The sequence below is a fragment of the Cryptomeria japonica genome, chromosome 3, assembly GCF_030272615.1.
Source record: "Cryptomeria japonica chromosome 3, Sugi_1.0, whole genome shotgun sequence".
NCBI lineage: Eukaryota > Viridiplantae > Streptophyta > Pinopsida > Cupressales > Cupressaceae > Cryptomeria > Cryptomeria japonica.
Genome location: NC_081407.1, coordinates 404,492,480 through 404,564,568, shown reverse-complemented (window position 1 = coordinate 404,564,568; position 72,089 = coordinate 404,492,480). Strand labels below are relative to the sequence as shown.

At 35.7% G+C, this 72,089-nt stretch overlaps 2 protein-coding genes across 2 annotated transcripts; both read left to right on the top strand.

The window, feature by feature from the left end:
• The first annotated feature begins 21,175 nt into the window (after positions 1–21,175).
• On the top strand, positions 21,176–53,184 carry LOC131035074 (RPM1-interacting protein 4). Its single transcript, XM_057966699.2, has 5 exons — positions 21,176–21,412; positions 21,509–21,668; positions 50,617–51,297; positions 52,324–52,521; positions 52,607–53,184. The coding sequence occupies exons 2-5, from the start codon at positions 21,663–21,665 to the stop codon at positions 52,640–52,642; spliced, it is 921 nt and encodes a 306-aa protein (XP_057822682.1). The 5' UTR covers positions 21,176–21,412; positions 21,509–21,662; the 3' UTR covers positions 52,643–53,184.
• Positions 53,185–62,228: 9,044 nt separating this feature from the next.
• On the top strand, positions 62,229–63,668 carry LOC131874220 (uncharacterized). Its single transcript, XM_059217493.1, has 2 exons — positions 62,229–62,532; positions 63,283–63,668. Exons 1-2 carry the CDS (start codon positions 62,229–62,231, stop codon positions 63,666–63,668), a joined length of 690 nt encoding a protein of 229 aa, XP_059073476.1.
• Positions 63,669–72,089: the final 8,421 nt, after the last annotated feature.

Sequence of the window (72,089 nt, the reverse complement as noted above, 5' to 3'; positions counted from 1 at the left end):
CTTTTAGCCCTACGCGCTACCCTATGTTCATCATGCGCTACTCTCAGACCATGCGCTAGCCTAAAATTTTTATGCGCTACCCTATTAAATTTCGGACACTACCCTAAAATTTATACCCTATGCGCTACCTAATTTATCGCATGTGCTAAACTATGACTTCTACGCGCTAAACCGTTAAAACCGAATTTCAAAAATAAAAAACGAACCAAAAATGATCAAATAAAAAATCAAGAAAGGGTCAAAAGCGTTGACTTACTGGTGGTCCGTATGCGGTAGGTCTCTGATACCTCCGAACGCGCTCGAAACGATGCCTAGAATAAGGAATGGGCATTTTGTCTTCTCTCCAAAAGTCTCTTTCTCCAAAAGTCAACAAGCACAAATGAAACACATTAAAGCACTTTTCCCCTTTTATAGGAGAAAAATGAAATTAGGGTTAGGGCAATGAGCACGTAATTTTCTCGCGGTCTCCCTCCTACCCTAAAACACGTCAATTATCGGGAGATGAATCAATTTCAACGTTTCACCTAGCCAAAATCTTGTGTTGCAAACGCAAATCATCAAATCAAATCAAATTTTTCAAAATATTGATTCATCTCTCGATGGGGGCATTATCACCATCATTTATCGAATACGGGGCATCACAAATCAAATTTGGGTCATGACATGAAAATCATAAAAATCATAAACAAACATCAATCATAAAATCGCAACGACATATCATTTTCTTTGAAATAACATGTTCACACACGTCACTTCAAAGAGCGGAAAAATGTAGACGTATAAAAATGACTATATTTCTAAATGAATATTTTATGTTCATTTCTCTATTTAATTAATCCAATTTAATTAAATTATCCACATTCCTCTATTTAATTAAGTAAATTACTTAATTAAATAACTATACCATTTAATAGGATAAATTCATTTTATTCAATTAAAGCCCCTATCCACTTTTTAATTAAATTCAAATTTAATTAAAATAGTTATCCTAAATTAAATAAATTTAATTTATTTAATTACAACCAAATTGAATTAAATTCAATTAAAACCTATTTTCCCTCACCCACTTGCAAAATCCTACACCTCCAACTTGCATCCTAACCCTCTTTCTAACCTCTTCTAGATTCTTCTAATCCTAATTAAATAACCCAAACCCATCCATTATCCCTTTTCCCTAAATTTGAGGAGGTCACTTCTCAAATTTGGAGCAAAGTCTTCAAAATGCATTAAAACTAACTTGTTGAATGCCCACAAATTTGGAAGGACTCTTACAAAGTTATCCCCAAAGTCTTCATAACCATTAATGGTTAACTCAAACCCTCTTACATGGTTAAAGAATTTTCATAAACTCAACCTCCATCTAACCCAAGGGTCTCATCAAGCATTTATTGCTTTGACCATGGTTATCCTTAAACCTTTGCACAAGAGTTTATCCTTTGGGTAGAAGCTTTATCCAATGGATAACCTTAGCCTAACCTTAACCCTTAACCCCTAGGGTAACCATGAGGTCTTCTCAAGCATTTGATGCTTCTTACACCTCCTCTCAACCAACCTTATGTTGACAATTGTCACCATTTCATTGGTGCCAATTGCAAACATGGATTCCCAACTTTCAAACTTGGCCCTTGATTATCTCTTTCAATCCTGGCCAGCCATTGCCCTGTTTTTGCTATAAATAGAGCTCTCATTCCTCCATTTTTCATATATCCAAGTCTTTAGCATCTTACTTATACTCAAATCCATTCAAGCTTTCATATTTTATATGCTCATCATTTAGCTTCTCTTTTAAATCAGGAATTAATCTAAATATGCTAATTTAGAGTATGTTCCTCATCATATAGCTTAAATCATGAATTAATATAGCATGCTAGGATAGTATTGTTTACTAATCTTGTCATCTTATAGATAGTTTATTGCATTTGTAGCATCATGCATAGCTTAAGATACATCCCATATTAAAATTAACAAAAGCATCCCTCGTTCTTGCATTTGCCATCCCTAAACCATTTTGCTCAGTGATCTGAGAGCAAAAACATTGGTTTGAGGGACCGTGCAAGATAGAGAACCATGGAACCATCCTTGGGAAGCTGAGCCATGCTTCATGACTCCGTAGCTTGCACCAAGAAGTCCTGTGGGTGTGTGAGCAAGGCTCCATAGAGCTCAGTTTTTCACATATTGAGTTCTATCGGCCCGCTTTTCCCGCATACAAGGGTTTTTTACATAAATCTGGTGTTCATGTGTTTGTTGTGCCTTGTGCTTGTTGGAGTATGTTGCAAATATGTGGTTAAGAGATATCTGAGAGATGTGTTGTCATTGATATCAACATATTTGTTTGTTTGTGATAGTGTTGCAATGAAGTTCAATGAGTTATTTTGTTCAAGATGTTGATGATCAGAGTTTGTGGATTAAAGGGTTTGTAGAGGTTTATGTATATATGATTCTATCTAATTCTCCAAGGTCCACATGAAGATTTGAGTACGTTATGGTTATATGTGTTGTGGCTGGTTTTTCAAGTGTTCAATGGTGATAGAGTGTCAATAATTTGATATGCATTACTCTGCATTATAATATCTTGATCTGCAGATTTGGAGGAATGTTTGGGATGTTAATGTGTATCTTCAATTCAAGTGGTTCGTGGTTTGGTTCTCTGCAAGTGATTTTTCTAGGTTGATAGTCACTGCAGTTAGTGTTCTTGAGGTTCAGAATAATGATGATATGATTCTAGTAATTTGAGTTGTTGTAGATGTTGAGGTGGTAATTCATGATGCTTGTGGACGTTTCTAGATCATGTGCCTTTTGTGTTGGTGGTACGCATTGATTGTTGTGCGCGTAATTGATGATTTTCTCCGATGTGTTAATGTTCTTCATATTTGTGGGCGACAAGATGCTTGTAGCATGTTGTAGATGTTCGATGCATAATTCTTGGAGGTGTTTCACATTCGAGGCATGTGATATGGGTCTGTGCTATGTCTTAGCTGACATTGCTTGGTTTGCATGTGATATTGTAGTGAGTGTGGTTATATTTTTGTAATTAGGTGATGAGTGTTGAGCCGACCTTGATGATCTTCACAAGGTTGATGTCATATATAAATAAATGTAATATCTTTGTAATTGAGTGTGTTGTGAGTGAGAGGTGATGTGTATGGATGAGAATCAAATGTACGAGTGAATAATGTATTAATATTTTGGAGGCAATGAAGAGTGAAGAGGAAGTTGTGCTTAACCAGAACTATATTTAGGCATTAGGAGATGTTATTCTTTAGTTCATGATCTTCTGGATGTGATTTGAATCTATTTGTAAGATAGTGAGTCTTCTCTGGGTTGTAGTCCTTGTTGTTTTTGAGCAGTGAGCTATAGGCAACGTGCCTGAATGCATGTGCATTCCCCATTGTAATATTTTAGATACTTCTAACAAAGTATCATCAAATTGTGGGTAGGTTCCCACCGTGGTTTTTCCCTTGACCAGGTTTTCCATGTCAAAAATCTTGGTGTTATGTGTGTTCATGTTGTGTTGCTAATTTGTGCTTTCATGTTAAATAATCAAATATGAGAAAAAGGTTAAGGTGTGTAAGTTTTGAGACACTTGATTCCCCCACCCTCTCAATTGTTTGCCTAGAATCAGAGGTATTTCATCAGTGCTTTCATGATTTATTACTGTCATGATTATATTACATTGTGGATTAAAAATTTAAAGATTAGAAATTAAGTATTTAGAGGTCCAGATTGATTCCCTCCCTCTCAGTCTTGTGGTGTGTTCAAAATTAGTGTCTATATACCCTTCATTTTATCTTAGAAAGGGTTGGATATTTTGTGCAGACATTATTGTGAAGTGTTTAGGCAATTTTGGTGTGAAAACTTCTACCAAACTTTGATATTTGAATGAATAAAGTTTAGATTTTAATTTTTCCAGTTTGTGTTGATGGTTCAAACAACTTTGTTTGTTTGTATTGTTAATAATTTAAAGATTTAATTACAAAGGATAACTGGTTAGATTGTATTTGGAGAGCTCATAAAGAATCTCATCTTGTATGTGTGTAGGGGTATGGCCACATAGTTAGATGAATTCTAAAAATCTTTTGATTCATTTTTTCCTTGGTGATTGCATCACATTTACATGGATCATGTAATCTAATTTATGTTTATTTGGTTTCTTATGATTTGATCTAATCACCGTATGTAGCAAATAGTTGGATGGTTAACATTGTCCAGTAGTTTAATTACAAGTTCATTTGTTTATCTCTTGCTTCCCTTCACTTTTTCAATTTCTTTTATAATCTTGAACAAAGTGGATTGTTAGAATAGATTAGTTGTTCTCATTTTGTTTATGCATATTTCCAAATTAGAATATACCAAAGAGATTGTTAATAATGTGAGAATATTTTAGAGTCTCATTTCATGATTTCTAGCTTGCAGTGTTAGAAATACCAACAACCACCATGAATACAATCACATTCATTCCCATTGATATGCCTTGCATGACTAAGACCCATCCTTCCATAACCTTGGAGTAAGTAGCTCCACTTTTCAAGAGAGAATACATTTTTATGTTGTTTGTGCTAACACCATCCATACAGACCTTTCTTTGCATTAAATACATTTTTTCACACATCTAAAGGTCCATATAAATTTGATAATATCTTAATTTGAGATCCATCTTGGCAAGGATCTTCCACCCAAACTTTGTCCAATAGGTCTTCTATCCTTAGAAGGGGATAACATATTTTCACCATAAACATGTTCATGACACTATAGTCAAATGTCTTCATTTGGCATCTTTGTCTGGCACAACACAAGTAGGTTCCTGCAAAGTGAAGAGTTGGGTCTAATATGTCCTTTATTCATAAGTCCTTGCATCTCTAGGATTGCAACACTATAGGTATGCATTAGCAAGAGGTAGCCTTGGTATAAAGTGAAAAAGTTATTGACCAATGCTTTGGTACTCTAGTTGGGAGCAAGAAATAATCCAGGTGTATTCCTCTATTTACTTTGTTTATGATGTTTCTCTGTTAAAGGGGTTATTGTGTCACTGTTTACTCATACTGCAAGGATGTCTTTCTTTTGTTCAGGTTTAGTCATTTAGAGCACAAATTTTTTATTTCCTGGAACTAATGAATCATTTTGGTAATTAATTCTAGTATGTGATTTATCTCACCAACTACTATGACAACAAGCCTAGGATTTGACTCATAGATTCTATGACAATGACAAAGATATGACAACCTAAATTATACATCACGTACTTTTAATGGCTAGACATCACAAAGGTATTCATCTTGGAATTTTTTACTCCAAATGATGTTGATGAGTGAGGCACTTTCCAAAGTTTGAACTAAGCTATCTAATGGTATATGGTTGGTGGTGATGCATTAGTCAAAATTTTAATCACAAATTCTTTTTGGTGGAATTGAATTCTTCTAGCTTCCATTCCCAATAATGAAGTGTACAGGTTGCCTATTGAGACACAATTGAGAATTAAATAATTGTAATTCTTGTGACTTCCATTCTCAACAATGAAGCACCACGTCCAAGAACAAAACAATCTTCTAAGTTCTCTAGATTATAATTGGAAGAAGATGCAACATGCATTATTGCAACCATGACATCGAGTTCAAAGTTCAATATACTTTTATTGGTTGATTGAACAAGTCAATAGTACAAACACTTTGTTAGCTAGAGAAGAAGAGTTCATTGGAAGCCTCCTATGTACATTGTTAGATGACAAGCTGCAAATTCATAATGTTTAACATATAGTGCAAGAATTTAAAGTCAAGATGAAAAAGGATTGCACTTTGTTGTCCTCAATTTTGACTTGCTCAAAATTATGGAATAACCCCTACAAATTTTGTCCAATTTGTAGTCTGTGTGCTCTAAGCACACTTTTCAAGGTCTCATGCATGATTTAGGACCGTCAATTCTTGATTAAGAGGTTCTAGTCCTTTTCTGGGTCTTTTAAGGTCCATTTTTGTGTTTTGGTGTAAATAGGGTTCACAAACCTGAATTACACCTCTTTTGTGCCACAATGGTAAATTGGGGTTACAAACTCGAATTACACTTCCCTTTCAAATTTTGAGGTTTGGTGCAAATCGGGTTTGTAACCCCGATTTACACCACTCCATAACCAAGTCTTCCTGTTTCTAGTGCAGGGCGGGGTTGTCACCCTGACTTACACCAAGACCTCCCATTCTGGTGCAAGGCAAAGTTATAACCCTGACCTACACCAAAATCTGCCCATTTTGGTGTAGATCGGGGTCATAACCTTGACCTTCATTGAGTCCACTAAAAACGGTGCAGATCGGGGTCGTAATCTTGACCTACACTGATGCCTTTCCCAACAGTGCAGATTGAGGTTGTATCCCCGATATGCATTGAGTCTCCCCATCACAGTGCACATTGGGGGTATAACCCCGACCTACACTATTTCCTTTGCCTTTTTTTTTGCCATGTGTTGGTGCAAATCAGGGTTGTAACTCCGACTTGCACCATAATTCTTTCTCAGGTGTAAATGGAGGTTATAACCTTAATTCGCACCAAAGTCAAATTTTCTTCCTTGTTTTTGCATAAGTGCAAATAGGGCTTATAAGTCCAATATGTACCTATATCATTATTGACCCTTCCTAAATGCAAATTGGACTTATAAGTCCGAAAGGCACTTCTTAGATCCCGACTGACAATTTTCAGTCATTTTTGTCCAACCCTGAGAATTCCTTAAATCCATTTCTGCAACTCCACTCCAAATGCCAGATTCAACACATTGGGACCAGTTGACTGTGAAATACATGCTACCAAGTGAGAAAAAAGGAGACAATGATGAATAAGATGAGGCTTCAGACACTTAGTCATTTTTATGTATCTCTATTCTAGTGTTTTTTGTAATCTCAATCGACACTTCAAGTGTCATTTTGTATTCATGTTTTTGCTCCAGAACTTGCACATGTCCTAAGTCAAATCGAACTCTATCTTTGACTTGGTCACAAATTAGTTGTAACTTTCCTAGTTTCATGTTGCACCTCTCCTCTCTATATATGAGGATTTTCATTGTAATAAGGATCTTTGAGGATCTATCTTTTAGATCTAGAATCTTTAATCTATATGCCAAAACTCTGCTGAAGTGAAGAGAAAAAGTGAAACTTTGTGTTCCTATTGTTATTTTGCAAGCTTGATCGAATAAGAAGAAAGCTTTGGCATCTAGACTTTGTGTTGGCCGATTCATTTGTGGTTTGAGAGTGTTCTTATGTCATTCTTGTTGTAAATTCTTATTTTGCTCAAGTAAAGGTGTTGTTGAGGAAATATTATTAAAGAGTAGAAACAATTGTTGGTTTGTGCACTTTGTGTCATATTTTAACTTTTCTTTATTAGGATTAATAGGAGATAATAAATTGAAGACTTTGAGCTTCATATTGTTATTTCAAGAAAAGATGATCAAAAGTTGTAATAGGATATCAAGATAAAGACTTTGTGCTTTAGTTTGTTGTCTTAATACACAACTGTGGGCTACAAAAGTTATTTGTAAAAGGTTGATAGGATTATAGTGACTACAAGACTTCAAGCTTGAACACTGTTTTCCCGTCCTGGAGAAGCAACATGAGACTTTGTGCCTTCATGGAAACTTTGCTTCTTTACTTATTTGTATTTGATCATTCCTACATTTTGGGTTGATTTGTAACATTGAAAGTGTAAGAATTATTGCTGCTCTATATTGTAAATTCTTTCTTGAAGAAAGAGAAGAGAATAACATCTATTTTGAAAAAGAGGATAGGATGATGCACCACCCAAGTTTAGATTATAAATCTAAAGTTGTATCTTGTTTTAGGAAGATAGAGTAGTAAGTTAAAGGGGAAGCCTTCCCTAAGAAATTAGGAGGGATTTAATCTCACACACTGTGCTTGAAACCATAATTTTGTAAACTCATTTGGTTTGCAAAATTTTCAACCAACACACTCGAGAGGTTATAGAACAAATGGTATTAATGAAGTAGTGGATTCAAATTATGCAAGATAAGCTCCAACCACAATTCGAAGGTAAGAAGAAAAAGATGAAAGTCTTAGTAAAAAATCTGGTTGTTAAATTGAAATACACAAAGACACTAGATGTTAAGGACTTGCATAAAATGATACATATTCAATCAAGAGTTTCCAGAAGTAGTGGCACATTTGTAGAGACAATAAACATCAATTTTTTATAGTGATAGCAACAACCAATAAAAGGGGACAAGAAACAATCATTTTCAAAAAATATTTTTAGACATAAGTTTTGCAACTCCAGTTTAACTTCAGCAACCACATGGGTTGAAGAGCTAGCAAAAGAGGCATTTTGGTCTATTTTCTCATGCCCAAAAGAGTGTAGATAAGTTTTAGTTCACCAGAGCAAAGAATGGGGAAGATTCCACCACGTTTTTGAAAAGAAACTCGTAAGAAATAAATTTGCAGTTAACTTGCAGTAAAAAAATGTGTTAAAAGAGCTTTCTTTCTTCAAATTTGGTTGCCCAAATTGGTTATCTACCCTTGGAACGAGTTTTAGAGTAATTTTAGGGTGTTAATTTTAAATTTTTAATTAATTTTGACCTATATTTTCGCCCAAAAATACTAGTTTTGGGTCAGCAAATTGGGTATTGTAGTGGCTACATAAACCCTTCATTTTGTCTTAGAAAGGGTTGGATTTTTTATGCAGACATCATTTTGAAGTGTTTATGCTTTTGGTGTGAAAACTTCTTCCAAACTTGTGAGATTTGAATGAATAAAGTTTAGATTTCAACATTTTTCAGTTTGTTTTAATGGTTCAAACAACTTTTTTAGTTGGTATTATTCATCATTTAAAGATTTAATTGTGAAGACAACTTGGTTAGATTGTATTTGGAGAGCTCATAAATAATCTTGTCGTTTATGTGTGCATGCGTATGGCCATATAGTTGGATGGATTTTGAAAATATTTTGATTCATTTGTTCCTTGGTGATTGCATCACATTTGGATGGATTGTGTAATCTGATTTATGTTTATGTGGTTTCTTATGATTTGATCTATATGTCATATGCAGCAAATCATTGAATGGTTAACATTATCCAGTAGTTTGATTAAAAGTTCATTTGTTTATCTCTGGCTTCCCTTCACTTGTGCAATTTCTTTTATAATCTTGAACAAAATAGATTGTTATATAGATTAATTGTTATCATTTTGTTTATGTAGATTTCCAAATTAAAACATACCAAAAATATCATTAATATTGTACAGATCCAATAGCCAACAAGATGAGAGGGGGGGTGAATCATACAAACTTAATCTTCCATAAAAACATCAGATTCAACCTTGGTAACATATAGATCATAGAGGCATTTGCAAAGAGATGATTGTTGTCCCTATTGGTACACAAACCAATCATAAAGCGGAAGCTATGGCAGCTCTTCAAGGCATTATCCTAGCTAAAAAATGGAATTGCCCCTATCTTTGGATAGAGGGGGACTCAAATAATATAATAAAGTGCCTCAATGGGACTTCAAAACCCTCATGGTCGATTCACAACATAATCATTTCTGCTATTAACATCATTAGAACCTTTAAAAAATGCCATATATCCCATATCTATCGGGAGGCCAACTATTCTGCTGATTGGGCTGCAAATGTGGCGGTTAAGAATGAGACAATTACCACGTGGATGGGTGAGAGCGGAATCCCTGAAGATGTCAGACAAATTATAAGTGATGAAAGATATCGAAGTACCCCAAAGACTCTTGATTGACAGGGTAATTATGAAAAGTACTGATGTAAGCACTTTGAGTTATTTCTATAATGAGAAAATCACTCATTATAACATCAATGCCATCAAAACTTGTTTTATAATAAATCAGATCATTAAGGCCAACAACTCACACGCTTTCTAGGTATTTGTTTTAGCTCTGAAAAGCTCTTTGTTTTACCAGCTCTGCAATTTTCAAAATTTGACTGTGAGAAGCGACACCATGGGTGGAAATAGGAGACAATATGAGCCAAGTAGTTGCAAGGAGTGGAGACAGAAGGATGAGGTGTGGGGAATTTTGCAGAAGGGTGGTCTGTCAAACTTCATAGAGAGACTACACGACCGTGATGGAATGGTAACTAGCCTCTTCTGCAAAAATTGGAAGAAGGGCATGCTAAAACGGGTGATCAAATGGTGGAAATTGATGAAGATTTAATTGCTAAAGCTACGGGTCTCAATAGGGAAGGCTGCAACTTCTACAGAGACAGGAAGGTCAGCAGGGAAGCCATTGAAAGGTACCCAGTTACTGAGAAAGAGAAAAAAAGACTGGTAAAGTTGAGCAAAACCTATTACCCTCCTAGGGCTTTTGCCAAACCCTGGTGGGAAATTCTCTTTGTTTTAATGTGGTATATAACTCTAGATGGTAGGTTTACGAAAGTCTATGGGTATCATTTTGTTATGTTAAACCATTTTAGGCATAATGATAAGGTGAAATTTCCTTATTTCTTGCTTTGCTCAATGAATGCCTCCCTAAAAGCCTACAAAGAGAATCCTCTGGGCGATACCGCAATGCACCAAGGTCTTATGGTCCTCATTTATGACCATTTAAAGGCCAATCAAATTAACCGGATGCAGCTCTCTGTGGACTCTGAGGAAGATATGTCTGATTCTGCTTTTTCGGAGGAGGAGGAATCTGACAATGACTCCTCGTCTGATAATGAGGATAGCTCTGATGACTCAGAGTATGAGAGTAGTAAGAAGAGGAAATCAAGACCCTCATCTTCTAAGGGCAAAAAACTTCAAAGCAAACCCTTGATCAGCATCTCTTCGGAAGAAGAGGATTCGGATTATTCTGAGGAGAAGAAGAACCCTAAGGGGTTGTTGAAGAAGAAAAGTAAAAAACAACCCCAGACCTAGAAGAAGCATAAGAAAAAGAAGGAGTCTAGCAAGGAACTGGAAGCTGACAAGCAAGCTAGGACCCTAGAAGCTGAGCACAGCCTAGATAAGGAGACAATGGAAGAGACTCTCAGGGCTGCTGACACTATCTCCACCCTCCATATCCCTAAAGATGAACAGGTAACCCCTAGAAAAGCGACTCCCTCTTTTGGCCCTCCTCTCGAGGCCTTGAATGGTTTTATGAAAATGATTGAATGGCTCATTGATGATTCCAAGAAATTTGTGGATGAGTATACAAAACTATGCAACAGAGTCCTGATTCTCGAGACCATTAATATTGGAGAGGGGAATACAATGGCTGACTATATCGAGGACCTGAAAAACACTATTGCTAAAGTGGAAGACATCAGAGATGCTTTTAACCCCAGGTTTGAGAAGATTGAAAAGGAGATGCTAGATAGAAAAAGCCTTGCGGAAACTAGTGAAAAAACACTATCGGATACAGTCACCAAAGTGGAAAAAATTGAGGAGTGCCTTAAGAATATTGCGGAGCAGAGCCTTAGAATTCTGAAAATCTCGGCCAATAATATTCATACCCTCATCAGTAAGCTTGATGACGACAAGGAAATCCAGGAAATTGATCTGGACGTTGAAGGAACAAGGGAAGCTCAAGGCCCCAGAACCCGCACCAGAGGCAAGAGGAAGGAAAAGAAAATGAATAAGGATCTGGAAGAGCTGAAAGCTGTCTGGGCGACCTATGATGAGCTAGTGATAAAGGCAGAGGATCTGCTAAACAAAATTGCTATATAGTGTCTCCTCGGTTTCTTTGTTGTGTTTTGTTGTTTTTTTGTTCTTTCTGTTTGCTAGTCTTTTGGCCAGTTGCTATGCATGCGGACTTTAATTCCTTTTGCTGCTCTTTTCCTTTCTGTGATGTAATGGTTTCGGGTCCTTACAACCTGTTTTTTAATCAATCAGAACATATATTTCAGTAATATAACCAAAACTGTTAAACATGCAAACTCAAAAGCATATGAACATCATAAACCTCATAACACCAGATTTAACATGGAAACCTAAATAGGGAAAAACCACTGTGGGATTTTGGACCCACTAAGAAATATACTCTTCTAGAGTATGCTCGGTTAAAAGTAAATCCTGTTAAAGATTACAAACACATTGCTAGATGTGACCCGGTTAAGGGATTTCCCTCAGATCTGTTAGGATCTTCACCTTGTTAGAAGTGACCTTGTTAAAAGATTTCAAACACTCAATCAGAATGTCACCTTGCTAGAGGGTTTTACAAATAAGACTGTTAAGTCCACTCGGTTAAGAGATTTTCTGTCACTTTCACAAAATAACAGTAATAAAATCTATCTGCAACTTCACATCTAAAATGCTAAAGCAGATTCTTATTTGTTCAATACACTCTAGACATAGAACTAATCTTGTCTATCTGTTGGGCTTCTATACTCTGTTATTCAAACAGGTCTTCAAGCTTCTGTGCTCGGTAATCACTATGTAGCATCCCTGTGCATACACTTGCCCGCATACATTGTTTATCAACAGTTTCCTATTTATAAACAATTAGGTAACCGCTTAATCTCCTTGATCACATTTCCCATGATCAATCATAGCCATCAGTTCTTCAATCTTGTCCAGGTTCAATGCATCTTTCGATCTGAAAATGTTTTACCTTGCCTTGGAACTTGCATATTAGTCTTGGAGCTTGTGCCAGGGCATTGCGGTTCAATCTGAGTTGTAGATCTTCATGCCGACTTTTCATTGCCTTAGATTCATTAACAAACTTCATTCACAGCTCACCAATCATTGATCAGTTCCAGCTCATCAACTTCCTTCATTAAATAACGCATGCAAACATTTAATGCATTCTGTTATAGCTCGGTTACAACTTGGTAACAACTCGGTGAATACTAAACTTCACTCGGTAGACATTCCACCTTCATTAACCGATAGCGATAACCTTAGGGTTTATCGACTAAATTCCTTGCTTGATAACATAGTATAGTATTAACCTTTACATTTTACAACATATGTATGATGTTAAAACAATCTAAACATCATGATCTCATCATTGTCTGACTCGGTACTAGTTGCCCATTGAATACCTTATTAATCCTCTTATTCATCATATTCTTTCCTGTGTCTTTTACCGACATCTTTATAATCTTCATATCATACTTCTCAAGATATGGCAACATCATACTGAATTAGAAAATCAATTTCTTGACATCAATGACAAAATAATAATATCAAGACAGTAAACATCTTTAATCAGTTATATCCATAATCATCAACAACCTTCTCAATATCCTTATGAAATGCCAACTGTAGTCACATAAATCTATCCATTTTAATTAAATGAATATTTCGTATTTATTTGATTAAAAATCCACTAGCCATCAATTAATTAAATTAATATTTAATTAATTCATCCCCAAACATTCTTCTATTAATTAAATAAATTATTCAATTTATTTTAATTAATTCATTAAATCCAATTCCAATCAATTAAATAAATAAAATCTATTTATTTAATTAAATTCCCTTTTCCTCTTTTAAATAAATTAAATAAAACATTTATTTAAATCATTATCCCCACCCCACTTGCATTTTCCTACAAATGCAACTTGCACACATTTTGAAATAAATGAATTTTTATTTTAAATCCTATTTTCCCTCACCCACCAAATCCACTTGCAAAATCTAATCACCTTCTAGATTCTTCTAACCCCTTCCTAATTAGCCTAATCCATCCCCTAATTATTGTCACATTCCTAAGCAAAATGGAGTCACTTCTCAAAATGGCCCAAAGTCTTGGATAACCATTGAAGGTTTTCAACCTTCAACCACCAAAAACCCCAAAGTCTTTGAAAACCATTAAAGGCTTCCAACTTTCAACCACTTAATTCCCTAAAGTCTCCAATAACCATTAATGGTTAATTCAACCCTCCCACATGGTTAAAACATTTGTTTGACTCAACCTCTATCCAACCACAAAGGTCTCATCAAGCATTTAATACTTTGACCATGATTATCTCTTAATCATTTGCACAAAGGTTTATCCTTGGATTAACTCCTAATCCAGTGGGTAATCCTAATTTAGGCTTGACCCTTAGCCTTTAGATAACCATGAGGTCTTCTCAGGCCTTTAATGCCTCCAACCTCTTCTTTCAACCCAATCCTGTGTTGACACTTGTCATTATTTTATTGGTGCCAATTGTGCACATGGATCCCCAACTTTCAAGCTTGACCCTTGATTAAACCTTTCAATCCTGGCCATCCATTGCTCCATTTTTCCTATAAATAGAGCCCATTCCTTCATAATCCAGATCCTGAAAACTTGTATGCATTTAGACTATAGCCATTTTAGAGAGCATTTAGCATAGCATAACTAAATCTTGTCTTTTTGGTTAAATATTGTCATTTTAGCATTAAAATAGCTTTTCATTTCATGTTTGGAGCTATTCTACAATCTCAATCCTCCATAAGCATCCATAGTGCAAAAAGCTGCTGAGAGCTACACTATTTTGGAACTTGGAGAGGAGAGGAACAAGGGAGAAAGAGCTAATATCATGTTAAGAGATAGTTGGAGATATCTCATTGTCTTACTTCTTTAGTTAGATTCATTAACATGTTTTTAGTGTCTCCTTTGGAATGCCTTCGTATGTTTTGGTTTTTGATTGACTAACACTAATGTTTTGTGTGTTTTATGTTGTTTGATCAAGAACTAACATTGTGCCATTTAGGAGGGCATCACCAACAATCTTTCATTGTCTTTTATAATGCAATATTGCCAACAATCTCCCCCTTTGGCATTGATGGCAAACCCAATTGATTTGACCTTAAAAGATTCAGATTGTTGTGATTCTGAAATGCTGAAATGCTCTCCCCCATACATTAGACTTCTCCTGTTTTCAGTCTTCTTTCCAATCTGTAGTCTGCACAGTTTTCTTTTAGTCTTCTCCCCTGATAGGTCTTCTTCCTCTATATTAGTCTTCTCCCCTTTATAGTAGTCTTCTCCCCTGTTGACAACAATGCCAAAAAGTAAAGAACTAAAACATAATTACTTTCTGTAAGAAGTTATTTCCTGCTGTTGTGTATCAACTGAGTCTCGGTCAGAGCATTTGTCCTCAATTCCTGTTCCCTGTAATATTTCCTGCATTATTTCCTGTATACCTTTAGAAAACATCCTAAAGTATATAAATCAGCATCAACTCCCAAAAGATATTCATTAGAGTCATCAGATTGATGCTTTCATTGAACTCGGTCAGTGAGTAGAAGATAGGGGTAGGACCCCTAACTTACTTCTAAGATATTCAAAAGTGTCCCTTGGTAGTGATTTGGTGAAGATATTTGCTATTTGTTCCTTTGTGCTAACATACTCCAATACCACTTTCTTCTCTTGAGCTTCTTCTCTAAGATAATGATATTTGATAGAAATGTGCTTTGTCTTAGAGTGCATAACAAGATTCTTTGAAATATTAATGGCACTAGTATTGTCACAGAATATAGTTACTGGCTCGGTAACTTTTTCATTTATACCTTCCAACAGTTGTTTGATCCATTCAATGTTGGTACAATTCAATGCTGCAGCTACGTATTCAGCTTCTGCTGTTGACTGTGAAACACATCCTTGTTTCTTGCTAAGCCAACTCACTAGTCTTTCTCCTAAAAAGAAAGATCCTCCACTTGTGCTTTTTCTATCATCAATGTTGCCTGCCCAATCAACATCAGTATAAAATTTTAAATCAAAATCATTTCCTTTCTGATATACTAAGCCATAATCCTTTGTGCCTTTCAAGTATCTAAAAATTCTTTTAGAAGTGTAAGACTTACTTGTAAAGCTTGATCTTCTCATCTTACCCATCTGGCATCCTCGACACATAGCATTCTCAGGTTTTTCAAGACTTGGTAGACCTCTTACTCTGTGCTTCTTGCTTATTTTGATCAGATTATCAAAATTGACATGACAAAACCTTTTATGCCATAACCAGGTATCATCTAAGTTTGCATGCAAACACTTATTCTGAGTTGAGTCAAGGTGAAATGTGTTACCTTTTGTTTGTGTCCCAGTAGCAGTGAACTTTCCATTTTAGTCATGAACTTTGACAATTCCCTTATGAAATTCTATTCAGTAACCTGTGTTGTTTAGCTGTGCTACACTCAAGAAATTGTATTTCAAACCTTCAACCCAATAAACATCATTGCATCTTGCATTATCAAGAAGTGTTATAGATCCTTTACCTCTCACCGGACATGGTGCATCATTACCAAATCTAACATAGCCTCCATCATAATCTTCTAATATAACAAACTTGTGTTTATCTCTTGTCATATGATGTGAGCATCCACTATCTATAATCCAAGAATCATTAGTGTTTATGTGAGATATTAGGGCTTTTTCTTCATACCTTTCTTCATCTGATCCATCCTTGATAGCCACATAAACTTCTTCCTCTGTATCAGTCTCATCTGATTTATCATCGTTGGATTCCTCATCAGCTATTAGGCATGTCTTTCTATCTCTTCTTCTGAAGTCTCGATGTCCTCTGTAATGATTATCTTTCTATCTATCATCTTGGTAATCTCTCTTTTCAGTAGAATCTTTGTCAGGACAATTAGAAGCCATATGTCCTATTTTATCACAATTGAAACATTTCAAAGGTAGTTTTCCTTTATACTTACCTTTGCCTCTCGGTAACCTTTTGACTAATAGTGCTTCAAACTCTTCTTGCTTTCTGATTTCCTCATATAATTTGTGTACTGCCTCCATGTTCTTACAAAATCTTTCACATGCTCCATTGTGATCTCCTTCAGAGTACTTATACTTTCTTTCATTGAAATCATTAGATTCATCAAGATGAAAGAACTAAATGCATATTCAACTTTATTTACCGAAGATCCATTGTTATCAAAATTACTTAACTCAAATGCATGTAGCTTACCAATAGTAGCATCTAAAGAAACTGGCATATTAGGTACAGACCTTAATTCATTGATTGCAGAGACTCGGATTGCATAAGCTGGTAGAAGGGTTCTTAACAACTTACTTGTTATATCCTTTTCTTCAATAGTTCCACCTACTCCTTTGATTTGATTGACAATCTCCTTTAGTCTTGTATTGTACTGAGTTATGTTCTCACCTTCATTCATCCTCGTAGATTCAAGTTGTCCTCTTAGACTATCTACTTTTGCTCTTTGAACATGTTCATCTCCTCCATATACTGATATGAGCTTATCCCACATTGCCTTTGCATCATTGCAGCCTTCTAAATCATTAAACTCTGAATCGGTCAATGCAGATGTTATTTCAATCATTGCTTGAATATGTTCTTGCTTTGCCTTTATCTCTTCCATAGTCAATGGATAGGTGCTTGGTGTGACAAAATCATTCTCCAGATAGTATACAACATATTCTCCAACTCTTGATAGATGTAGCTTCATCCTTTTCTGCCATGTAGAGAAACTTGACTTGTTCAGCTTCGGTGCATCCCTCTTATACATCTTTGGATCTTTAACTCATGTGCCTTTAAACTTTCCTTCTGGAGTCCAAAGCTCTAATACCAATTGATAGTTCTGATACTTACTATAAGTACAGATCCAATAGCCAACAAGATGAGAGGGGGGGGGGGGGGGTGAATCATACAAACTTAATCTTCCATAAAAACATCAGATTCAACCTCGGTAACATATATTTCAGTAATATAACCAAAACTGTTAAACATGCAAACTCAAAAGCATATGAACATCATAAACCTCATAACACCAGATTTAACGTGGAAACCCAAATAGGGAAAAACCACTGTGGGATTTCGGACCCATTAAGAAATATACTCTTCTAGAGTATGCTCGGTTAAAAGCAAATCTTGTTAAAGATTACAAACACATTGCTAGATGTGACCCGGTTAAGGGATTTCCCTCAGATCTGTTAGGATCTTCACCTTGTTAGAAGTGACCTTGTTAAAGGATTTCAAACACTCAATCAGAATGTCACCTTGCTAGAGGGTTTTACAAATAAGACTGTTAAGTCCACTCGGTTAAGAGATTTTTTGTCACTTTCACAAAATAACAGCAATAAAATCTATCTGCAACTTCACATCTAAAATGCTAAAGCAGATTCTTATTTGTTCAATACAATCTAGACATAGAACTGATCTTGTTTATCTGCTGGGCTTCTATACTCTGTTATTCAAACAGGTCTTCAAGCTTCTGTGCTCGGTAATCACTATGTAGCATCCCTGTGCATACACTTGCCCGCATACATTGTTTATCAACAGTTTCCTATTTATAAACAATTAGGTAACCGCTTAATCTCCTTGATCACATTTCCCATGATCAATCATAGCCATCAGATCTTCAATCTTGTCCAGGTTCAATGCATCTTTCGATCTGAAAATGTTTTACCCCGCCTTGGAACTTGCATATTAGTCTTGGAACTTGTGCCAGGGTATTGTGGTTCAATATGAGCTGTAGATCTTCATGCTGACTTTTCATTGCCTTAGATTCGTTAACAAACTTCATTCACGGCTCACCAATCATTGATCAGTTCCAGCTCATCAGCTTCCTTCATTAAATAACGCATGTAAACATTTAATGCATTCTATTATAGCTCGGTTACAACTTGGTAACAACTCGGTGAATACTAAACTTCACTCGGTAGACATTCCACCTTCATTAACCGATAGCAATAACCTTAGGGTTTACCGACTAGGTTCCTTAGGGTTTACCGACTAGGTTCCTTACTTGATAACATAGTATAGTATTAACCTTTACATTTTACAACATATGTATGATGTTAAAACAATCTAAACATCATGATCTCATCATTGTCTGACTCGGTACTAGTTGCCCATTGAATACCTTATTCATCCCCTTATTCATCATATTCTTTCCTGTGTCTTTTACCGACATCTTTATAATCTTCATATCATATTTCTCAAGATATGACAACATCATACTGAATTAGAAAATCAATTTCTTGACATCAATGACAAAATAATAATATCAAGACAGTAAACATCTTTAATCAGTTATATCCATAATCATCAACAACCTTCTCAATATCCTTATGAAATGCCAACAATCTTTCATTGTCTGTTATAATGCAATATTGCCAACACATTTGTTTATCTCTGGCTTCCCTTCACTTGTGCAATTTCTTTTATAATCTTGAAGAAAATAGATTGTTATATAGATTAATTGTTATCATTTTGTTTATGTAGATTTCCAAATTAAAACATACTAAAAAGATCATTAATATTGTGAGAATATTATGAAGAATCATTTCATGATTTCTAGTTTGAAGTATTAGAAATACCAACGACCACCTTGAATACAATCACATTCGTTCCCACTGATCTGCCTTGCACGAGCAAGACCTAGCCTTCCATAACCTTGGAGTGAGTAACTTCACTTTTCAAGAGAGGATATCCTTTCTAGATCTCCTGTTGTTCTCCGTAAACTTGAATTCAATAGACCTAAAGTCTCTTAATTTTTTACTCTAACTCAAATTTAATTGTAATATAACATAATTGTGTTTCCTCCATGTAACTTCCTCTAAAATCCCACCTCTTTTCTTTCTTATTTTTTATTTCCCTTGTTCTCTAACTTTTATGATTTGATTTTATTATCTTTCAATATTATAATATAAATGTAATATTATCGTATTAGTCATCAAGAAAATTATTGTTTTTAATTTCTTCTAAATTGTTAGTTTAATGTCACACAAAGTTCATAAAGAACATGAGGGTGGGTTGACAAATATTAGGTTAAATAGTGCGACAAAACATATAGAAAGTTTGGGGGTGGCTTCAATTATTAATATGGTATTTAATTTTACCTTAAGGTGCTCTATTGTGACATGCATAGGTGTGAGATTTAGTCCACATTGCCATTAGTTTGATCCTTATCTCTAGGTGATCCAATGACCACTACAAGATGTCTCACCTATGAGAATGGAATTGAACTTGTTGTGTGAAACTCATCATTCTTCACCAAGCATCTTAAACTTATTAACTTTGGGCATAATTCATAGAGAATTTGGGGGGGGGGGAGAGGGGTGAAATTGGGTCTTTTTTATGATCACAATTTATCACAACTCAAGGTATTCCATAGTGACATATAGGGGTATGCATTGTCATAACTTTACTCCCTATTTCAAAGTGTTCTCCTTGCCATCATAAGGCAATCCCTAATAAGAATATACCCTGGGTTATAATATGTGAAACTCATTATTCCTCAACACCCACCCCAAATTAGTCACTCCTCGTATATCAAATTATTAAGAAAAATAACTATAACCAAAAAATGCAAGTTATTAAAACATATACATAAAAACCATTTTAAAGGAAGAAATATAAACATATACATTAAAACCATTTTAAAGGAACAAATATAAATATTTAAATGTACAAACCCCAAATTCCAAATTATCAAAAACCTAATACCTTTGAATATGACATATAAGTAAAAATGATAAAATAACAAAAAATTTCTTAAAATCTCACATTAAAAACATCATTCCTCAGCACTCACCTTAAACTTATTAACTCAAATATAACATAAACATTGGGCATAGCTCGAAGGGAATATGGGATGAGTTTAAGTCTTTATTATGATCATACTCTATCATGATCATACTCTATCATGCCTCAAGGTATTCAATAATGGCATGTAGGGGTATGCATTGACATAAGTTTGATCACTACATCAAAGTGTCCTCGTGACTATAAATGTCAGACATTAATAAAAATGAAACTTGGGCCATGATATACGAAACTCTTTATTCCCCAACACCTATCCCTAAAGTATTAGGCAATAACTATATATCAAATTATTAAGAAAAATATGTATAAATAAAAAATAAAGATAAATAAATATTAGACATCAAAATCATTTTAAATACAAAGATAAATATTTAAAAGTACAACTTCTAAATTCAAAATGATCAAAACCTAATATCTTTAAATATAAAATATAGACAAAAAGAATAAAATATGTATTCTTTTAAATCTCACATTGAAAACACTAAATAACAAAAACACTCATAAAAATATTACATCTAAGAACTAGTAACAAAAGGGAAAAATGAATAATCTAAATATCATTAATTGTAAATTCAATCACAAAAGTGATATCCCAAATGAATCTAAATCACCTATAAAGCTTGTTACAAAATTCAAAAACAATATTAATAAAAATTCCCTGCACCAAATGTTTGAACCACTGCAGCCAATACTAAAAACTGAACATAAACGTGAGTTTGTAAAGGACAATATAAAAAGAACAAGAAAAATAATATATACAAGAACAAGAAAAATATATAGAAGAAATTGAAGCTCTCGCAGAATGGTCTTATTCAGATATTTTATTACGTGTACTTTAATGCATATTTTCGTCCTTTCCGAAGAATTAAATAAGATGGCAGGATGATTGAAGATGAGTTGTAATGATACAATCTTTGGATGTTAAATTGACCTGGTCTTGTCGTCCAAGACGGCGAATTCGTCATTTCATTTGGAGTGAATTTGAATGCAAATTTGGATTGAAGTAAGCCGGCCTTCCCTTACCTAGCAATGTTTTCTTGAGTTTGTTGTGGGTCATAAGTGTGCCGATCCATTACCCACTTTGTATTTTTGAGGGCAGGCTCAGGAAAAGTCAATCATCCTCCATTGCCTCTTTCTTTCCCGTTTCCACCTTCTTGTTGCCTCTTTTCGCCTTCAAATCCAGGCAGAATTGATATTCCACAGAAACTCAATTAACCCACATAGCTTGGATTGTTCAACACAGCAATTTGTATATGGCGGTGAGTTCTTTTTCCTGTGGCATGCATTTGCAATTATATCAACAGGGACCCTGGAATTTTAGTTTTAATTCATGTTCAGGCCTTGTTTGCTTCATATGTTTTAGTTTTGCATGCTTTCCAGCCAGCAGGCAGCGATATTTTTGTATTGATTTTGAAATTTTGATTCTCCTGGTTAATGGAAATATGAAACGGGTTATGAGTTACACCCATTGGAAATACAAGTAGTCAAATTGTTGTTTTAGGATGGGCTTGATTTCAAGAACTGCACAGGGATCCATTTTCCATTGATTTTGTTCCAGAGGAAAGGAAGATGACTTGATCAATTTATGATGGATTTCTTTTTGGTGAAAAAAATTGAAATACCCCATCTGTTGTACCTTTTGCAGAATTTTTCTGTTAATTTTCCAAAACCTTTATGTTAAATTTAGCTTTATCGGTAGTGGACTGAACAATTGAAATTTCCCATCTCTTATTCCTTCGTTAGATCCAATGATGTAAATTTGGACATTACATTAGGCTCTGATATTATCTATACGTACCATTTACAGAATTGAAATATCCCACCTGTCATATTTGATATCGACATTGTTGAATACTGGATTTGATATGAGAAATTTGAAATGACGTTTTGCAACTCTGCAATTTTAACTGATCATTATTGTTCTTTACCTTTCAGGTTAGCTTCCAAGACCATACTAAATTTGATTTTACCAGCAGCACGAAATGATTAGTTTAATGAACTTAGAACATTTGTTTTCTCTGACATTGAAAGTGGAAACTTTCTTTAAAGAAAAACCAGAGTGGGTATAGGGTATAATCAATCACTGCCTGAACTCAACTTTTACCACAAAGGTAAACAAGTTTGTTTGACTATAGAAACAATTTCAGTACATCTTAAATCTCTTATTTAATTCCAGGTTTGTTAGTTTTACATATTCAACTTCTATCCGAGCTTCATCATCAATATTGAATTTTGTTACCATAATTTAAGTTTGTTCAAAAAATATCAAATATTTTTAGTTCCACCTGCATTAAATCTAGATATTAATTTTTTTCAAAAAATATTAAACGATTGCCAGGGAAGAGGCTAGGCTCGTCTAAATCTGACAATAATTAATGGGAAGAAAATCGTGATGAGTCAGTTAGTCATGTCCAAAATTTAACGTTCAAGAGTCCTTTTTTAATTCATGATAGCTTTCAATATATATTCAAACTACATACCCAATCAATTTGTGAGTACCAATAACCACAATACAGAATATCAAATACTCAAAGTTAAATGATGAATGGTCCTATCATTCAATCACCATAGATTTCAGCATCATTGTAGGCTCTATGTTGATTATATTGCAAAATGAAAGAATACTTCTGCAATAACTCTGCAAAATCCATCAATACTGAAGTCTAAAATGGAAATGAGCTGCCTGCTATGACTTTTTTGCGAAAACTATTCTATATATTTCATTGTCAAATCATGAGCACTTATTGGGGATATAGACTTCTCTTTTCTTTTTTTAAAAGGTAAACACTTTTGACTGGAGCTATGAACCAGTGAGGCTGCAGACAGGGGACTTCATCCCCAACATGAACCCACAACAATAACACTCCAGTTGAACTCTGGTGACAAGAACCACAACACTGTGATTTAATCATCACACCAGGCCATTACTGGAAGAGACATAGGCTTCTCGAAAATAAATAATTTATTTGATTTTAATAATAATTGCAGTTTAATATACAATTGCACATGCAGCTATGCCTTAGATCCCATGGGATTATGTCCATTTTTTATGTGATGGTTTCATCTTTTCCTTCCTTCTCAAAGGAAATTGTCCTCATTTGCTGCTATAGATGTGGAAGTCCTGCTCAAATGCTGGCTGCGGCATCTGCCTAGCTTGAGTTGGCAATGAACCTTTTTGATCAACCAAGTGGTAGTACAATTTTGCCTAGTAGTGCTTGTTTGGACATTATTAAGATCATCTTGATTCAAAAGAGATTGAAAACATGGAATCTCGTTCTTAAAATGTGAGATAACAACCTCTTCCCCCCAATGTGGTGGCTCATTGTGTTTGACTTGACTTGCATTCTAGGACGATGTGGGTTGTCTTTTTGGAGGAGAAATCAAAAGCATTGGACAAATTCAAGATATTCAAAGCAAAGGTTGAGACCGAGACAGGACTGAAGGTGTTGCACTTGTAACATCATTTATTCCAAGCTAAGGAAGGTCTAATTGCAGGTCTTTCCCCCCAATCTGTTACAAAATGATATAAGGTCTATACCAGATAAGTTTGGGCTTGTGATGAACCAGTATCGCAGTTGTTGTTTGTTCAAGTAGGGTCAAAACTTGTCACCAACTAGAAAATGTGGAGAAACTTGATGCCTACCATGAAGCTCTTTGTATTTGGTTTGAATCTCGAACAAATGATTTAGAAGGATCTTGAAATTTGGAACAGCTATCTTGAGGTATCATGGTGGTGGTCAAAATTGGGTGCTGTCTATACATAGAACTTAGAAGCACATCTGCAAAAAATTGCAAGAATACATGAATCATCTGATTTGTCAATTTTTTTTAGCAAAAAAATCAGGGTCTTATGAAGAACTCGTGGGCAATGATGTCTTGCAGTCTTTTTCTTGACTAATCACAATTTAAATGTCCGTATCATGTGTAATCACATGTTATGCTGATTTTGAGCTGTTTTTGGCTTCACCAGCCAATGTTTTAGACAAAATAGCGTTTCATGTTGATTAAACAAATTCATCTTGTCATTTTGCTGCAGGGATGACAACATTTCTTAAGATTATTGCTGTCTTTCCATTAAAATAAATATGCTGCATTTTTCTTCCTTCTATTTTTGATTTTTAAAAAAGCTGATGTTATTTATGATTTTTATGACTCTTAGAAATTTTTCGAAGTTTTTAAAACTAACTTTTATAGTCTTTATATATCATATTTTTAAAAGTTTTTTCATATTTTAAATTATGGTATATAGAATTTTTTTTGAAGTTAAATATTATAAAATGAAATATAATTGAATATGTTTAAAATGTTTTATAAAATCAGAATATATAATTAGTTTTAATAATTTTTAATATTTAAAAATTAATATATTATCTTTTTTCTAATTGTAAATTTAAATATTCTTTCATTTAATTTTTTTTATATAATTAAGATAATGATATATCTATTAGAATATTAATAGTTAATAAAATTAATATAAATAATTGTTTATAAAGATTATGTTATAGATTGTGAGATATATAATATGCATATACTGTTTTTTATATGCAACTTAATCAAATTCCTTCTTCTATTGTCTCGTCATTGTTATCGCGTTTAACATTTTTTGGTTTTGGTAACATAGCCTGACTCACGACTGCTCCTTGCTCAGCTTGTTTAGATTTCTTCTCTTTTGGGTATGTGATTGTTAACTGAGAAGAGACATAGAAGGAATATTTGTGACTGTTTTTAACGTAAAACACTTTGCTGAATATTTGTGGCGATTTGCCAAGTATTACATAGAAGGAATATGAATCAGTTTTAATGCTTAAATCACGTTTAAAAAAAAGTGATTTATAATTTAAAAAAATATTCCCATCCATTTGTCATTAGGACTTACAACCCTCTATTGTAACTCTCTCCATAACAACAAGAGTCACAGGCTATGTCTGATTGTACTTGGTTTGTAGGTTGACTTTGTACAAAGTAGATTGTAACTGAAAATTTGAAAATTGTTAGTATCTAGTTATCATTTATGCACTCTATGGTATACATTGTGCAATTCAATGTAATCAGCGATATGAAAATAAATGAAAAACATCTATATTCTGTAATTCATGGGCTAATTCTCATTTTTATTTAGTCTCTATATCTCTATGCTAATAAAATGCCTTAAAATTTAAAAAACTGGAGCATTTTCTCTCTTCTTTTTTGCATTTATCTAATTTTTTTGAAATTCCTTTCCCAATTAAACCCCAATTTTTTTGAATTTTTTTTTAATATTTTTCATTTTTGTTTGCTGATTTTTTCCCCAAAAGATTTTTGCTTATATGTCTATACTATGATCTTGGCCATCCTCTCAAGCATAGCTGGTCAAAATTGCAGAGACTAATTTTTTGTATGGGATACCACACAACCCTAACAGTGTCAACCTCGCGGAATGCACTTGTTCTGTGATTGCTAGAAAATGATATAGCATGGAATTTCAACTCGTGGAAGGTGAGCGGTTGCTCTTCTTTTAACTATATAGTTGTCTTTTTGCCTTCCACACTTGTATCTAGTGTGCCACAACCATTCATTGAATAGGCTTTCTGGTTAGTCTAGTTTAGATCTATACATATTTGACCTTTTGAATCAGTGTACAGAAACTGCAGCTTCTGTTTCTATACAATCTTGCATTACTATTCTGTAATGGTATCTTATTGATTTTCTCACTCTTTGTCATTACACTCTGATTGTCATTTTTGTTTTCTTTCTTTATTGAAACTATCTTTTGTATAACATGTTAAAACCTTATTTTAGTGTTTGTCATCTGAAATTGAATCATTCCTGTGCTTCAGATCAATGGTACTAGAGCATTAAATATCTTATTTTGATCATGCTTTTTGCATTTGTGTACTCATTACATGAAGTTTGGATATAGAAAGTTTGGTCTTGAAACTTGTGATCCTTCATCTTACCTTCCTAGCTGTTTAATCTGAGCCAAATGGATAATACACAAATCAATAACAGAGATATTGGATATGCCATGGTACCAGCAGATAATAGTTTTGGGTGCCTTTTAGTGACAAAGAAATGATTTGGTAGAACACTTTCTATGTGAGAAACTTTGGTTTGTTGAGCATTCGACACAACTCCTATAGTGGGTGTGGTCTTTCCCATATCTATTGTCTTCATCAACTATGAAGCCATTTGGAGGCTATAAGACACATATGTTACAATTATATCCGGATATTCCAGATTTTTGAAGGCAAGATAGATGTTGACTTTTTGGATGGTTGTCTTGACTCTTAATCAAATAGATTCCTACATTAGCGTAGATTCCATCTCTGTTTTAGATAAGACAAAATTTCCCTTTTGATAGTTTCCTTATTTGTGAGAAATGGTGGGAAAATTATTATTCTGTTCATGAGCATGATATTACTCTTGTTGAAGCTTGGTTTGGCTTTAACTTTTGTTGATGCCTTTTAAGAAACTTGTTAATCTATTAGCAACTAGGGTCGATTAAATTTTTTCACTTGGATCAAGGTCATGATCAGTTTGTCCAGGAATACACTAATACTTTGCACACCTTAATTTGAGCAAAATCTATTTGTGAAGACTAGTTTAGACCTAAGATGGTATATAAGGTTCCAGGCTGTTTTCATCCATATCTCTTCTATAGGAGAAGCTAAAAGTGTGCATGCAAACTGGAAGCAAAATCTAAGCTCAAACCCAAGAATGAAAACTTCAAATGGAACAAAGTAAAATTTAGTATGCATGCAAAATTGAAGCATAATCAACTTCAAATGGAACAAAGTCTAATTTCACTCAACAAGATGAAGGACCACCATGTTACTTTCAGAAGAATACAGAATTCAAAGAGCAAAAGAAACAATTTAAAATTGGTATGTGGTGCATCATCCACAATACCAGCGTATTCTCTAATGAGGAACACTACAGTTAGAAAATGAAGCTTGTACAAACTCAAGCATCAAATTTTACCGCTACATTTAGAAAATTAAATTGAACTTTGAACCTGATGACATGGTTGCAACAATACATGTTGCATCTTCTTCCAATTTTGATCCAGAAGAACCTAGAAGATTGTTCCATTCTCAGATTTGGTGCTTCATTGTTGAGAATGGAAGTCATAAGGATTAAAATTATTCAATTCTCAATTGTGTGTCAAAAGGCAACCTGTACACTTCATTGCTGGGAATGGAAGTTAGAAGAATTCAATTCCACCAGAAGGAATTTGGGATTGAAATTTCCATTGATGCGTCACCACCAACCATATACCATTGGATGGTTCAGTTCAGACTCTGGAAAGTGCCTTACTCATCAACATTGTTTTGGGGTAAAAGTTTAAAACAAAAACCTTTCCAAGATAAATACCTTTGTGATGTCCTGCCATTAAAAGTATGTGATGTTTAACTTGGGTTACCATATCTTTGTCATTGCCATAGAATCTATGAGTCGAATCCTAGTCATGTTGTCATAGTTGTTGGTGGGAATAAATCACATACTAGAATTGCTTACCAAACTTATTCATTAGTGCTAAGCAATAAGAAGCTTTTGCTCTTAATGGCTAGATCTTAACAGAAGAAAGACATCCTTGCAGTATGAGTAGATAGTGACACTATAACTTCTTCAATAGATAAACATCACAAATGAAGTTAATAGAGGAATATACGGATCATTTCTTGCTTCCATTGGAGTGCCAAAGCATTGGTCAATAACTTTTTGATTTTATACCAAGGCTCCCTCTTGCTAATGCATCCCTATGGTGCTGCTCATTCCTAGAGATACAAGGACTCATGAATAAAGGACATACTAGACCCAACTCTCCACTTTGCAGATACCTACTTGTGGTTGTGCCAAACAAAGTTGCCAAATGGAGGCTTTCACTGTAGAGTAGAGTCATGAACATTTTAGGGTGAAAATTTGCTATCCCCTTCCAAGGATAGAAGACCCATTGGACAAAGTCTGGGTGGAAGATATTCACCAAGGTGGATCTCAAATTAAGATATTCATATTATCAAATTGCTGTGGACCTTCAGATGTTTAGAAAAATGTATTCAAAGAAAAGGAAGGTCTGTTTGGATGGTTAGTCATGTCTTTTGGCTTGATCAATGCTCCCACAATACGTGCAATTGGCCCTTGAATTGAATAATAAAGGGTGGTGCAAAGGAAAATTTCAGCTACGTTATTGCACAACTGAAGGTATATGAGGAATTGAAATGCATTCTTTGTGCTAGTATTTTGTAGTACTTGATCATCAACAACCATTTCAGATAGAAAGTAGTGCATCTGAATATGGATTAGAAGTTGTCTTTATGCAATATGGTCAGCCAATTGCTTGTCATAATGAGAGTTATTGTGGTGGTAAGGAAATATTATACTTACGATTGAGACTTTTATGTCATTATCTAGTCAATTATGCATTGGAAGTACTACATATTGGGAAGTGACACTCTAATTCTCACTAATCACAAGCCATTCTAGTTCATGCAGACCCAGAAGTTGTAACAGTAGTTACTTCAGAAATGGTCTTCACATTTCTAGCAGTTTCACTTGAACATCAAGTATGATCAGCTTAGCAGTTCTAGCAATGGTCATCTTATGAGAAAAGTAGTGTCAATCTAGTAGCAATGTATTTGAGCTGATCCCCATTTGAAATCCTCTCTATGCTTGACATTTGTGGACACTAGAGTAATACTTGACAAGAATTGTATAGATCATATTCCTTTGCAAAAATCTATCAAGAATTGACTCATATTAAATCAATTCCATATTACTACTTATAGGAGGAACTCGTGTATATCATTTGGAACATGCATGTACTATATGAAACAGAATTTCAACGAGATTGCAGGTCATTTGGGAGTTGAAAATACTCTTGTGGAATTGAAGAGGTATTTCTTTTGATTACATTTTGGATCAAATGTTATAAAAAACATTAGATTTTGTATTGCATGTGCTATAGCCATGTTGACCAAGAAGCAACAAGGAATATGTACGTCTATGTTGGTGTCAATCATACGTTAGCATTTTAATTTTTCTGAAAACAGACGATACTAAATGGAACAACACATATGGTAGAACCATTCTTCGAATTATAAGGGAAAGCTCCCTTAAGATTTTACCAAATGCAAAAGCTAAAACTATGACCAAATTTACAGTTATGCACACTATACAAGTTTATCAATGGGGTTTTTTCATGAATGTAAATTACTATTTAACTATGTTTTTTCCCCGAACACAAGTGCTAGGTTGTTAACAGTCAAAACCTGTAATGAGATTTATAAATTTAAATGAGGATAAGCTATCAGGCACAAACAGAGATATTTTACCATTGGTTGAAATAGACACCAGTATTCAGCTGCAATGTAGATATTTGAATGGAAAACAAAACAACTTTTTACCAACTAAAGCAAAGGCCAACAAATTTGCATCAACTGAAATGTTTAAGCAAATGAGTATCACTCAATTATAGAAAATAAATTGCTAAGAAGTATACAAAGTCACCACTGAATAGATAACAAACATCATTTCAAAGTTTGACAAAGTTAATTCAATTTGCTTCATGAAATTGCAAATATGGGAAAACGATAACTTATATTGAACAATAGTTTCGGGCCTCGGCAGCATAAGTCGAGCCTCAAATTACATTCATTCACCACACAAAAACACTAACTTTATTTTGAAGTTTGAATGAGAATTCCTACATCATAAGTTTGACATGAACTCTTATTGAGAAATTATTTGCCCAAGGCATTTATTTATATTCTCTTAAGAGGTAGGTTTTAGGGATGAAATAACAATAAAATAATTTCCCCAAAAAGTTCTACTTTAAAGCAGAGCTATCTCTATCTACTGAAAAGAGGAAATAAAACAACTTTTAAAGTAAACTAATTTTAAAACAAATAATCAAATACAGGCTTAAGAAGAGGTTCATCTCTATCTCCTCAAAATAGCCACTGTTGAGGGTGATAGTTGCTAGATGCGGTTGTGTTGGAAAAATAGAAAATTTCATCACTTAAAGTGATATTTGAAAATATCAAATGACTTTAACTTGCACACTTTGTCAAATCCTCAAAAACATGTCAAACTTTTCCTGGAGCTTGTGAAAATTATTGAAAAATGTTAACTTGATTAACACCCCTATGCCAATCTTGAACCTTAGAAATTGAACATTCAACGTTAGCAATAATTTGATAGAATCTCCCAACTTCGGTGCCATGATGAACATCCCGATGACTTCAAAAAGCACCTGAACATGTGTTAGGGTTTGGATGAAAACTGTAGCTCAAACATCTCTTATCACCATGTATCTTCTAGCCCAACTGAATGTAAAATCTGTTGATTCCTTGATTCAATGAAAACTCTTATATGCCATGATTTTGGAACTTGTAAAAATTATCATGAAAGCTGTCATATCTGCTGTCTAGAGAAGCTTAAATACTTGCGACCAAAGTTACCGATTCGGGTATGGATACGGGTACGGATTTGACAAATTTTTTTTCTTGGGTACGGGTACGGGTACGTCCGTACACACACACACACACACACACATATATATATTTAATTTTATATATATATGTTCAAACATCAAAATTATATATATGTTTTGATGCATTTCATGCATCATAAGGGGCGAAATTAGGGTTTAGATGTTAAAAAAATATTAAAAAGGTGTTTTTTTATTGTTTTTATGTTTTTATGACCCGTGGGCCCCGTTTTTGGGAACCCACGGGCCTTGGTTCTCCTGGGTCCGGCCGGGTTCTCCCTGGGTACCTCTCAGGTCCTGGCCAGGTGGCTGGGTTCTCTGTGGGTCCTGCAAGAACCCAGCCACCTGGGCAGAACCCGGGAGGAACCCAGGGAGAACCCAGGGAGAACCAGGACCCGGACCCAGCCCATTTTGCCAAGAACCGGTATCGTAGCTTGCGACCAAAGATTAAACTCGACTGGTTCATCTGCTACAACAAAAGGAAAATGATCTTGTTTCACCTTTGTGATTTAACCCTGTCTAGACAGCAGATATGACAGCTTTCATGATAATTTGTGACCAAAGATTAAACTTGACAGATTCATCTGCTTCAACAAAAGAAAAATGATTTTGTTTCACCTGTGATTGATTTAGCCTCAAAAAACACTTTTTCATGGGCGCTTCTGCTTGCTTTTGGACAGTTTTTTGCTTTTATTCTCTGACTGAAAATGTGGCAGAGATCAGGGATGGCACTGCTAAGGTGAAAACACTCCTTTTTCTTGTCACCTTTCAGCTTTCAAGTGCCAAAAATCATTCTCAAATCTTAATACCACTTTCTAGTGTCTGACCCACAATATGAATGTCCCAAAAGGACTTAAGGATGACAAAGTGCAAGGAAAATTGTGCTTTATTTATGTGTTTTGACAGTCTCCAATGCAGGAGTATTTTCATAATAGTTATGCCAGATTTTGGGTGCAACTTTCTGTTGGCACAGCCACTCATAGATAGCAATTGGATCGTCACTTGGCATTAGGTGGAACTGTTTACATATTTGCACTATTTTCATGATTGGCAAACCTATTTGCTGTCTGCCACCTCGATTTAGTTCCCAACATGACTGTTTTTCATTGTTTCACTTTTGAGTGTGAATAATGAAGGCATTGCCACTTTTACGGCACCACTCTTGACTGGCTTTGCCGCCTTTAAGTTGTGCTTAACTGTCATTCCAGTATTCATTTCTTCTGAGTTTCCACTATAATTTGACGCTTTTTAAACATTGGTGCATCTTTATCAAACCCTTGCCAGTTTAAATTTGTGCCACTTATGACTGATTTTTACTCCTTCATTATTAAGCAAGATTTTGGATTGAGTTTGCCACCATTCGCGATTATGAGTGTGTTTTTCACCTGGCATAGCCACTTTGGTTTTGTGCCAAACTTTGACAATTTGTCCATCCTTCTGACGAGGTGCAGTTTTGGACTGTCATTGCCACCTTTATTACCCTAGGGGTGGAAATTAACCAAAGGAGGATTTTAGTTTTCATGGATTTCCTTTGGTTTTCCTACCACTGAGCATGGTACTGGCTGTGTCTATATGGTGATAGATAGATCCTTTAGTAGGGCAGTTCTTGGTCCATGTTAAAAGCCAAAAGGCTATCTCAGCTCAGGAAATGACACTTGTTCTTTCAAAATGTATGGGTTCACTAGATAAACATTTACCATCATTTTTGATAGAGAGACTATATCCTTGAGCAATTTCTAGAAATCATACCTTTATCATGCTAATGGACAAATGGAAATGGTGAATAGGAGAATGGTACATCTCCTCACAATGTACAATTCCAAGAAGTTCTGCACTTGGGATGAGATTCTATCTTTGATTAGATTTAGCTATAATATGACTTTTCACAGCTCTATTAAAGATAGGTCTTTTGAAGTATGTTTGGATTGTCAGCCATTGGCACATATTAATGTACCATATCCTATTGGTACATATTGAGGCATGTTTGGATTTTCAGTCCGGAAGGAAGTTAACAAAGCAGCCAGTTCTTTAAACAAATTCATTACATTTAACAAGTGCAAACATTATTGCAGAATAGCAATGCTAATTACAAAGTGATGTGTTCTGCATCAACCTCCACACTAGTTCAAAGTTGATGGCAGAGGATAACATTATTTGCAGAAGAAATGACTCATAGGGCCCTATCATAAAATCTGTCTTCTTTGGTATGCCCTATACACCATCCCTAAGAATGTTGGAGATAATCTTTTTGAACTTAATTTTCTATCTTTTCTTGGTCTTTTGTATTCTTCAATGCATCACTCTTGTGCCATTTCTTTCCACCTTTGCTGGGCACACCTAATGAAACAGAAGAACTCTAGCTACCTGAAATCAATCTTGATTGTAACATATGAATTAATTCATTGATGCATGGGTCAAACACATGGGAAATCAAGCAATTCCTCTTGACCAGATCTAAAAGTTTGGTTAGGTGCGTTGTCATGGAAAATGGTACATAGGGGTTCAAGTTGCATTATGCTTTCTACACCTCTCTTGTTATGCTCCAATGGTGACTGATGTTTCTCAAAGAGGGTGACAGAATTCAGGAAGATTTGGAGCACATTTGATTGTTTTGTAGTATCTGATGGTATTCCAAATTAGTACCATCTTCACTATGGAATTTATCGTTATTGCAAGCATACATTGTCAAAACCGTAGAGCTGAGTTTATCATATGTGATACTACACAACTCCAATAGTGTCTGTCCTATTTAGCACACTTGTTTTGTGGTCCTGCTAGAAAATGACAGAGTATGGGATCTCAACACTTGGAAGTTGAGTGGTTCTTCTAGTAAATGTCAAGACGTCTCCTCATCTTTTACACTTAATAATAATAGATAATTTGTAATAGTTATTCAGCAAATCAGCATTGAGGTGGTATAGTTTTGGTTGATACACATCTGACTCCTCAGATTATTGTATGAAATTTGTAGCTTTGAGTAAAAATACAATCCTGCCTTGCTATTCTGACATGGTGCTTGTTATTCTTTCATTCTCTTTGTCATGGAACTGTGATTGTCATTATTATTCTCTTTCTTCTGTAAATTTGTTTCCACTCACAGCACAAGAGAATCTTGTTTTAGCGTGTTGTCCTTTCAATCTCAGATTAATAAAATAACCTGAACATATGCATAGACTTTAGCCAAATGATGAATGAAAGAAAATGCCTTATCTTGTTCCTTTTGTTGATAAAATGAAGAAGCTTAATTAAGAGATATTGAAATCTCATAATGACCATGGAGTTGATACTGCAAACTTCAAATGGAGAATGTCTTGTACAGACATGGATAGCTTTATTGTAATTATGCTGCAACACAGGGAGATGAGTGTTCTTATTTTGTGGATGATAGATGCAGAGTGCATTAACCAAGAAGCAGTTAACTACTTTAGTTTGACCACCAGTTTGAAGATGAATGTACAAAATCTCTGCTTACAACCTCAAAGCTTCCACAAATTTTTCTAAGATTGACTAAGAAATTAAATTTTGATGAGAAAAAATGGTGAATGGTATGCCAAAGTGACACCAATTATGTTGGAAAAACAACTCAACAGCTTTAGAAGCGCCTATGACTATATTTTGTTGCATGGAATAAAAACAGCCATTTGAGAACACTGACAAACAACAACAAAAATACAATCATGCTTCTCAAGAGTAGTGGGAAGTCAACTAATTAAGTCCATGGAGATAGATTCCCAAGGCCTGGAGGGAGTGAAAGTAGCTGATGAAAACTGAACTTTTTATTAGAAGTCATAGATTGGCTGCATAATGACTTCTCCACTAATATCTACCACATGCTTCATCATGGAAGGTCAATAGAAATATCTATGTAAGGCTGCAAACTCTTCAACGTGCCTAAAAAGACCACAGCATGATGAAGGGTGAGTTTCTGTAATGATTGCAGGTTGGTAAACCAGTTGAAACATGAAATTGATTTACTTTACATGAGAAATTGTCTCTCTACATGTAATCAAGAAAAGGATTTTAGATCGTTGGAAGGAAGGGAGAATTGGCTCAAAGTGTGAATCTAGAGTAAAATGATTTCCAGCCATTACATATAGCGAATCTATTATTGAGACAATGCAGAATGTTGGAGGTCTACTCAACATATCAACAACTCTATAAGCAGTTCTTGTTTTATACTTATTCACAAGATGAAATTGTTGAATTTGACGAGTCCATTGCCTTTTTTATAATATCTTAAATTGTGAATTTAAGAAAACATAATGGGGTGATGATTACTATGAAAGAATGTCTCCCTACCAAGGATGTAGTGTCTTTATTGCTTGAATGCTTGAACCAATGCATATAATTCTTTGTCATGCGTTCTGTTTGGGTTTAGAAACTGTCTCAAAATGATATGCAGTTAGGTGGTCTCTTTGCTTAAGCACAACACCTTCTACATAATTCAAGGCATCTGATATTATCCCAAAGGGCCACTACAAATCTGAGTGAGCAAGTGCTGAAGCTGAGCAGAGGGCATTCTTGATCTGCTGAAATGTTTTTGTGGTTTCTACATTTCATGAGAAATGCTTCTGATTGGAGTGTGAATTGGTGGCCCTGCAACATAAGAGAAATACAGAAATTCATATCACCAAGGACGCCTTTTTGATATTTAGATTCTGATCAAGTAGGCCAATCCTTCAGGGAGCTTTATTTTTTTTGGATTTGAGTGGACCCCATGTTGGTCAATAAAAAAGCCTAGATATTAAATGGATGTTTTCCCCAACAGAATGATTTTTTGCCTTCTCATTTTGACATGTAATATATGTTGTAGAAGATAAAGAGCAATGCAAATCTGTTTTGATATGGTCATCCTGACCACTCCTATAGTCATAGACAAATATGTCATTTAGATAGGCCATAGGATTTTTCTCAAATGAACCTCTGGAACATGGCTGGAATACTAGTGAAACCCAAAGGCATGATGCATCTCTCATACAGACAATTATTAATTTGAAAGCTGTTATCTACACATATAATGGTATCTAGAAGTTGTGAATTTTGCTGAAATATTTGGCTCCTTTTAGTTTGTGAGATCCTTAATTCTGTGTAGTGGGTACCGAATTTTCACAATCATCTTGCATAGTTCTTGAGATTCAGTGCACGATTTCTATTTGTTTCTCTTTCTTGGGCACATCTAATATTGGAGAACCACAAGGAGAAGTACTAGGATGGATCATCAAGGAGTTTGTGCTGTTGCTTTTCTAAACTCTGCAATCTCAACAAAGGTTGACTGTTGTACGATATGCAGGAAAAATTGACAAAAAGCACTTGGACCAAACCATTGCATTGCTGAATGGTTTGAAGAGGAGATATTGCATCTAGAATGGTCTGAATTCACAGGGAGGAGGCTTGCAGCAGCAACAGTGCCAGAGAGAATGTTAGATTTCTACAACTGCACACATTGTAGATTCATTTGTATCATGTATGTATTGACTGCAAGATATATACAAGAAAAGTTCCAGAGGAAGGAAGCCTCTCGGAGAAGAGCGATGTAATAAAAATATGTGCAACCTTTAAGAATAAACACTAGCCCATGTAACTGGTACAATATTTGAGAATATACAATGGCATGTAATCAGTAATTAAATACATAATCCATGTGGATAGGTTTCATCATATATTTTATTAGTACTATAAGCAATAAGCACATGCACAGTGGCTGAATCACAACTTAAAAAGTTATCAAATCCTCTATCAATGAAACAACTGCCAACAATATGATCACAGTCTATATTGATTGCATTTATCAGAGAGTTTTTTGACCAATTCGACTTAAGTTTAATCATTTGGGCAATTTAAAGAAAAATTGTTTTCAAATCTGAACCAGACATCACATCTTGGAGGATGCCATTTTGATCAAGAACATTGTAATTGCCCTTTATTATCAAAATACCGTTATTGGTATTACCCATAAAAATAAAATAATCATGTGATTGAATAGAGAAGAGAGAACACTCATTGTTGGGCATATGAGGAATTGCACCTAAATCTATCAGCCAATAATTTTTTTCAACTGCACTAAATGTTTTAAATGCAACAAAAGTAAGGCATTTCCTTATTTGTACCAGGAGTTCGAGGCTTAATTTTCATGATATTCTTTTCCACAATGGACTTTTATTGCTAATTTAGTCTTTGGAAACTTTGGTGCATTTATTGGCATTTATCTCTAAGAACTATGCATGGCCACAAAAGTATGAATATGACTGGCTTAATCTGACCAAGTCTCAGCAACTGTTGTGCCTCTGAGAGCAATAGGTTAGAAAACTTTTCAAAAGTTTTAGTCAGTGTTTCTTTGAGTTTCTGAGATGGAGGGACACAATTTTGGGATGGCTATTGATGCTCTGCAAAAAGGATTAGAAAATCTGTTTGATGGCAACACACACAAGAGCACAAGAAATGAACGCTAGTGTTAGCAACAAAAGATTATCCTAAACAGGCATATCAAGAGAGATATTAAGCATGAAATAGAAATCATACAAATATAGAATAGATAAACTATACTCCTCCAAATGCTAATCAAGATGCTCATAGTTGCTCCTCCCTTGTTCCTCTCCTCTCCAAGTTCCACATGAGTGTAGCTCTCAGCTTTTAGCACTAGCCATGGATGCCATATGGAGATTCAAGATGGTTGGATGTGATAAACAAATGCTATGCAAGTGTAGATAATGATGCTATGAAAAAGCTCTATGCTAATACCAGTATAACAACAATACTCTAATGCTTCCTTCTTTGCTTGAGGAGAAGGGTTTTATTTATAGAAGAAATAGGGAAATGAAGGGTTAAGATTGAGCAATCTTAACAAGGGTTAGGATTGAAAGATATTCAATCCATGTGAGACTTTCAACCCAATCCCATGTTGACAAGTGTCACCATGAGGAGGCTTGAGAGGAGAGATAAGGAGCATTAAATGCTTGAGGGGACATGATGGTTACCTTAGGGGGTTGGGTTAGGGTTAGGTTAATGGATATTCTTTTTATCCAAGTGATAAATGAATGTGCAAGGGTTAAATGGTTACCTTAGTCAAATAAATAAATGCTTTGAAGATACCCATGAGTCAAAAGGATGGTTAAGTTAGAGGAAAGTCTCTAACCAAAGGTAAAAGGTGAGTTAACCAGAAATGGTTATGCAAGAGTCTTTAATGGTTTGGAAGACTTTAGAGTTTAACCATTTGAAGACCTAAAGCCTTAAATGCCTTTCAAAGACTTTGAGGGCTTTGAGAAGTGACTCCAAGTTGCTTAAAAATGTGACAATATTTAGGGGATGGATTAGGCTAATTAGGAAGGGGTTAGAAGAATCTAGAAGGGGGTTAGGATTGTAAGTTGGTTTTGTAGGAGAATGCAAGTGGGAGGAATTTTGGGATTTTCAATTAAAATAAAATCATTTATTTCAATTAAATGGTGTAATTTGCATTTGGATAGATATTTAAATAAATATTAATTTGCATTTGGATAGATATTTAAATAAATATTAATTTATTTAAATATGAATGTGAATTTTGGATTTAAATAAATCTTAATTTATTTACATGAGAAAAAGGAAGATAAAGCATTTAAATGCTTGAAGACTTTGAGGGAAACCATTAAAGGCTTAAGAAGACTTTAAGAATAAGCCATTAAGTTTGAAGGGTTTAAGGGAAACCATTAAATTCGCCATTAAGTTTGAAGACTTTAAGGGAAACCATTAAAGGTTTCAAGTGGGTGAGGATAACTTGCATTTGTAGGAAAATACAAGTGGGTGGAGGATAAAGGTGATTTAAATAATTTATTTAAATGTGAGAGGTGGGATTTTGAGGGAATTTAAATAAATATTAATTTATTTAAATGTGAGAGAAGATTTAATTAAATAAATATGATTTATTTATTTAATTAATGTACTGAATTTGGTTAAGTGAATTAAATCAAATAAATTGAACAATTTATTTAATTAATAAGAGAAGAGGGTTAAGATGAATTAATTAAATATTAATTTAATTAATTATTGGTTGATGGTTAAATAATCAAATAAATACTAAATATTCATTTAATTAAGTGGACAGATTTATGTGAGTAGAGCTATTAAATTAAGTTAAACTAACTTAAAGCAGCTGATATTTTAAATAGTAAATTCAATGTGTTGAATTTGCAATCACAGTCCTCCTCCTCCTCCTAGCTTTTTAGGGTTTTTTTAGCATTTTCCCCTTAAAATATCACCTGTTTTCATTTTTATGCACCAAATGGAACAGACTGTCCAACTTCCCAATACCTTGGATTTCAGGGATGTCAGGATCATCACCCGGACCCTTGGGGATGCTGCCTCACAGAATGCTGGTTTTAGTAGACAAGCCATCTTAAGCACGGTAGGGTATGACATTGAAATATCAAAACTGTATACAAAACCTGTGCAAAATTGTTATCATCCTTAAATTTGTGTACACAAGTCTTTAACTGTCTTTTCAATGAATTGATCTTTTTTTATAAGAAGTCACATGAGAACCAAATAGAATTGTTTCTAGTTTCACTTTCAAATTAATGGTAGTTCAGGAATTAGAAGTTTGATGGAATCTTTTGAGAGTATCCCAATCTTCTTCGGTGGTTGTTGCAGCCCCAGTTTTCTTGAAAATCATGTTGGAGATGAACAATGTGCTGAGAGCTTCCTTTCTCTTCTTACTTAGATGATTTTTTATTCAATATTTCTTCTACAACATGATCTGTTTTCTTTAGATTCAAAACGCCTTCCATTTTCAACTGACAAACATGATAAATAGATGCTCTAATAAACTTTTCATCACACTGAAGAGAGAAAACAATAAAAATGTTCCTCTAGATGAAATGAAATCATGAAAATCAATGTATTAATTGCAAAAAGGGGTCAAAATTATAAAAGGTTTGCCAAACATTCTCTTCATTGCAAAGGTATGATATAGACAAATATTGCATCCTGTCATAAGAAAACAAGCCTCCTTATAATATTTATGTTGCAGTTCATATTTCTATGCCTAATGACATTCAGACAATATGTAAACAAAGATTGGAAGTTTCATATGTAAACTAAGTGCCTTGACCGTACACCAATCCTAAAGGGGTTTACGAAATGGTTGGCACTTAGGAGCTTGCAACAAGCAATGTACATTAAAAATAAGTAAGGTAGGGTTTGTGGGATTGCTATTTGTGATACCAAGGACATCACATGTCAGTTAAACTAGACAATGTTCCTTACAATAGCACAGTGAACCACAAATTTGTATATACAATGCAAACCACTTGCTATGGAGTTCGCACACAATTTGCTTTTCATATAGCTATGGATTGTGTATGATGTGCCATAATCATTAGTCCACAGGTACACATTTCCATGGGCTTGGGTGATGTTTAGGGGTTGAGGAGTTTAGGGACAAGACTCCTCACCTTGCAAAAAAAAAGAAAACTGGGCTGCCTCCATCAGATGGGTAAGCCCTCTTTATTAAGAGTCATCCAGGGATGCCCTATTGTCTCCAGCACAGCCTCAGGAACATCAGAAATGTCCCTAGACTGTCTTGGAGACTGCGGGGTGTTCTTGAACAGCATACACCACAAACAATTTTTTTAAAAAACCAGTTGAAAAATAAAAAGATCTAAAACAATATCCTAGTTAGTTTGAAAGCCTAAGATGTAAAAAATATTCAAAAATGTGAAACTACCTTTTAAAATCTCAATTGTTCAAATTGGTCCACATTTGGATCTGTCAAACATACATCCTAGCTAAAACTACAATTACATTCCAGAATCTTTCTTCAACTGTTTTTAACATGATTTGCAATTGGTTTTATAACAAGATTTTTAGTTCTTATGTTGTAGGATCACAAAAAAGTTGTTCTACAGAGATTATGTAGATCTAGGTGGAAGCAAACTAAGCTTGAATACATTTCAGCTTCATTTAGTTCAATTATCAATTTTTTATAATTTTTAATAGTCAACCTAGAGCTGTTCCCATCGACCAACTTTTTGGCATCCTAAAATTGCATCCCTGCATCCCCCCGTCCCTGAACATTGGAGAAACTCTGAGCAAAATGTCAATACTAAGATGATTTGTGGTCCAATATACAATAGTTTTTATCCTGTGGCCCAATATTCCTTAGTCAACATCATCCTGCAGCTTTTCAGATATTCTCTGTAGCAATGACTTGTGACTCATAGAGAGAACAACTATTTGTAGGCCATGTTGGTTCTTATCATGCAGAATGCCAAACACAAAAAGAAAGAGTTCTGCCTTTTCCAACTGATACTAGAGGGAAGTGGAGTTTGTTTTTGTAAAATGCTGTTGTCACGACCTTTTAATCATGCATAGAGGGAAATCATTCATTCATTGCCTTGAAGTGCATTGTTTCAAGTTGATTCAACTAAGGGAGAAGTTGTAGAGGCAACCTGATATGCTATAGAAAACTTTAAATAAATATGTAGTTGACCTCGATATATTCTAATATCTATATGAAATAATAATACCTTTGCAAGTATTGATTTGCAGTAAGCATCCAAGGATGACTTTATGGGATCTTTGCATAAAAACCATGGTTTTTTGTCCTGTTTATTGCATTTGGATTGTTCTGTCTGTGGGAAAGTGGTAAATCAAGGAAATTGCATTGTGTCTTACAAAAGAAAGAGTTGCCTTATGTAGCAGCTGTTCAACAAATACTTCTCATAGGAGCACTCTTTTTAGTTAAAGAAATTGTTCTGACATTAAGTAACTTGTTCTCATTTTAAGAAGAGAATCATCCAATTGGTTTTAAAATCAATGGTATTTTTCTTGCAAATAGTGAAAAAGGTAAAAAGAATGCCTGGATTTAAAGCTATGTATAGAACTTCGGCTTAAAACATGAACATAATGTAGGAAAGTTGTATTTAGCAGGGATGTCAAGTTTGAGGAAGTCTTTGCATCCAAAACATCTGAGGAATTCATTTCACTAATAGAGGATAAGGAGTAGGAAGCTCTGAAGGTTGGATCTTTAAAGATTTCAGTTGTTTCTAGTTTACAACAATAGTCTTCAAGTGAGGTAAGAGAAACTTTAGCCCCTTCTGTTAGGAGAAATTGATTTTAGGAGATTTTGAGTCTTAGAGTAGGCCTTCAAAGAAGTTTCCTGACGACATAGCATTGATGAGTAATATCATTGAGTCGTCTAGCTTCCAGGAAGCAATTTGTCAATTATTAATTTATATTTATTATTTTGACTAAACCCTTAGCAAAAGGGAAGTTTGAAGCATGTAGAGACAAACTTAGTTTGGTTCAGAACTTCTGCATAGGTTCAGTGTGAATGTGAAAGTAGTGTGTTGTTTCTATTTTGTAATTCACTTTAGTGATTAAAGTGAAAGTCTTTAATTTAGTTTAATAAAGTCTATGAAAGTGTTGATAATCACTAATGATTTAGACTTATCTTCCAAGCCATCTTTTGTGTGAGATAAGATTTCTATTTTGGAAGATTAGATTTTTTAGCTGAATAGTATAAAGATAGATGCAAAATAGAAGTTCAATAACTTAGTGTACAGTGTAATAATTTTGTGCAGCTGTAGTTGACAGTTGTGGAGGTTTCCTTGTAAGCTTTCAAAGAAATGCAAAGCAAACTTCAAGTGAAGTTGTTGCATACTAGTGTTCATTTTTGCAGTTTGAATTTCAATGGTTTGTGTGATTAAATGTAATGTTTATTTAAGCATTAGAAAATTAGTTGCTGTGATTGGACTTCTAATAATATTTATAGTGAAACTAAGCTCTTTGGAATGCAGGTTTGAAGCCTTGCGTTTTCATTAATAGAACTATGTATAATTTGGATTGTTTAGAAAGGTGGTTGTTGACAATGCCATGGTTTGTCATTTTGTAAACTCTTTTTCGTCGCTTGTGCTAACCGTAGGATGCAACTCTAAGGCTAACCCTTGTTGCTTGGTCAAAGTGGCCTATATTCCCTTGCTCTTCCTTGCACCATTCTCAGTGTGACGGATAGAACCCTCAAAAACGTTTTTGAGCTTTCAAAATATCCATCCAAGTTGATTGACGAGTCGAGGGTGTTGGGGATTGAAGAAAAGACGGGTTAAAGGGTGTGTTTATTCTATGAGCTGTGTAGTGACTTGCTCAAATGTAACGAAAGAAAGGTAGAATTCGTGGCTACCTTAGTTGGAAAGCAGCTCCATGCAGTTAAGTTAATGCTTCTTGCTAATGGAGGGCACAGTTGGGCCCTTGGTGGATGGGCCCTTGGTTTGGATTTCCATGGAAAAGGTTAGTGTTGCCAGGTAGAGGACTGGGACATGAATTTGTGGGGATGAGACCCTCATTGATAGGGATGTGTGTGTTGAGCCAGCAATGTGGTGGCATTGGTGTTTGCAATGTTGGATTGTGTGATGGGGATAAGCTGGGATGCTTGTGCCCGAGCTTCCCTGGCACTTGGTTTTTACTTATTGGACATGGTATTTGGTTCTTGTTTTTGGATTGTGTTCTCATAAATCCATAGCTAAGGTGTTGTAATCAGATTTCTGGTCAATCTTAGTTAATATGTATTGAGGTAGTTGTGGGTGTTTTTTGCTCTAATGATTTTGTGTAGTTCAATTAGTTGCATGTCTAGGTTGCGACCCAAAGGGACATGTTTTGTGTCTTTTTTTTGCTTTAAAAAATTTCCTCATTAATCTATCAAAAAATGCTAGTTATATGCATTAAATAATAAAAATATTGTATGTATAGGTAATAATCATAGAAATACAATGAGATATTCAATTGAATTCAATGCAATGATAATACTAGATCTAGCAAGCTATGATTGTAAATTCAACCATTAATAATGGTGGAATTACTTATGGGGATTTATTTTGTGATTTCCTAGCAGTTTATTCCCTATGAAAGAATATCTAACCATGAAGCTCGAACAGCTTGTCATCCCTCAGTCACCCCCATTTAATTGTTAATTAAGTAGGAATAAGTTTCTTCTTGATCAATTAGACAAGATAGTGGAAATTCCTTGAGCTCTAGAATCCTTTGAAACACAACCTAAATAGGATTAATCTATGATGTTCAAAGTCATCTCCTTAGTTACGGTACCTAAAATGTTGGAAAAGAAAATCACTTTTCTCATTGTTGAAGGCCTATATGAACCACTCAAGGGTCTAGTAAAGCCTTTGCACTATCATTTCTTCAAGAAGTTACTAAGAGGGTTTTGACATTCAAGTCATCTGTACTAAGGAACAAGTTTTCTTCTTGGCCAAGACCACCCACTAGACCACAAAAGGGCAATTTTTAGAAAGAAGGATTCAATTCATACCCTTAGAAAGGTACATTGCAACCCTTTGCAACAAAGTTGGATGATCACACCAGAAATGAACTTATAAGGTAAAAGTTGTACGTCTTTTGCAAGGAGTCATGGAAACTTACTTGATCACAAATGCCTTGGTAAAGGCTAAGTCTATTACATTGAGGTGGTCTCGTGAGGAGAGTGAAGAACTGGAGCTACATTGAGCTACAAAGGAGTAGATCATTGAGAATGAGCCTATGAAATTGGTGCATGAAGGTGTAGACATTGGTAGAATTACACTTCCAACTCTTTTGGAGGCACTTTAACATCATCTATTCAAGGTTCATGGTGCTTAGAGGCATTCCAAATGGATCACCTTAGGTGATCACAACTAAGAGTATGTAGAGGACCTTTCAAAAAGGACAAGTTGCATGGGCAACTAGTTGCTTTGTGATGAAAGGTGTGCCTAACAATTCATCTTTGAGTAAGAACTATGCTCATCACGTTCACATTCAAACCATTTTGGATAAACATAGTATTATGTTTAGTAATATGCCTCTAGTTTGTCTCAGATTGGGGATTCCAACACATCATAGAGTTGGAGTTGTGCTCTAAGCCAATCATGATCTGCATTGTAAGCCAATTATGATCTATGCTCTAAGTTGATAGCAGCAGATATACAAAGAAGAAATGGAAAGGGCTATAAAAGAATTATTGGAGTTGGGCCTCATTGAACTTAGTTATAGATCATTTGCATCTTATGCTTCTTTTGAAGAATAATGATGGTAATTGAACAAGAACACTATCAAAAATAGCTTTCCTATTCCTATGATTGATGAATTCATTAATGAGTTGCAAGGAGCAATCTACTTCTCAAAGATTGACTTGAGATTAGGCAACCATCAAATCCATGTGCACGATGAGGATGTGCAAAAGATAGCTTTTAAGTGCTACTTTGGACTCTTCGAGTTCGTGGTCATGCCATTTTTTTTTGACAAATGACCCAACCAATTTCCAATATTTCATAAATTAGGTATTTTGTGGCCAATTGAGAAAATATGTTTTACTGTTCTTTGATGATATATTGATATATAGTAAAACATGGGGAGATAACTTGAGTTATTTGGATGTAGTACTCAGAATATCGGAGGAACATGCTCTTTTTTCAAAGGAATTCAAATGTGAATTTTGGGTTACAAAGTTTTTGTACTTGGGCCATGCCATTAATGTTCAAGTGGACAAATAGAAGATCCAAGCCATCTTGGATTGATCAACTCTTATTGCATTAACATGATTGAGAGGAAAAAATCTCATTAATACTTTAATTGCTATCTTTGAGAGGAAAAATGTGGTGTGGGAATTTGTGCCTTGTTGGTGCTATATTTAAAGCATTTTGGTTGCCCTCAAGACTATTGCCATTCTTCATAAAATTTTGATCATAGCTTGTGCCTTGTGTTCAACTATCAATTGAAGTATGAAGACATTGGGATTTGGAGATTGGAGGATGAAACCCCTTTGGTTTCTTGAGGACAATCTCATTTAGAGGTTGTATTTGTGTTGAAGGCTTTTTATTTTTTCAACAAGTATTTGGATATGACGCAGCAATATATTGTAATAGCAAATTTGATTCATATTTATATGTTGTCTATTTGATGATATTTTGACATATTTCAATGTTTATTCAGCTCCAACATATTTGTATTGTTATGAAATATATTCTACATCTTTTAGGCATTGTTGTTTATTTAAATAAAATATATAAAAATAAGTATTTATCTACTATAAGTCCTCAACTTGTCCTCATGGAATTGTGTTGACCAAAAAGTGTTGAACAATAATATTTACTCTTTTTATGCTCTCATCATGCCCTCATGGGATTTTAGTGAATAGAAAATAGTAAATATTTTATATTTAAATTTGTGGATTACATTACAAGAGGAAAACTTAAGCATTCCAAAAATTTTAGTGTATCACAAACTTTACATGTGAGGAATACCTTTGTTAGATTGAAAAGAATGGGATAGGTATCCTCATCAACCACCTTAATATTGACAACAAGATTTGATGATGTACACAAGAAAATGGCTTGTACTCAATGGCAAGGCTAGGCAATCTCGAAGTATGCTAAGAATGTCTCCCAAAGATACTTCTAACATCCATGGCTGATGATCATCTAGAAGTAGAGAGGAAGTTGGTAATGTGCTTCCATCCGAATCTCCTTAAATGTGGTTGAGGTGTAGCCAACCCTCTCTTGAATAGCAATGGAATCAGCTGGAATTCTATGAAAAGGAGGATGGAAGCTCCTTGATAGTCTTTTATGTAAGGGAACATGGCCCATTGATCTTTTGCCAAGAGAATACAAAGGTTGCTTACCAACTCCAACCATTATAATTGTTTGGGTGGACGTAATTAATCTAGTACTCATTAGGGTCACCAGCAAGGATTGATGTTTTAAGGTGGTTGTTTCTAAGATAAGTAAAGTGCTTCTCAATCTTTACTTCTAAGAGATAACCAAAGTGATAGATTTTGGAATATGGTGGTGATTTGATGTTTAATTGGTGAGAGCATACTCTCAATTGACCATGAGGATTCCCAAAGTGTAAGTCCAAATCAGGTATAGTTAGGATATTGATAAACTCATTGACAATTTTTGATATATTTAATATAGTCCTTTGCAGGTGGCCTTTGGCTTAGATGCCACGATTGAGGGGTATCTCTTTTGTCACTCACTTAAAACTTGCACTTAGCCTTATCCATTGGGGTAACACCGCACTCATAATTGGTATTTGATTCAGCATTCAATATTTGTACATTTTGAAGAGTGAAACATGTGTCTTGGGGATTTGAACACAAGTATCCATTATGAAAGTTTGCTTGACATACTGCAGGTTGTAGGGGGGCTATGTTGATTCGCAGTCTAAAAAATAGGAAATTGCAAGCAACATATACCGATTCCATAACCCTTGTGAAAGAAAAAATGTAAAACAAGTATTTAAAATCTACAAAGAAAAAGAATAACAAAAAAAAACACAAGATAACATCAGATGTACCTTGGGAAAACTCAGCCTCCAAAAGCATCCACAACTCAATGTATTATCTCAAGAATAACAACTCAGTTGCACTCCATTAGAACAAGCAAATGAAGACCGTGTAGCCACACATCCCAATCCATGCTTCCTGTAATTGCATATGCAGTCTACAAGAGATGCTCAATCAAACGAATCCCAAAAACTACTCATGTGCTTGATTATAAAACAAGCTTGCACAATATACATAAACTATGTGCCTCAAAACCATGAACTCACTAAACCATGACCTCAAAATAAAATAGTGTCCTAAGTTGATTCTCAAGATAAATATTTGTTTCATTGTGACTCCAACATTAAATATTAACCAATGCCCCATACAACATACAAGCGTGTCCTCAAGAATGCCTATCCCATGTGGTATCCACATCTTTGGATGCACCACAATTAAATATTTATTTTACAATATTAAAATTATGCAAGTTGTACTACACTTTCCCAACATTGTTAAAGATATATTGTTTTTTTGCAAAATATTATAATTTAATTCTTATTTTAGGTTCACAATTTGTTTCCCAAATAACAAGCTTAATGCTAAGAAGGATTCAGAGCTATCATATAATGGATGACTTTAAAAAGCTCAATTTTGATGAGCATCATGAGGAAATCGCAGTCCAGTGAGTGTTGGGGGGATGATTGAGCATTTTTTGGGTTCTTGTATCAAAGTTTTTTCTATAAGCCTAGGAACATTGATGCTTGTTGAGGCTACCAAAGTGGTTTAAGGATTCATATTGGCAAAACATATGAGGTATTTAAAAGGTATTTGTTCAATGAGATTCAGATGTAATGGTTGGGGCCATAGAAAAAGGTGAATGCTTAAATTTGATATTAAACTTGGTGTTGTTTGAAGGATGAAATCTTACAAAAGGTTTTGAGTGATTTAGTGGAAGTGTGTAAGCATATATTTATGTAAGGTAAGTGAGTGGTAGATTGTTTGATTAATCTTGGGATCGCTTAGGGCACACTACATACCTATTGACTTCATAACTTTTGGTCCGGCCTGGAGGAGTTGGCCCTGGATGAGGCTGTTTGGTTTACTTAACACATCTCTCTTCTCAAATTTTTTGTACATCATTCTAGAATACCTATTGACTTCATAACTTTTGGTCCGGCCTGGAAGAGTTGGCCCTGGATGAGGCTGTTGGGTTTACTTAACACATCTCTCTTCTCAAATTTTTTGTACATCATTCTAGAATACCTATTGACTTCATAACTTTTGGTCTGGCCTGGAAGAGTTGGCCCTGGATGAGGCTGTTGGGTTTACTTAACACATCTCTCCTCTCAAATTTTTTGTACATCATTCTAGTTTTTGTTATTGCTTCTGGATTAGATTGTGTTTTGTTTATTTGCATCAAGAAGCAAGAACAAGAACAAGAACAAATATGGATTGTGGAAAACTATTGTCTTTAATCATTCTAGTTTGTTTGGGAAATCACTATTGAAGATTTAATGATGCTATTGAGGGGACTGTTGTGTGTCCTTGGTACATGTCTGCTTCCATCATTTTCATTACTGCTGGGCACAATATTCAAATTATGGGTCTGGTTGATGATAAAACCTCACTTGTGGTTTATTTACCATCATGTTTGATTGTTATCAATAGGTCTATATGTGGGTTTGATGAAATTTAGCATGAGTGGACTGATGGACTATGACCATAGTGGTCCCAATGATGAAGAGTTGTGTTTTCCGAAGGTTAGGTGTAAGTTTGAATTTGTTGGAGTGTAGATTATGTGCATTTCATTGAATAATAGATAAGGTAAATGGAAAACATTTGTCTTTTGAGATTCCACAAGGGCCATTTTATACATGAAATTTGTGTCTTGTTTTGTATTGACCCAAAAATCTCACTTCATCTTTTTAAAACTTTATGTTGTATCATGGTTCCGTTGTAAAATAGCCATGCTAATAGGTTTTGGTAGCAGTGTTGGAATGATGATGCATGTTATGTTTCACTAAAATAACATCATGAATATTTCCTTCGTAAGGGTGCCTTGCAGTTCTGTTTGGATAAGGTTCTTGTATTTCGATCCTTAATTAGTTAACAAGAAAAGGTTTCATGAATGTGTTGATGTAAGTTTGTCTCTATGTCACCCTTAACAAGCATTCAAGAAATCACAGTAATTGTATATGGATAGCTCCTTATCATTTGAACAGCCCCTCCACCCAAAACAAAAGTCTTGGCCAGAGTTCTAAACCTTTCTTGAGAGTTGAGAGTATGCTTATCAACCACAAGCAAACAACAAAACTATCAGGCTTTCAATTTCGAAGGTATGGAGTGACCGGCATGCAACATTCATAGCCCTGAGTTATTTTGGGTCAGCTATAATAGTTATTTATGTGTTTGGTTAGTTAAGGTTTGAGTTAGGCCCATGCTGGTGGTATATGGGTTTGCCCTGCCCTAGTTGTATTAATATATGGCTATAAATATGAGACCATGATGAATGTAATGATATAACTATATATTGAATGCTCTCCTATATTGTACATGTATGTATTGATACTAGTATCTCTCATTAGTTACTTTTTTGGTTTATTGTTTCTCTCTTGCGTGTCAATCATTTACTAATGCTACCTCCATATGCATCATCTAACTTGAGATTCTTCCAGCAAACAGCCCAAGGATATTTGCACTATCATGGTTTTAGAACACATTTGTGACTAAAGATTGACAATTCAGATATATTTGTGTGGTCCATTGCTTCCAAGAAGGGAATCATAACAGTGGCTAGAAAGACTGCAGAGTGGCTCACTGTATAAGATGGCATAGGCACATCAGAATCCTCTAATTCTAAAAACCGTTTGTTGTTGGATAGCATAGTTGTTTATATGATATGAAAATGGAGGAAAACCCCTTGAATTCAACATTTTATACCACATTCAAAGTAATGTAGATATTCCAAAGCAGGAAGAAGTATTATCTTTTAAGCACTACGTTGAATTTCAAACCATTAGCAACCTATAGAGAATATTTGTTTTTAACATATTAACAAATATTTTTTTGAAGTTATTTTATGATCCAAAAAACCCAACAGGTCCTAAGTTTGTATCTTGCCACGTGCTTGATTTTCAAGATTTAGACATAATGAAAAATAGCATGCACATGCCACTAAACTTGTATCCTACCATGTGCTTTATTTTAAAGTTTTAGACATAATGAAAATAGAGTGCTTTGTGCACTAGTATATGTCGTTGCATGTGGGCATGCTCACACCTATGCACATGTCACTAAAATTGTATCCTACCACTTGCTTGATTTTCAAGTTCTAGATGCAATGAAGAATATAGTGCTTTGTCCTCTATTATATGTCATGATGTTGGTTTATATGATGTATGTGCATGTGCGATGTGCATATCATTTTGAGTTAAATGTTTTATGTGCTGGTTTGCAGCAACGGCCAACACATGTTCCAAAGTTTGGAAACTGGACTGAAGACCATATTCCTTACACTGCTGTTTTTAACCATGCCCGTGCTGGCAAAGGTACAGGAGGGAAGCTTATCAATCCTAATGATCCTGAAGAAAATCCATCTGCCTTTGTACAGAGTACTGAAATAAAGGATTATACATCAGAGAATTTGCCAGGGAAAAATCCTGAATATGAGGATGGCAGTGTTCCAGGTAGACCACCTCCACCTCCTAGGAGGACAAGTGATTCAAATTCAAATGGTGGACATGTAACAAAACCTCGTCATGAAAGGCGGTACAGCAGGGAAGATGTGGATTCCAGGCGCCCCATTGGATCCCCTGCACGCTACCAATATGCTGATTCTCCTGCTCGAAAAACAACAGGGGAATCACCTGGTCATAGATATGCAGGGCGCAACACTACGGCTGGTGGATCTGTAAAATCAAACACTGGTGAATCACAAAGGAAGGATCAAGGTATGGGGGAGGTTCATTCTTCCAGTCAAGACCAATCTACAGCACAGTATCAAGGGAGACTTGGTAACAAACCTGGAGCAGCTTCTCCTGCATGGGATAGGAAGGGTCCAGCAGATGGGGGGCCTGTGTTTGCACCAGCAACACCAGGGAGAAAGCCACGTGGAGGAAGTGTACGAGCTGATGAAACTGTAAGTATCTGTATTTCCTTTGTAGAACTTGAATATTAATCAATACGATTCATCATCTGAACTGCTATGTTTATAATTACATATAGTAGTACCTGTGAAAGACTAGATGGAAAAGTATTTGATGTTCTGCTGATTGTACAAAAAATTTAAATTATATTTATGGCAAAATGAGAAATAGAAATGCGTGGTCTAAACACCAATATGATTATATGTTTGATTTATGTCCTGGCGAAACCAAATATATAATTCTATTTATGCTTATATTTACAATTGGTGTTTAAGATGGAGAAACGTGACATTATTCTTAGTGCATTGCCTATAAAGTTATGCCTTTGACATGTTTGTTTGATGCAGCGTGAATTTGTTATGTCTGACTGGGTTCTTTAAGCTATAAACATAAATCTTGAGTGGCCAGGACCAAAATCTACATGCTATTGATTTCAGAAACTTATTTTGACAAGGTTTTATTCAATGGTTTCATTTCCTAGGGCCTATATTGTTAGATAAAATATTGATATTTGAATTTTGTTTGATTCTTTGTCAAATCCAGAGTTATAAAATTTTAGATGACTTGGAAGCCTTCTGTACAACAAAGTCTGTCTTTTTGGAACCTTCCTATGACATAACCAGGGCTCATTTGTGCAACTAAATTTGTACCCTTGACATTACTCTTAATTTTTTATTCCTGTGTCTAGGATTCTGATTTTCTGAACAATCTGGAATAGTTCTTAGCTAATTTGCAGGAAATGTCATAGGAGTCCCAGTTTCGTCTTCTTGCCATTTCAAAAATGAAGGCGGCAATGTCCTGGCAATTTTTTTAGAAATGCCAGGGTGTACCTAGAAACATTGTTATTTCCAGCGCGTTTCCAGGTTTCTCAATACTTCAATGCAATTTATATATTGTATTGATTTCCACACTGTTTAGTTTCCATTTCCTGGTACCTTAGGTTTTTATATTGTATGAAAATATCTCTGTAAGAACATCATATGTTGCCTTGATGTAAAGGTTTGTTGAACTTGCTGCAGCCTGATCGAGGAGGGCCTCTACCCAAATTTGGTGCTTGGAATGAGAATGATCCTGCATCTGCAGATGGATTTACATTTATATTTAACAAAGCAAGGGAAGAGAAGCAGACAGGAGGAAATTCTAAGATTCCAACACTACCACCTGAAACTCCTTCACGTGATAGTGGTTACAAGCAAGCTGTACCACGCAAATCTTCAGTGAGTACTTGTGGATTAGCTGGAGGCATCTTTGAATTCTTATTTAAGGTTTTTGACTGAAATTGGAATCTTTATCTACTTGCAGTTTCCATGTTGCTGTTTACCACAGACTGCAGAGTGAGGGTATGATATTTTCCATTGAGATTTCTAACGACACTTTAAAGAATGAACAGTGGTAATCTGAGGACTAAATGTCTTGTGTTCCATATGTCAGCAGTTAAGCCTCTATTTTCATGCATTCAGTGTGACTTCAATGTGATTTTCTTCCAGAGGGTTGCATATGCACCAATTCTGGTACTCGATCAGTAACTGTGCATCACAGGTTGGATTGTAGCTCATTACTGATTCTAGTTGGTGTTTGAAATATAGCTTGCAAGCATACATGATTTTTAGAAGAGTGAATATGGAATTGATTGAGAAAAGACACCTCTGCTCATTTGCAAATGTCTTGAACTACCCTTGTGAACTAGAGTGGGATTTTCCAGCTACTTTCATTTCTCTTCATGTGTTGCAATTTCTGTTGAGCCTTGCCAATGACAATTCTGCACCTATTATTTTGGCAGGTTATGTGAACAGATAAATAAGATTTAATTCTTGCAAAAACAAAGGGAGTCTGGTGCCTATCAAGCATATTATTATAAATACATCATTGATATTGCCATATGTTATTATGTCCTGTTCTATATGTTTTGTCAGGCAAAATTTACCTATGTGGCTTGAATGTATGGGTTACAGATTTTCACTTTAGTGTCTCTGATAGTTTTTCTATGAATGTTGATGAGGTTGTGGAAATGTTCAATTTATTGTTATAGAACACCTTGCAATTTTTTCGTTCACATATCATATTCAGTTTAAATTTAAGCTGAAAAATACAGTTCCATTATGTAAAAAGACACTGGCTATATCTGCAAGGCCATCGAACAACGTGATTTTCTCTTTGCCAAAAATGGACCCAAAGGACTGGGATTACATCGATTTCTTTTGGATAATTAAAGTTTAGTGAGAGTAAGCCAAAGTAAGGCCATTGCATAATCATGTTTCAGAATTGAGAAATCCATACTCATATCTAATTGCATGAAAGAGTTTAGCTGCATTGTCTTGATGAGGGCTTGAGACCAAGGTGAAAACCAGATTTTGCAGAAAGAGCCTGTTGAATATCAATTCAAGGCCAATAGATGGAAGTGTTTCTTGCAATCTTGCTTAGGATGCCCCAAAATGATAGCACTTTATCATTTCAGTGGCAAAGTTATGGGCATGCTGCTTTTAATTACAAATTCCTCGATATGATGATCCCCTTCCCTTCCATAATAGATTTTAGTATTCTCTAAATATTATGGAAGCAGTGTGCATTTTACCTTATACCGGTAAGGTAAAGCATGTGGTGATTTCAATTACTCTACAAACTGAAATTAGAGGGGAAATATAAAACTTCCCAGGTAGGGGAGGAGGTAAGGTTTCTTTATAACAAAGGTCTCCAGGTGGTCCTCGTAATGAAAAAGATGGGTGTGTTACTAAGCAAGTTCCAAAGAGTACAGGCACAGTTTATATCCAAACTTATTTTGTTGGCTCCTTTGATCTTACAGATAATGTAGAATATGACAACCGCATACAATAGGACTAATATTTCTTCAACCATCAATTAATGACATGCATAAGGTCCTCTGGAATTCATTTCTTTGAGTCCTTATCTGGACAAATATTTTCTCTGTTTTCATACTGTGAATTCCATGGTGCAGATCTGTTCTTTACAAAATAAGAGAATAGTACTAGGAGCCTTGACAAATTTGAAGTTGGTAGGCAAGGGAGGATGATTTAGAGTAGGATGGAGAAAACTCAAAATAGAAGGATGCAGAGGAAAACAGAGAAACAAGCACCTCAAGATAAAGTGAGCTGGTATTAAGGTATAACAATCTCTTCTAACAATTAAAGGGATCTGGTGGATTGATCTGGTTTTGAAAGGTTCAATCTGTTTCCGTCAGGAATAACTCCATTTTTTTCAGCAATTATTTTCTCTTTTGGCAATTTGTAAGATTGCCACTTTTATCATTTTGAGGAAGTACGCTATGAATTCACAAGCATAGTAGCATTCCATTTACATGGCATCGACAAAGAAAATTGTGAGTGTAAATGGAATTCAATACATGGGTTCTAACATGGGAAAAACACAGGAAAATGTGGCAAATTAAAAAATGCTAAAATACTGCATAAATGAAAACAGGAATTTATAAGAAAACAGAAGGAACTTTTTGAAAAAGGGAATAAACCGCAGGTTATTCTTGGTCTTTTCTCGGTTGAATTCAGTGTGACCCAAGTGCTGGACACTGATTACCTGTTAGGAAATGTGTTTTATTAGCATTTTATGATACTATGGTCATGGGTATGGGTAATGCATTTTTGGGTTCGTGTCAATACTATTATTTGTTATTCAGAGCAGTTGCAATTACATATTATTTATAATTTAAAGTCCAAGAAAAATTATACGATTGCAAACTAGGCAATGAACCCTAGTAAAGGGTGAATTCTATTGGTCGAATGCATCTTATTCTGAGTTTTAAGATGAGAAATGAGACCCTGTGCTACATGTTTAAAATTTGTCCTTAAAAATAATGTCCAAGGAACCTACATGTTGAGAGTAACGCTTTTTCATTCTAGTTGAACTTGTTTCATTTTGTATATAACATAAATCACAGAGTAACTAAATAGTAAATATTGAATGAATATGCACCCAAAAATAACATGATCGTTCTCTAATGGAGCAAATTATCAAGCCTGCATTGGCGGCATATCTAACAGTTTTACACTCTTGAATAAGCTGGGTACATAGCTCACTATCTAACATATATCTAATATGTTATTCTCTATCAAAGGGGATCTTATTCAAAAGTTAAATTGTCTTTTTCCCTAAAATTTATAGCAATTATTGTCTACTGTAATCAGTTTCCTGCACCGACAGTTACTTCGATCATTAACAAACAATCAAACGAGTTTTGAATAAGATATAAATAAATGTAGCATTTTTAGTTGACCACCTGTGGAGGATTAGCTTTTCATGGCGCAAGAGAACCATTGATTATTCTAGCAGAATGGGCCAACGTTGAATTTTATTGTAGTTTTGCTGGCATTAGCAAGATTCAGTTCTGCCACTTTATTGTAACAAACAGTATGTGATTTATTGTAAATATTTGTAGTTCTACCAATTATACATGATTTTTAGAGAGGGTCATTTTAGACAATTGACACATGATTGTAACAAGATCCAGGTCTGCAACTTTATTGTAACGAACAGTTTGTAATTTGTTGTAAATTATTTGTAGTTCTACCAATTATACAATTTTTTCAGAGGATTATTTCAGACAATTGACTCACAATGCTTCAGTTTGTGGGTCTACCAATTATACATAATATTTTTATAGAGGGTCATTTCAGACAAGTGATACACATAATTCTTCCAAGTTTAAGCCGGTTGTTTATAACATCTTAATATGTTTATACCTGAATATAACTGGGCACTGCCTCTCAATTCTAATGCATTGCATGCAATTAAAGGTTTGATTAAAATTTCAAGATTTTGCAAGTATATCATCAGCTATATATCAATTTATTCATCTCTTAATCTTGATCCGATATTCTAACTCATAGTCCAAGGCATACTTCGAGACTTCGGGAGTCAGAAAAATTTGCAAATTCCTCAGTGAGCAAACCCTAACAAGTCCAGATGACTTGATGTTGGAAACCCCATTCAATTAAAAAGAAGTGCAGACATAAATAAAGAGAAAAAATCCTCAAAGCTGGAAAACTGCGTCTCTCCCTCATTTTAACAAAAACAATTTTTCTGTACTGTAGCCAACTAGAGAAAAAATAGCATTTACAGCATGTTTCTCCATATTATATTATATTATATTGAGGGGGTATACAAAAGTGTTGCCTTGATCAAAACAGGGGGAGCTTGGCAAAAAATAGACAGGAAGAAATGAGGTCTAACTTGCATAAACGGTGCATGCAGTGTTACAATCATCTTCTAGAGCAAAAGGTCATAATAGAAGGCAGATTTTCTAACAATAAACTATTATAAATTGTACTCATAAGTGGGTAAGGGCCACTTTCCTCATTAGACGTGCTAGCTATCCATGCAGTAGATGAGGAGGCTACCCATTTTTAAAGGACTTGTGACAAGGCACCATTAATATTGCTCAAGTCGAGCTCTCCACATGAGAGGCTTGATTGGATGGAGTCATTCCACCATGTTAATTGATAATTTCAGTGATTTTTCTGCGTTGCTATTGGGAGCAACATCCCATTGACCGTCTCTAAAGATTGCTCATGATGGACCGTTAGTTTGCTCAGCATCTCAATCCAAACGTTAATCAATAGCTTCATTTTTTAAACAATATCCAAGAGGAGATTATCCACATAAGGATTGTACATCACCTTCTCCTTTATCATTTGAGTGTGATATTTTATTCTTGGGGCGATGTCTATCGTTGTAGAGATAATGGCCGTGATAGACTTGGGAGCAGCCAAGTTGGACAACGGGTAGGTGTTGGGCTCTTGGTGCATTGCAGTGATGCTATAATCTACACCTTACGGAATATCATGCTAATTAAGCGTGGAAGGGAAAGCTTGTGTAGGAGAGGCATACCATGATTGTCATGGATTATGATTGCGAGGGCTAAAAGCAAGGGTTAAAAACAAATCTACAAATCTAGTTATAATTTGGGTGAGGGAGGGTGGAACTTTCCCTTTTTGAGATCTATATCATACCATGATTGTTATGGAATATGTTAGCAAATTAAGTGGGCTAATCTTGGGAGAAATTTCATAGTTAAGTGCATTTGAGTTGGAGTAGCATTCGAGTGGGTGACCTCCAAGGAAGACTCAATGCTTCACCACTTCATTCTCATGAGAGATGGAATTTTGTGACACTACTCATGAAACATGGGTCAATGAGTTTGACTCAAAAACTTAGCAATATCATAAGATGAACATAAGCTTGAGTTTTGTTCTAATTAGATATAGGAACAAACTTTACATTCTCCACCATCATTGATTTCATGGTGTTGAATTGAGCTCTGTAAAAGATGGTCTATGTTGTTAAGAAAGAGTCCTATTGTTTTTTATATTAAAAGCAGCCAAAACTAGGGGGCTGACCTAGGATCAAACAAGATAAGAACAGATAAACAACTGTTAGCAGAGAAACAACAAAATTACAGCCTCCTAAACTTTCATCTATTAAAAACTTTAAACATACTACGCATATTAACCGAGTATATAAAAGTCATAATTAAAATATGCCACGCAGGGCAAAAGATAGTCTAGGATTAACCAGTAACCATAACTATAAGTCGAAAGACCATTAGGGCCATTCAAAAAACCAGAAATCCAGCCCATAGAAGACAAAGCTACTTCTTTTTGCCATGGCTCCTCTATGGTCTATGTTGTTAAGAAAGAGTCCTATTGTTTTTTATATTAAAAGCAGCCAAAACTAGGGGGCTGACCCAGGATCAAACAAGATAACAACAGATAAACAACTGTTAGCAGAGAAACAACAAAATTACAGCCTCCTAAACTTTCATCTATTAAAAACTTTAAACATACTACGCATATTAACCGAGTATATAAAAGTCATAATTAAAATATGCCACGCAGGGCAAAAGATAGTCTAGGATTAACCAGTAACCGTAACTATAAGTCGAAAGACCATTAGGGCCATTCAAAAAACCAGAAATCCAGCCCATAGAAAACAAAGCTACTTCTTTTTGCCATGGCTCCTCTTGGGGAGGAGCTTCCTTGCCCATTCTTTGGTAAGGAATTTGAAGAGGTCCTTATAGCCCTCATCCTCCTTACCTTTACCTTTGAGGGTGCTTTCGTGCAAGAGACATAGTGGTCGTAGAGTTGTGCATGGCATTCAGTGCAAACCTGGAAACATCATGCAACTCGTTCTCAATGGCCTCTGTTCTGCTGGTAAATTCCTGCAAGTTCTCGATCATGTCGTCCACTTTCTTCTCCAAATCCGTCAGTTTGCCTTCCACTTCCTCCTTGATGCTACTCACTTCCTCCACCACCACCATCTTTTCCAACCTGAGAGTAGGGGACAGACAGTTTGCCCGAGATTTGGGATCGACATCCGGGCTCATGAAATTTTTAGGGCTCTTAGACACATGGGTGGAGCTTGCAGAATGGGGGGTCGAGGTGGAATGATGCGGGGCCGCATTACCAGAGGGGATGGAATTCCCAGTATCATGGGATGAGGAGTCGTCCTTTAAGGGTTTCTCTGGGGGTTTGGACACCAATCTCATAGAGCGACGGGGAGTGTTAGCTTCATCCGTAATCTCCACATCAGAGTCTATTTCCTGGATTCTCACTTTCTTGGGGGTTTTAAATCCTCCGAGTGGCAGACACGCTTTTTATTTTTCTTATTGGAGGAGCCAGGTTCGGGCAACCGAGGAGGGCTTGTGTTAGGGTTGGCAGCGGCTATAGCTAGAGAGTGGCTTTCAGGCACATTCTGGACCGAAATAGTGTGAGGAGGATAGAGGGCTAAGTGGAAATTGTAAAGGTGGAGGATAAGGCCTTGGTGGAGAATAGTAAAGTCCTTGCCTTTCTTCTTGGCTTCAACAATATCTCTCACATTAGAGTCCATAGAATGCAATAGAAAAAAAGGGATGGAAATAAGATCCTTATTCCTAAGACGGTCAAGGAAAGGGAGGTGATAGTAGTAGAAAACCCCATACCATCCTTCTAGAGTGAAATACTTCATGATGATGTAGCAGACCTCATCCCAAGGCGACGAAAGCTCTTCACGGTTGAAACTGCCAACCCGCTTCACAGGATTCTCCCCATCGCGGAAAAACTGGTTTAGGCTGGTGGTGTCTGATATGCGGCTCTGTTTCTTCCATTTCCTGCCCTCCATGGATAGGCCTGTCGACTGAGCAATCACATCTTTGTTAACTTCGAACGAGATTCCACCCATAGTGACCCTTCTGTCCTCCAAGGAAGCCACAAATTGCTTCGATAGTCTCTCGTCATTTCCTTTCATGCTCTCCATAAATTTATCAATGCCTCCTTCCGAGCACACAAACCAACTTGCCAGCCTGGCTTTGAATTCATCCGTTTTATCAGGTTCAAGTCTCAGTCTGTCACCCCTCATGATCGTTTCCTCCAGCTTAGAAGTGAAAATGAAAAATAGGGCAATGAGGATACAAAATCGTTCAAGAGCAGAAGCAGAGTCGAGAAGCAAACTCAACAAATTCTGGAATAAAATCATGCAATAATCGCTGCGATTATTGCAATTCGTGTTTAAACAGATTTCCCCATCACGAAATCTATTACGCTCGTGTGAGCCATCAATCTGCCCAATGTGACTTAGCTGAGCCCAGTTATTGCCTTCATCACCGCCAATGACATTCGTTCGGATGATAAATAGAAAATTGCCTTTCCCGATATCGGTACTTCGCTAATAAGTATCATCATTATTTAAACCCCCTTGAGACTGATGACAAGGCCATATGCAACTACGTGGCAACCCCAACCCATGATGGGCGAGTTCTCCCTCCAAATTCAAAATTTGAAAATTAATGTTCTTCATTCGATAACAATTAGAAAGACTCGTCATTAAGACTTAGTTTTTTCTTTCTCCAAGATCTCCTTGGTGATCACTGGCAGCAGATCAGTGTTCCTCCAACATCGTAAGTTGTCTTGCAGCGTTCCAACAACAACCATAGAGTCAGCAGCCGCATTCCCTTCTCTGAAAATGTGGCGGATAGTAAAACAGTCAAGGTTAGCCAGAAACATTCTTGCATCCCTCAAAATAGATTCCACTTTCCAACCTGCAATAGATCTACCATTGACAACTTCCACAATTACTTTAGAATCACCTTCAATTTCTAGTTGTCTAATACCTATAGCAGTGGCGAACTTCAGGCCCCATAGTAGAGCCATTCCCTTAGCTTGAGTGACAGTATGATTCTTCAGGCTACCCGCGAAGGCATCAGTAGTAGTCCCCTGATGATCACGAATAATACATCCTCCCGCTTGCCAGGTATTTTCAGCTGACCCATCAAAATTTAGTTTATGTCAAGAGGGATTTGGGGCTAACCATTTGGTCCTTTTTTTGTTGATCTTTGAAGTGTTGTTGAAGAGCTTAAACTCCAAGGGGAGCTTCCAGAGTTCTGCAATTCTTCTATCAGTCGGGTTAGGAGGATTGGAGGGGGTTTTCCACCTAGTCACAGAGATATTGTCCATAAGAATTTTGAAACAACTAGAAAAAACATTATCAAGGGAGGTTTCAACATCTCCGAAGATTCCGTTATTTCTCTTTCCAAACACTCCAACAGATATGAGGAGGGATCTGCCTCCATAGCTGAATAACCAGGGGGTGGTGGGTAGGAGGTGACCATCCATTAACAAATTGATGAATGTTATAATGAAAAACCCATTGAATACCACATTTTTCAAGGGTAATGGCCCACAAGTGCCCAACGAAAGGGCAGTGGATGAAAAGATGACCAATAGATTCCTCCTCAACTTTACATAAGACACATCTGTTGGGAAGTTGGAATCCCCTCCATCTCAAATTGTCCTGAGTCAAAAAAATTTCATGCATAAGGGACCACCAGAAGAAATTAATTTTTGGAATAAGCGGTGGGTTCCATATCTATTTCCAGCATTCAACATCATCAATGGGTCTCAAGAGCTATCTGTAAGCAGACTTGATCGAGAAATCCCCCGATTGGGTCCCTTTCTAGATGAATTTGTCCTCATGGGGAGATAGAGGTACCCTGCACGCAAGCATGAGATCCTGAAGATCAAGGGTAGTAGGCAATAAGTTAGGTCGATCAGTAAAGATCAGGGAGATGTTCTTCCACCTTCCTCTTCCCGACACAATGGAGTCAACAATATAATCACCAAAGTGAACCTTTAGGGAGTTCATTAGTTGGTAGAATCGAGATTTAGCCAGAGGTTTATCATCTAGCCAAGAGTCTTCCCAGAACCTAATCTTCCTACCATTTCCAAACTGCCACTTCAGTCCCTCTCTGATAACAGGTCTAAGCTTCAAGATGTTCCATAATTTTGACCCATGAGGTAAGCCACCAGAACTCAAATTAACTTTATCATCTTGTTAGCACAAATATGAGTTATAACTTTATCATCTTTGTGATAAATGGACTCATGAATATTTGTCATGTTTTCATTGTTGAAGTTGATAATATAATTATCTTATTAGTTCTTGCTAGACACACATATACTGATGTATTCACTAGGTTTTACTAGTTGATAACAAAGAACCAATGAAATGCTAGAATTAAAATAGTTTGACTAAATTTTTATAATGCCTATTTTTTCTCAATTTTTCTTTTAAATATCAAAATTAATTTGTCTACCAATTTATTGGATGAAAGTTGTGATTAGTCTTATTAGTGTGATGTAAGATATGGAATCTTTAACTTTTTTTAATTCTGATATTTTATGCAAATTTGTTTTATGTAACTTTTATTTTATTTTTAGTGTCTTTTTGATAAATGATATTATTTTTTAGTCAAAAGGTTCTATTGCAATTAATAAAATTTATTTATTTTATCATATATTTGAGTCAATTTTAATTTATTGAAAAGGTGAAATAGAGAAAATATGAGAGATTGTGACTAAACTAGTTAACAACAAAATAATTAAAATTTATGTTTATTAATTTTAAACATTTTTGAAATTAACAAATGGCTCTCCGACCTCCCTCCAATGACTCTCCCACCTCCCTCTTTTTGAATGCCCCTAATTCTATTGTGGATGTCCGGGGCTCTGCTCCTCCCCCCCTTCCTTGCGTGGGGTCCTCGGCTCCTACGATCCATGCTACTACTGTTTGGCCGACAATCCCTTTGGCGGTTGTTGATGCGCCTGGTGCTGCATCCACCCCCCCTGGTTCCTTGGCTGTGGATCCTGCTGTTGTCGGCTCTCTGGCTTTTGGGGAAACGACCTTGCCGCTTGCTGTTGATGCTGTTGGTCCTTTGCCCAAACATGTTGGTAAGCGTAGCTTTGCTCGTGTGGCCAAATCTTCCGTCCAACCCTCTAAGGGGGTCCATCCTCTCCCTTGTGCGAAATCCTTCCCTGTGGTGGTTTGCAGATAGGATGTTGTGGACAACATTGGGTTTTACCAGCGTTGTGCTTTGGTGTGCAGATTCTTTGGGCTCTCACCTTCCCTACCGGACCTTCACAACTGGGTAAGTGACTCCTAGCGGCCTTTGGTTGCTCTCAATATCGATATTTTTCCTCGTGCTAAAGGATTTTTCGTTGCTTCCTTCACTTCTTCCACTGATAGGGATTTGATTTTGAGCAAGCTATGGGCTTGGGGAATGCACTCCCTCTCCATCAAGCCTTGGAAAACCTCTTTCAACCCTCTCACTGAACCACTTAATGTGCATCCAGTTTGGGTTTGACTCATCAATCTCCCTCTTCATTTATGGGAGCACTCTTGCTATTAGGTGATCGGTAACTTTATTGGTCGTTTCTTGAAGGTCGATGATGCTACGTCCTCAATGGAACACACTACCTTTGCCCACATTCTTGTTAATATCGACATCTATGCTCCTCTCCTGGGTGATGTGGTTCTTATGGTGGGGGATAGGCCTTGGTCACAACTGCTGGATTTTGAAGGCCTCCCCTTTCGCTGTAGAAGATGCTTCTCTACTGGCCATCTTGCTTCGGGTTGCTCTTCTCCACAACACAAAGGGGTTTTTACCTGGTGGAAGAATGCTACTGCTGACCACTTAACAGTTATTGCTACGGTTTCTGTGTTTGCTGTCTCCTCCCATGAGGATGATGTCGTGCCCCCCATGGCTCCAGTTGCTCCTACTTATGTTTTTGTGGCCTCGTCTCCAGAGGCCCCCACTTCCGCTTCTCTTGTCCTACAACCCTCCCCTGCTGTTGGATCTGCTTCTGCTACTGCTGTTTTGTCACAACCTACTGCTATTGCTGTTTTACAGCCCCCTACGACCCTCTTTCATCCTTCTGTTGTCACCGATGTTGTTGACCCTGCGGGGGCCCTTCCAATGGATCTTAGCATTGCCTGGTCTGTGGTTGTTCGCAGGCGTAAGGGGAAACCTTCTCCCTTGCCCCATACCCCCCCTCGTGGGGGTTTGGGTGGCCCGTCCCCCCCTTGAGTGGGGTTTGTTCCCTGGTTGGTTAGGTTAATGTGTTTGTTCCTTTCTGCCTTTGGGTTGTGGTTCTCTTCCAACATCATCTCTCTTGATGTTGCTTTTTGTTAAGGGTCAGCACCATAGTTAACACTGCTTTTTTAATTAAAAAAATTAAAGACACAATATTTAATAAAAGTTAATGAATAATTATATATTTTAAATTTATTTTATATCTATGTTGAGGAGAAACACTAATGCATATAATGCATTTAATTTCTTTTATTAGTTTAGCCATTGAGTATATAGAATTGAAAAATTTGAGTAACAATCTTATAGACAATATTTAATTTTCTATTTTAAATAATTATAAAAATAACATTTATCTTTCCTTCTATTGGTTCATGTTGGGAATAGTTAGTATAATTTATTTATTTATTTATTTTCGTGAAGTACACATCTAATCCAATGGATTTAATTCATTAAATCAACTTTCAAGTCTATTCTATTAATGGTTTCGATGACACAGACACTATTATATACATCATAATAGTCATTTTTTATGTGATTAGGCAAGTTAATATGAAAATAATTTTTTGCCTCAGTAAAATGAACTTAAAATTTATTTTATCTCTTTAAATGATAATTCTAACATCACTCAATTTCAATTTGTTAGCCACAACAAAATTCATTACACTCACTACATGATAGGATTTTGATGCAATGTGTCTCTTGTTTACAATTGTTGTAGCTTTAATTTTTTATTAATTTTATTCAAAATTGGAAGATTCAACTATGTTCAAGCATTTTTTTCCTTAATGTGATTGTACTAGGTCTAAACTATCACAATGTTAGGTACATTTTAGTTGTATTGAGAATGGCCTCGTGTAGAAGAAGTTGAGCTATGGAATGATAGTGATGGCTAGAAATCACATGGAAAATTATGATAGGTGGAATTCTAACAACATATTGATGGGCATGGTATGTATTGCCTTTGCTAACACCCCTCTCCACCCCCCAATAGCTTTTTAGAATCGGAGCAAGTCCCACAATTTGGGCTTTGATCGTTTGTCTTTGTTATAACATTGAACACTTCTACATCTTCAATTCTTCTTAGTCAAGAGACAAAATTGTGTAATTACCACCTTTGGTTACTACCATTTTTTTGAATTTCATTACACCTTCAATATCCCCTTGATTGACCAAGCAAATTCTTCCCAATTAAAGGAGCTAGTTTCATAACCTTAATTGTAGCAAGGGCGATAGCTCTACATTATAAATGTATAATCTCACACAAAATAAGATATGCTCACATTAACAAATCTAATTCTTGAGGTTTCATTTGAGATGGCCTTACCTACATATCCCTTTCTAATAATAAGTGGCATTGTAGTTCATAGACCAAAGTAACAAGACTTCAACCATATAATCCACATAAGGACCAACTTATATGTACATGACATACAAATATATAGTGATTAACTATATTATATAACACATATACACAATGCGAGTAACTTGTGCATACATCACCTAAACAAAATGTGGCTACTTCACACATAAATCACACATACACCATATGGTTAACATGTCCATACATCACACATATAGAATGTGGATAACTTGAACATCATATGCACACACAACTAATTGACATAAATGAAAGTGGTGACAACCTCACTACAAGGATCTTCCCATTGGTTCACTAATACAAAATCCTCAAGTACAAATGAACTAGAAAGAAGAATGTTGGTGTATCCCATACTACATTGTGGGTACCATCCTTTTTCCAAGATCAATTCCAACAATGATAACAAGAAAAACATTCCATTCTACTTGTCATCACTGACAAGGTCATGAGTGTGACAACATATATCACCTTTGGTCATTAATCAAATTTATATAGCTCACTAAGCATCCATTTATTTTATAACTGAATAAATATAATCAAATTTTCATATATTTTTACCTCACCTAAGACTAGTGTTCATAGTGTTAATCACTTAGATTGATTTAACAATTAGAACCTTGAAAACTATACCTTAGGAAAACACATCATGTGGGGCATAAACATTCCTTCTAATACACCAATACGAATATTGGACTCTCAAGATGGGTAGCTCTTAGCATCTATCACTTGCATGTTACTAGTGAAAGCTACCTAAACCTTTGAAATTAGGCAGCTCCTAACATTTATCACTTGCATGCTATTGATGAAGGTCAAGAAATCCTATCATATAGCTAAATAATTCTTTTGGTTGAATACATTCATCAACTCCTATCATATTGTAGAAATACTAAGCTAAACTATATATAGGTTATAGATTTTGCAATATTGGTGATTACCTTAGGATGAGCGGGATAAGCTGTAATAAGAGAAAAAAATGTCATATATATATGCCCTCATAGAGTCTATTTTTCAATTGTGGATACAATGTCAGGAAGATAGATCCTGCATCAATCTCAGTCTAACATTAGGACATTTAAAAAGTACTAGAGTGTTGATCTAAAATATACCATCTAAAGGGTTTACACCTAGGCTAGTTAACCTAGTTACATTACCTCAAATGGAGCCATTACACTATATAATTGTCCTCTAGCTCTTGGGGTCAAATAATTCAAGTGAATAGCACATTGAAATGACATGAGTTGGCATCTACCTAGACACATACAAAAAATATTTGATATTTGAATTGATCAGGTGTATGTCGCCTATGGATACCTAGAGATCATATGAGGCTGAAGTTTTGTTATTATAGACTTTTGATGAGATGGTTACTCTTTGATGAAGCATTTATTAGTAGGAAGATTTAGGAGCCTTCACCTAGATATGGACTTGAGTTCATGATGAACTTAATGGGGAGATTGTTCTTAAGAGTCATTATGGCTCAACCAATCTGGGAGAAGCAATCTCATTCCTCCATTCTTGGTTGACTTAGTAGACAATTATTTGATAGGTATCGCCCAATTTATTTTTAGATGCATTATGTTTTATGCTTTATTAATGTGTATGGATCTTGAGCAATGCTTGTTAGTTCTAAAGGGTTCATTTTGAGAAGTGCTTGACATGTTTATATCATTGCGCATTTGAGTTTGGTTAATAATGATTTATGAGGATTTTAGGAGATGTTTTTGATTAAGTAAAAGCAAGTTTTAAAGGGACCAAAAACCCTATACAAGACAGGTTTTAGAAGGACCTGCAACCCGAACCGGAAGATAAACTTGAAAGACCACTCAAAGAAACAGAACACAAGAGAGAATTGGCCCAGCCAATGAAAAGAAGGGGAACAACATTAACCCCCACCAAAAACCAACAAGTTGCCAAAAACCAGCAACCCTACCCCAACCAGGAAAGATCAAGAATTTGACCTACCCTTATGGGATCGAAGGGTCATATCAAAAGAGGATTGGGACAATTTAGATTTTTTACTTTTAACAGCAATTCATCCCTCCTCAACCCTAGCAGCAACCTTTTGCCAAGAGGAAGGGTCCAGAATAGAGGACCTCCCATCATCAGGAGGAGCAGAGCCAACATCCACAGAGGCAGAGACAATAGAAGATCCAACAACAATCTGAGATGCGGGAGGGTCATCCATTGGATCATTTTTCTCACTCAGGGTGCCACTGCAAGCATTCACATATTCCTGAGGCACAGTAACACCAGAAACAAGAGGCGTACCCTTAGTCTGAGGAACCTGTTCCACCACCTGGGAGAAGCTTTCTTTTTAACAAAATAATGTTTAGAGGATGCACCTTTCCACCAAGAAGCAGATCTTTTTTTCTTTTTATTTGTTTCACACCCTGCAACAACATGTCCAGTCTGGAAGCACTTTCGACATCTAAAGGGGATACCTTCAAAGTCGAGTGGTTGGACCCAAGATCCCAAGGAAGATTCAATCTCTAACTCAGCTGGAAGCCCTTTAGAGACATCAATGTTAACCAATTTGGTAAGATTCCCTATCAATCATTAGAAATTCACCTAAAGCCTCCCCCACTTCCTCTAATAGAGAATCCATCCAAAGATGAAGGGGAAGGTTGGGGAGCCTAACCCAAATAGGAATCTCATTAAATGAATCAGTAGATGGATTAAAGCTTGAAAACCAGGGTTTAATCATCAAAACATATTTGTCCTCCCAGCTGAAAGGATTAATCCCTAAAATTTTCGATCCATCCTCTGCAAATTCAAATTTAGCAATGAAAAAACCCTTGGCTGAGGGAAAAATGTTAACTGAACCTTTTATGATCGGTTCCCAGCTTTGGGAGATCCAAGTTTGCAGCTGAGGAAGGCTTGGCCAAAAACCCCGGAACTTGCAAATCAAACCATGAGCTTCAAACACTGAGGAAGTGTGGACGATCTCCATGTCCGTATCTGCAGACACCTTGAAAACCAGAGGTTTGCAAACAGAAACTGCCACAAGCCCTAAGCCATGGGTACCTCGATCGGCTGCAGAAGGCACATGAAGCACCGTACCACCATCTAAAACCCTCACAGAATTCCCAAGAACAACACCAAGACTAGCCGCACCAGGGGTTAGGGCGGAATGCAAAGAGTCAGCATCGCGAACAGCAGCGGCGACCTTAGCAGCAGTCGCAGACGACAATGTGGCGGCCTTAGTAGCAGTCGCAGACGGCAATGCGGCGGCCTTAGCAGTAGTCGTAGCCGCACCAGGGGTTAGGGCGGATTGCAGAGGGTCGGCCTCGCAAGCAGCAACGACGGCCTTAGTAGCAGCCGCAGATGGCAACGCCTTAGTCGCAGACGACAACGCCTTAGTCGCGGTCTTAGTCGCAGACGACAAAGGAAGCCAAACGTAGAAATATCTTACCTATTTTAGGAGATGTTATTAGGATCATTCTTACCTACAAAAAATATTTGAGTTTGATCATCCTTGGTTTTAGAGAGGCTTACATCTATGTTTGTTATATGCAACACATGTCTTTCTTGATCTATGAGATTGAATTTTTGGGTGTTGTTAAGGATCTTTAGTTGGGGTTTCATGAAAGATTTTTACTTGACATGAATTAGCACTTTGAGGTGTTGGCAAAAGAACATGGTATGCGATATGGTTTGTAGATTTTATCTCTTTACTCTAGTGTTTCTTCTTGGATGCTCACGTTCACTTGACATTGGAGTTGAAGTTTTCATGGAGTCATGATCACTATGTTTGTGTTCATGTGTTGTTATTTTGCTTCATTAATTTTTAGTAACAATATGGGGGCTCTTTAATCATTTTTGTTTTGGTGAGTGTTGGAGAGCTTGGGAGAGGTAGGAAGACTATTTGTGAGGGAGTATGCATAAATTTTTGTTGCATGTGTGGACCATGGTTATTTTTATTTGCACTAAATTATTTTAATTATTATCCATATCTTGGAAGGAGTGTTTATTGGTAGACTTGGTATGCCTTGATCTATTTTTTAGATTTGAAGTTACTCATGCCGTGAGAGTGATTAGATATGTAGATTCTTCATTGAAAAGTTTTATACAAGGAGCTCATGATTGTGGTTTATGAGCTGAATATGTTATTGGAATTATTTATACTAATGGTTTTGGATACCCTTGGAGGTATACATAATTTGATCTATTCAAATTTGTTATGGTTTCTATTTCTACTCACATAATTTTTTTTCTCGACAGTAGCTTGGAACCTTTGTTATCACTTAGATTTGATGCTTGTGTTCTTTGGATTGGTGCATCTTTACCATGCCTTTTTGTTTTCTTTCATAGGCAGAATGTTGGGGGGTGAGAGTTCTTTCTTGAGATGACGATCAACTTGGATGTTATTGCAAGAAGCTTGATGGAGCATGAGAGCATGTTGGAGATTCATGTGGTTGCACTGATGGTTATGATGATTGCATTATGCAATATATACAAGAAATATAATTTTAAGAAAAATGGTATTATACAAATTGCACAATTTTATTTATTTATGTTAACTATGTCAATGAATATTTATTTGTTGTATATCTTTGGAGATGTGCTTAGTCAAATTAAATATTTATTTGAGTCCACTTGCAAAACATTGTTTAGATATTCTATGTGTTGGTAGCACATAAAAAAATATTTAATATAAAAAAAATTTAGTACCAAAAAGCAAATGAGAGGGTCAATGGTTTTGAATTAATATTTTTACTAGTTTCCACGAGGCCAAACAACCTGTGACCCACAAATAGCAAGACAAATAGGCATGCAAAGCCCAAACAAACCCAAATGAAATATTGTGATTGTTAAACCTCCTTCTCCTTTTCCATCTTGGATCTTCTGTTGTGTATCTTGATTAAGAAATTTGCAACGAGCTTGTTATATTTTCTTTGTCAAATATGTTACTCAAGGTGTTTACATTTAGTGTCTCATCATAGTTGATCTGAATGTCATTGTAGGTTTAACACTCCATAATGTAATGCCATTTAGTCTCCACCACCCCTTGAGTGTAATATCTAGATCTTCTATCTTCTCATTCTTCTTTGGGTATCATCCATCTCCCCGTTTCACATCTAAGTTGATGTGAGTTGGTCCTTATCTAAGCAATTAACATTTTTATGTTCCATTTTATGTCCATTCCTATGTGGTTCTTTTGTGTATGGTCATGTGTAGGATTGACATGTTTGATATAGTATTCATTTTTCCTCCCTATTCGACCCACCCACATGTTTTCTTTGAATTTTTCTCGCACATATTTTTTTATTTCTTCATTGCTATTTGGACAATCTTTTAGGTTAACATTTCATTTATTCATCCATTTAATGTTTTGTTTCATCCATGTGCTCTTCCTTTTATCTAGCTTTTCTCCCCCTGCCATTTTTGGCCAACGATGTATCTCCATGTTTTCTAACCTCCTTAAGTAACTTAGCAACCAAAACATACCCGATGCCTCAATAGGGAAAGCCCTTGACTCCACTAGGACAATCCCATAAACATAGTTGATGCCTCAATAGGGAAAGCCCTTGCCTCCACTAGGATAATCTCATATGGGCTAGATGTTTTAATCTTGAGCCTAGTCGTAATTACATGTTTTTGTAATCTTTTTATTTGTTTCCATTTCCTTGTTGAGGTGTTGCTGCCCCATCACACCCGTATAATACCACCAGAACCACACGAAGCCCAAAAAGAGTTTTCTTAGTTTTCCAATCCCATAGTTCAACTCTTCTACGTCTATTTTGGAGTGAGTATAAGGCTTTCCATCCCCTTGGATCCTTTTTGCTCTACATGTTTCCTAGTGAGTTTATTGTCGAAGTCTAGGCCAAGGTATTTATATTCATTGACCATTTGTAAGGTGTTTCCCTCAAAAACAAATTCTCTATGAACCTTCTTTCTCTTCAAGGTAAAGATCATGACCTTGGTTTTGCTAGTGTACACCTACATCCCCACCTCATGGAAAAAATATTCTAGAGCCTTCAAGAGTTCTTTCAAATCTTGTGTTGTTTTTGCCATTAAAATAAGATCATCAACATATAAAAGCATCTTTATTACATAGTTGGTCAAATGAACTCCCCCACCACCAAACTTGGCTATCCATTCCTCTAATTTGTCAATGTATAACCCAAATAGGGTAGGAGATAATGGGCAGCCCTGCTTGACCCCAATGTCACTTCTGAAGCATTCTGATAATCCCTGTTGGGTTAGTATCTTAGCTAAGACTTGGTCATAAAATCTATGAACAACAACTCTATATTGTACTGGAATTTCCAACTCTTCCACTCTACTTCACAATTTTCTTCTGGGTATCGTGACAAAAGTTTTTTTGAGATCAACAAAACAACAAAAAACTTCCCCTCCTTGTTTATCCCATACCTTCTCAATCAAATGTCTGAGTGTTATGCAATGACTAATGGTAGAGTACTTTAGCCTAAAGCTTGCTTGCCTTTTTATAAACCACTCTATGCGTTGTTTCTTTGCTAATGGTTCTTGTAATCTTCTAGATACTTTTTTGAACCACTAGTACAATTATGGAGTCACCTTCCTCCTATGCCAACTCTCTCATTTTTCTAACACCCTTTGTTGAAATTTCTAGAGATCCAAAGTTTGACAAAAATACCTCCTTGATTACATATTTATCAGGATGTGAGAAAGTCTTCCTATACAAATTAAGTGCACCATTTTGTAACATTCCCTCAAAGTCAAGAACCTTAGCCTAACCTCTCATTTTACCTTTTCTTTGTCATATAGATTCTAAAATAAAAATATTTTCCATGGCTTTAGTGGTGTCCTTGCCAAAGATTGGTAAATTAATTGTTGAGTTCATTTTAGGTTTAGTATTTTTCACTTCCTTGCAGTAGTTTTTGTTTGGTGGCTATCTTTTGTTTTTAGGATTTCTCTGGTGTACTAGTTTATTTTCTTTAACATTGTCTCTAGGTAGTTGAATATCAAAGTATTATCTCCCCAATATAATTTTAGAATCTTGTATAAATTGCTATTGTGGTTCTAATGTTTGATTTAATTCTTCAATAGTTGAT

Excerpts from the sequence above, each read along its gene's own strand:
- LOC131035074 (XM_057966699.2), top strand. Across the intron at positions 51,298-52,323 it reads GTGTACGAGCTGATGAAACT|CCTGATCGAGGAGGGCCTCT; the intron begins GTAAGTATCTGT and ends AACTTGCTGCAG. Across the intron at positions 52,522-52,606 it reads CTGTACCACGCAAATCTTCA|TTTCCATGTTGCTGTTTACC; the intron begins GTGAGTACTTGT and ends ATCTACTTGCAG.
- LOC131874220 (XM_059217493.1), top strand. The coding sequence starts at position 62,229 with ATGGCTCTCCGACCTCCCTCCAATGACTCTCCCACCTCCCTCTTTTTG. Across the intron at positions 62,533-63,282 it reads TCCTTTGCCCAAACATGTTG|TTATTGCTACGGTTTCTGTG; the intron begins GTAAGCGTAGCT and ends ACCACTTAACAG.